Source organism: Coregonus clupeaformis, unplaced genomic scaffold (genome assembly GCF_020615455.1).
Source record: "Coregonus clupeaformis isolate EN_2021a unplaced genomic scaffold, ASM2061545v1 scaf0126, whole genome shotgun sequence".
In the NCBI taxonomy this organism is placed as follows: Eukaryota; Metazoa; Chordata; class Actinopteri; order Salmoniformes; family Salmonidae; genus Coregonus; species Coregonus clupeaformis.
The window spans coordinates 339,932-411,807 of record NW_025533581.1 but is presented as its reverse complement, the minus strand read 5'-3'; the positions used below and the strand labels follow the sequence as shown (position 1 = coordinate 411,807).

At 44.4% G+C, this 71,876-nt stretch overlaps 2 protein-coding genes and 2 non-coding genes across 7 annotated transcripts; all 4 read left to right on the top strand.

The window, feature by feature from the left end:
- Positions 1 to 26,245: 26,245 nt before the first annotated feature.
- On the top strand, positions 26,246 to 48,564 carry LOC121550218 (nucleosome assembly protein 1-like 1-A). 4 transcript variants are annotated; one of them, XM_041862402.2, is made up of 15 exons: positions 26,246 to 26,350; positions 31,581 to 31,620; positions 33,923 to 34,011; positions 35,971 to 36,073; positions 39,876 to 40,017; positions 40,817 to 40,909; positions 41,206 to 41,334; positions 41,854 to 41,925; positions 42,048 to 42,187; positions 42,766 to 42,931; positions 43,225 to 43,347; positions 43,460 to 43,492; positions 44,155 to 44,205; positions 45,367 to 45,402; positions 46,709 to 48,564. In XM_041862402.2, exons 2-14 carry the CDS (start codon positions 31,604 to 31,606, stop codon positions 45,370 to 45,372), a joined length of 1,164 nt encoding a protein of 387 aa, XP_041718336.1. In that variant the 5' UTR covers positions 26,246 to 26,350; positions 31,581 to 31,603; the 3' UTR covers positions 45,373 to 45,402; positions 46,709 to 48,564. The 4 variants fall into 4 exon arrangements, with proteins under 4 accessions (XP_041718336.1, XP_041718330.1, XP_041718312.1 ...); XM_041862396.2 differs by lacking the exon at positions 45,367 to 45,402 and having other exon boundaries at positions 40,817 to 40,897; XM_041862378.2 differs by lacking the exon at positions 45,367 to 45,402.
- Positions 36,374 to 36,507, top strand: LOC121556482. Its single transcript, XR_005998177.1, has one exon. It is a non-coding gene; the product is annotated as a small nucleolar RNA SNORA57 (small nucleolar RNA).
- On the top strand, positions 42,264 to 42,393 carry LOC121556506. The gene has a single exon (XR_005998185.1). It is a non-coding gene; the product is annotated as a small nucleolar RNA SNORA14 (small nucleolar RNA).
- Positions 48,565 to 53,224: 4,660 nt separating the features above from the next.
- phlda1 (pleckstrin homology-like domain, family A, member 1) lies at positions 53,225 to 55,935 on the top strand. The gene is made up of 2 exons (XM_041862366.2): positions 53,225 to 53,904; positions 54,641 to 55,935. The coding sequence occupies exon 1, from the start codon at positions 53,420 to 53,422 to the stop codon at positions 53,876 to 53,878; it is 459 nt and encodes a 152-aa protein (XP_041718300.1). The 5' UTR covers positions 53,225 to 53,419; the 3' UTR covers positions 53,879 to 53,904; positions 54,641 to 55,935.
- The last annotated feature ends 15,941 nt before the right edge of the window (positions 55,936 to 71,876 follow it).

The window sequence follows — 71,876 nt, the reverse complement described above, 5'->3', positions numbered from 1 at the left end:
CTTTTCCGTTATTTTTTTGTTTATTTTTTTCAAACAAGTTATTTTTTTCATTTCACTTCACCAATTTGGACTATTTTGTCCATTACATAAAATCCAAATAAAAATCAATTTCAATTACAGGTTGTAATGCAACAAAATAGGAAAAACACCAAGGGGGATGAATACTTTTGCAAGGCACTGTGTATGCTGATGATTATGTAATCCTATCCTCCTCTCCTCCTCCTGTCCTCCTCCCTCCTCCTCATCTCTACTCCCTCCCCCTCTCCTCTCCTTCCTCTCTCCTCCTCATCCCTCCTACTCATCACTACTCTCTCCTCTCCTCCACATCTCTACTCTCCCCCTCTCCTCACTCCCCCTCTCCTCCCTCCTCCTATCCTCCTCCTCCACCCCCCTCCTCATCTCTCCTACTCATCACTACTCTCTCCTCTCCTCCACATCTCTACTCTCCCCCTCTCCTCACTCCCCCTCTCCTCCCTCCTCCTCTCCTCCTCCTCCACCCCCCTCCTCATCTCTACTCCCTCCACCTCTCCTCTCCTCCTCCCTCCTCCTCCTCTCCCCCTCTCCTCTCCTCCTCCTCCCTTCTCCTTTCCTCCTCCCTCATCCTCCTCTCCCCCTCTCCTCTCCTCCTCCTCCCTTCTCCTTTCCTCCTCCCTCATCCTCCTCTCCCCCTCTCCTCTCCTCCTCCTCCCTTCTCCTTTCCTCCTCCCTCATCCTCCTCTCCCCCTCTCCCCCTCTCCTCTCCTCCTCCTCCCTTCTCCTTTCCTCCTCCCTCATCCTCCTCTCCCCCTCTCCTCCTCCTCTCCTCCTCCTATTTCCTCCTGATCTCTACTCTCCACAAACATCCTCCTTGCCAGCTAGCATCCTGGCACTCGACTGGCAGAACTGGAGCTGTGGCAGATGTTGCTCTCATATCTTGTTGCCTTTCAAGTCATGGTGCATCGTAAACAACCGTTCTATATATTTTTTATTTTTTATTTAGTATAAGCACAGGACGGACGGGCAGAGGACAAGGACACAAGGCTATAGTATGTGCTGGGACAGCACTTTGGGATACAGTACGCACACACATCCTTTATGAATCTGACCCCTGATACCATTGACTCATTCGACAGGGGTGTGCCCTCCCCCTCCCTCACTCGACCTTTCCTCCCTCTTCCCCCCAAAAGCAGGAATGCCCTTAACCAACATAAAAGAGAGAGGGGTAATCCGCAGCGTTTGCATTGGTGTTTGGGGCGGGGAGCTGGCTCAGCAGTGTATTTATCCCACTGTGGGATCGCCAGCGCATAAAAGAATTGCTGCAGCGAGGCTCTCATTCAGAGCAGGATTAGCAGAGCATTACTCCATGTTACTAGTCCTGCCCTGGCCCTCCACAGACATGCACAGAGCAGTCAATGCAACGACTGCCGGACAGTTCTATCTATCTAGACCATACAGCCAGATAGTCAGCCCACTCACACTGCACTCCTCCCTCCCTCCTTTCTCTCTCTCTCTCTCTCTCTCTCTCTCTCTCTCTCTCTCTCTCTCTCTCTCTCTCTCTCTCCTTATTTCCCTCTCTCTCTCTCTGTCTCTCTCTCGGTCTGTCTGTCTGTTTGTCTGTGTCTATCTGTCTCTCTCCCCTCTATCTTTCTACCTTCTCTCTCTCTCTCTCTCTCTCTGCCTGACAGGGGCATCTCTATTCCCTCCCTCCACAGTGTGGTTTGATGAGTGGAATCCTACATTGGATGACCGTATGTTTTGTAAATCTCATTGAGCCGGATGCTATTTTTAGCCGGAGGAACTGCTATGGGGGGGTGTTGTGCAAAGTGCATCCCAAATTGCACCCTATTCCCTATAGACTGCACTACTTTTCACCAGATCCCTATGGGCCCTGGTCATAAGTATAAAGGGAAGAGTGTGCCATTTGGGACGTAGAATATGTATTGGATTCAGGTCTATTATTATCTGGCAAGCAAACTATTTATTTCAAAGCCTGATGAGCTCATTCTATACCAGTATTGTCTCATTCTATACCAGTATTGTCTCATTCTATACCAGTATTGTCTCATTCTATACCAGTATTGTCTCATTCTATACCAGTATTGTCTCATTCTATACCAGTATTGTCTCATTCTATACCCATATTGTCTCATTCTATACCAGTATTGTCTCATTCTATACCAGTATTGTCTCATTCTATACCAGTATTGTCAAATATACCTTTCTGTTATATCAATAAGCTCCACTCTCTGTCTCATGTTAGCTTTTTTAGCTTTCTATCCTCATACAAAACAAATCATATGTATTTCTAAAACTAGATAACACATTTCTTCCTCAATGGGAAACCTTAAAAGTATTGTTCCTTTCTATTCTAAAAAAGAATGTACTCCCCTTAGGTTACCTGATGTTAGCCATCTTAGGTTACCTGATGTTAACCATCTTAGGTTAGGTTACCTGATGTTAACCATCTTAGGTTACCTGATGTTAACCATCTTAGGTTACCTGATGTTAACCATCTTAGGTTACCTGATGTTAACCATCTTAGGTTACCTGATGTTATTTACATTTTACATTTTAGTCATTTAGCAGACGCTCTTATCCAGAGCGACTTACAGGAGCAATTAGGGTTAAGTGCCTTGCTCAAGAGCACATCAACAGATTTTTCACCTCCATCTTAGGTTACCTGATGTTAGCCATCTTAGGTTACCTGATGTGGTCCTCTGTAGCTCAGCTGGTAGAGCACGGCGCTTGTAACGCCAAGGTAGTGGGTTCGATCCCCGGGACCACCCATACACAAAAATTTATGCATGCATGACTGTAAGTCGCTTTGGATAAAAGCGTCTGCTAAATGGCATATTATTATTATTATTATTATTATTATCTTAGGTTACCTGATGTTATCCATCTTAGGTTACCTGATGTTATCCATCTTAGGTTACCTGATGTTATCCATCTTAGGTTACCTGATGTTATCCATCTCAGGTTACCTGATGTATATTTTCCCCCACATGAAAACAGAGCACAGGAGAGGCAGCTAGGTTAAATTAAAACAGTGTGTTCAGATCAGCCTTTTAAATGACATCTCTGTGGCTCAGATGGGTTGAGTCCCAAATGGCACTCTTTTCCATATATACTGTAGTGTTCTACTTTTGACAAGGGCCCATAGGGAGAAAAGGGTGTCGTTTAGGACTCCGTGGACTGTACTGCTGCCCTATTGTTTTGGACAGGGTACAGGGAGTCAACCGCCTCATCTGCTCATTTCACTTTTGACTCACTGCTCTCTGGCCCCACCAAGATGGACCTGTCACACAGACTGTGTGTGTGTGTGTGTGTGTGTGTGTGTGTGTGTGTGTGTGTGTGTGTGTGTGTGTGTGTCTGTCTCTCTCGCATCCAGTGGTCTCACTGTTCTCTCGTGTCATCTTTCATTTGTGTACAGCTCTGTGTTGCTCTGCCGGTGGAAAACATTCAGTAAATGTATATTTACATTTAAATGTTTAGTAGTGCTTAAATGAATGAAAGTGAGTGTGCACTTCCTCATGCAACAGAGGTGGTTTGGTGAACCACACTCCAGTGACGCCTTGCCTGAGAACTGAAGACTTGCAATAGTTCCCCAAGCTCATGCTTAGGTTTTAGTTCAATCTTGTGGAGTGCAGGAGACCCTAATTTGAACCCAGTTACACAAGTGTCTTTTAGTTCTAGTACGTGTCGTTTCTAAATGTTTTTATCCTAATAGGGGTTTGGGAATTTTGAAAATGCTTTAACCAGTGACATTTACTAATGATTACTGTTGATTGAACTGCGCACAATTACATGTTGTCACTGATTTAAACCTGCTTTTCTGCCATTGTAGAAACTGAGAAAAGAATTGCTGAGATTATTGAGCCATAGCTTTGTGTTGCTGGAATTGGGGGAAGTGAATCGATACATTCTAAAAACTCACTATATTGCAGCTCCAGCTTGTGAAGGAATGAAAATCCACTCTGCACTCACACACACACTATGCACACACACACACTGGGTAGTGTGCAAACACTGTGCACACACATGCACACAACCACACACACACACACACACACACACACACCACCATGTCTGATGTGAGGCCCAGCCTCACCTGAGATGTACGTTTTCAGAATAATGAAAACTATTACAGCTTCCTTACTGCTCTGACATGGAGGAGGAGGATGGATGGATGCAACCCATCCACCTCTGTCTGTATACATTAGGGTTCGGTTCTCCGAGTCCAGTCCTTGAGAGCCACTGGGTGTGCAGGCTTTCAATCCAGCCCTGCAGTAACACACCTGATTCAAGATGATGAATCAACCATAGAAATAGAGCTCCTTGGGTGGGTGATGGGTGGACCGTGATCTGAGGTGCTATGTCCCTTCTAGGAATTTTATTTCTATGGAGTAAAATCGACATATATATATTAGGGCTGTCAAATGATTAAAATTTTTAATCAAATTAATCAGAATTTTCAGTGGATTAATCATGATTAATCACTATTTGCAATTACACCTGAATCCTAACCATTTTTTTTCTGAAATGCATACGATGTCCCACTCACGTGCAACAGACAGGAACTGTTCTTTACAAGCCTCCGCAAAATGACGCTCCTCAGTTTTTAATATAGTCAGCGCAAAAGACTTCAGTTCCCACGTGTCACTGATTAAATGTGCAGTTACTCCGAGGTAATTGTTGTTACTCACTGATGTCCAATGGTCTCCTGTCAGGGCGATATGATTTACTTGAGCCAAGACCTCTTTCCTTTTTTCTTTTTCGTTTTCATAGAGCTCGTGGATTTTCTTCATAACTGTGGCTCTTGACGGTGGCTTATAGAATGAGTCTTGAGACGCCACTTGCAAAACATCAAGGAAACCTGAGTCTTCTACAATGCTAATGGGTCTACAATCCTTTGCAATCCATTTTGCTATTGTGTTGGTCAAATTATCTGAGGTTGATTTTGTTAATTGCCTGCAAACATTCAGCGTGGTCTGGCGCAAACCACTTGCTGAATCTGACGGCCCAGCAAACGCATGTTTGGCGTTGACATGGTACTTCAAGCTTGAACAGCTCCGGTGAAATTGAAACTCCTTCTTACAAATCTTGCAAATAACCTTGTACTTGTTAACTGTACCATCATCATTCTTTTTATATTTGTATCCGTCAATAGGCTCACCTTGCTCCATCTCGCCTCTAGCTCCCAACCACTTTCCTGACCTGAATAATTTGTCACACTGCGCATGCGTGAAATGCGTTAAAAAAATTGACGTAATTAACAGCAAACAACTAATTAACGTCGTTAACGCGCTATTTTTGACAGCCCTAATATATATATATATATATATTGGGAGGCGTGGCCCCGTTTCCCGACAGTTATCCATCATGCAGTTAGCCTTGTTGCCAGATCTTGCTTGTGCTTTAGCCAACCTCCTCTGTTGAGTTTGTAGAGAGGTTGGCTAAATCAGTAACAGATCTGGCCACCAGGATACATTGCAGTGACTGGGTAATAGGGTTCATTATCCAACCATTGATTCACATAGCTTTTCCTCTCCCTGCTCCCTTCCTCCCTCATCGATTGACTCTGTCCCAGGTCCCCAAAGGTGAAAACATGCTAGGAGGAGGCCAATCTATTGCCCCCGTAGTGATGCAGCGGCAGGTAGCCTAGCGGTTAAGAGCGTTGGGCCAGTAACCGAAAGGTCGCTGGTTTGAGTACCCAGCCGGCAAGGTGGAAAAATCTGCCATTGAGCTCCCAACAACAACTGCTCCCTGGGCGCTGATGATGTGGATGTCGATTAAGGCAACCCCCCGCACCTCTCTGATTCAGAGGGGTTGGGTTAAATGCGGAAGACACATTTCAGTTGAAATCATTGTGCAACTGACTAGGTATCCCTTCCCAATATTAACCCCCCAGCTCTACTCCAGCAGTGATAATCCCCAGCTCTACCCCGTAATGATGCAGTGATTACCCAGTAGTGATGCAGTGATAACCCCCCAGCTCTACCCCCTCAGTGATAACCCACAGCTCTACCCCGCAGTGATAACCCCATAGTGATGCAGTGATAACCCCCAGCTCTGCCCGTAGTGATTCGGTGATAATCCCGTAGTGATGCAGTGATAACCCCTAGCTCTACCCCGTAATGATGCAGTGAATACCCAGTAGTAATGCAGTGATAACCCCCAGCTCTACCCTGTAGTGATGCAGGGATAATCCCATAGTGCTGCAGTGATAACCCCGTAGTGTTGCAGCGATAATCCCGTAGTGTTGCAGCGATAACCCCGTAGTGATGCAGTGATAACCCCCAGCTCTACCCCCGTAGTGATGCAGAATTACAATCATTCTAAGGTTATTCTATGAGAGGATCACTGCTTCGTCACTAGCTGTGGGTTCTCCTCTCCTCCTCTCATCTTTTCTTCCTCTCCTTCTGTTTCCCTCTCATGGACTCCTTGACGTCCCACAGTCTGCAGCCAATCATCTACCTATTGTGTTTGTAGAGGAGCAGCCTCCCATTGGCTGCAGACTGCTTTGAACAGATCCCTTTGCATTTACTGTGGATGGGAGGATGTATACCATGCAGGGGTAACGGTAACATGTGTTTGGATGTTTATTCAGACCCAGAGCATGTTGGTGCTGTTGTTGTCATTGTCTAGTCAGACAGGGCCTCTAAGCTGTTATTATCAGTTCTTGTTTTTGTTTTAAGAGATACTTGTGGTGCAGCCTTGGTGCAAGCCTGAGATGTATTTTTCAGGCCCCTTTCAGAGGGCACATTTCTTAGACTGGCACCCAAGCTACCTTTAGTGCATCCTAATTTGCTAAACAAATTGAATAAAAGATGCGTTCCCCAATCCCCACAACACGCAGAGCCGGAGTTAGGTCAATCATATTCTTTCTGCATGACCTCCTGCTCACAAACGTAATCACTAATTGACAATGATGTCATCATCCGCCCATTCACGTCTTTCCAGTAATGCATATCTGTGTAGAACAAGATGTCTGTGCATCGGAGAGGAGGCCATATTGTTTCTGACAGAGTTGAGGAAGTAAGAGGAGATTAATGGGGGAGAGTGAGTCAATCGAACGATGAGAGAGGAGAGCAGGGACTGTGTGGGAAGCAGTGTTTGTTATCAGTGCACTGGAATGGGAGAGCTCTCCACTCCCATAGCTTTGGAGGTCTCTCCATGCTTGCCTCAATCACTCTGCCTACTAGTGCCTCTTGATGCTACAGCCAGGGAGTTGAGTTAGTCTTGAGAAGGTAAACTAGCACCTGATACACAGTTTTATTCCCAGAGTAAAACACACACGTTTCACTCCTCTACTCCAAAGGTAGGCAGGTTACCGCCAGGTTGGGCATTGTAAATCAAATTTTGCACAAGCACACGTTATTGAACTACTCATGGGCTTGATGATTAGTTGAGTTGTTGAATCAGGTGTGCTGAGTTAGAACTACAATGTGCGACCATGGGGTTTCCAGAGAACTGGAGTTGAGAGGCACTGGTCTTTGGTTCCCAAATGGTGGGTCCAAACCCATTGGCGAGTCTTAGTCAGTTTGAACTGGATGTTTTCTGGTTGAGAACCAGGTTACAACCAACTGGTCTCTGATACAACCAAGTAAAGATGTATTTTTCAAGCATGGTCTCATAGACTAGACGTAACATAGTAAACGTAAATCCGGGACACTCATTTTAGTATGATATGTTACGTTTGGTATGGTTACATAAGACAGATGGTTACTTAAGGCAAAAACGAAAGTAGGGAGGTTGGTCTGGGTGGATGGGTGGGCGTATAACGCGAACGTCTAGCAACCCAAAGCTTGCGAGTAGGCTTGAGCGGTATACTGTATATATACCGTATACTGTGGTGTTTGGAAATAGCCACAGGATATTTTTTCAATACCATCAATACTTTTCAAACCATTCTTTTGACGTTTTTCAATAAATTGTAAAATTTGTAGCTACTTTTTAAGTAAAGCAGATCGTGTTCTTCATTTCACCTGTCATATTATTTTACATTATGAAGCTTACCGTAGTTCTCCTGAACAGTTGAGCCAGTCATGCGTTTGTAAATAGCACAATGGGAGAAAGCGGGAGCAGGTGAGTCCAGCTGTGTCTTGACAGGGGTCGTGTTTTATATTGAAAGTCAACAGTGTTTTTTTGCTTCAATAGAGTGATCAGAGGCGTACAACTATAGTTTTCCTTCACAGAAAATACATTAGTGCAACACATTCGGCAGAAAATAGCTTCATTGTCATCAGATGACAACAGAAGTGCAACACTATTTGGCTGGAAGCCATACAAGTAAATGAGCTTACAATGAAAAAGCAAGGTATTTTTTTGCAATGTTTATTATAGAAAGAATGTAACCAGCTACATTTCTTAATGTATTGCTTAAAGTTAATCTTGCATTTTACTGGAGAAATCTAGGCTGGCTACACCAAGAAAAGTACCGGAGAAAAGTAGCTCCACATCAGTGCTGTCAGCTGATAGAATGCCAGTTTGTGAAATCTCATCCAAGTGAAGAAGTGCAACTGAAACACAACATTAGTTTGATGCTGAGCAGAAATTCCAATTAAAAGCCTTTTAGATCTACGTTTATAAAACGCAGCAAGATATTTTGCATGCGTTTTATGTTTTTTTCCTGCGTGAAAATAACGAAGAATTCTGCGTAAGGGCAACCCCTAAGTCTAACTTGCTAGTTATCTAAGTGGCTGAATTAATATGGTCACAGGGCATCATATTGTGTTAGCTTTCTGTCTTGTTTGAGAAGTCAAAGCCCTTTGGATGAGTTAGTTATCTGTACAGCTGCCACTGCAGCTTGATTTCCTTGTGTTCTTTCTCCTCTCTATTCTAGGCCCATCTACTCCTCCCCTATCTTCTCTGAGCAGAGCAGGCAGGCCATTTGCCCTAGTAACTCCCAGACTCCACACAGACACAGTGTGTACACAGTACTGTTCTTCCATCAGACAAGCATGTGACAAAACTTTGTTCATTTGCACGATGTTTCTCATTCACATTTGCTTGTAAATGTCCAAACTCACCAAAAAGGACATTCGGTAGCTCCTACCTATATACTGTATAACTTTATGAGCTGGATTGCCTGTCTTTGCAATTCGTTTATTTTCATTTGAGCTCGTTAGCATATTTAGCTAGCAGCCTCCATGGAAATGAGCTACTAATTTTGTTAGCATTCTGGTAATAGATGCCCAATGGCCTTTTTTGCGTTCTTTGGCTCCCCCTTGTGTACTAAGCCGGTAATACCATATATCCCAGTGTGAGAGAAGGTCAGTATGAGGATATGAAAATCTGGATACCGCCCAATCCTAGTTGCGAGTTCGAATCTCATCACGGACAACTTTAGCATTTTAGCTAATTAGAAACTTTTCAACTACTTACTACTTTTTAGCTACTTTGCCACTACTTACCATGTTAGCTAACCCTTCCCCTAACCTTAACCCTTTTGGCTAACCCTTCCCCTAACCTTAACCCTAACCTTAACCCTTTAACCTAAACTCTAACCCCTAGCCTAGCGAACTTTAGCCAGCTAGCTAACGTTAGCCACCTAGCCACTTAGCTAGAATTCGTAACATAAAGTATCATAAAGTACATTTTACAAATTCATAACATATAGTACGTTTTGCAAATTCATAACATATTGTACGTTTTGCAAATTCATAACATATAATACGAATTATAATTTGTAACATATCATACAAAATGGGTGATGGACATCCACAAATTAAACATTCCATACGAAACGTAACATATCATACTAAATGAAGTGTCTCAAATTTACATATAGAATAATACGGAATGCTCTGAGACCAGGTTGCTTTTTCATGACAAGGTCAAGATGTCATGGGAAAGAGGTCATATTTTGGTTGTTACCTCATCAGATTACAACCAGTTAAAGACAGATATTTCGGGTTATGTATCAAACAGGGTGGAACTGTTACACTAAGAAGACGTGAAGGCAATTCCACAGAAACAGAATGATGCTGAGACTCAGATTTTTCACTCAGAAATTGTTAAAAGTAATCCTTGTGCATAGAGTTTTATGGTTTGTTTAACTTTACAATCATTGGTTTTTGTTTGGCATACATTTTAAAGTGAAAAATCTGAGCATCATTCTGTTGCCATGGAATTGCCCATTAACAAAACGTCCTTTTACGACCAGTATACAACCTAACTATTACGTCACCAAATATATCATAATGACATCATTGCAACCAGTTTTCCCGGCTGTGTATAGGTTGGTCATGGCACAAAGAAAGTTGAGGAACCACTGACGTAGGGGCATGCACAGTGAGACAATGGTTTATCTGCAGTGATGGCAGGCTGCGTCTGCTCCACCACAATGGCTTGGGCAGACAACAACCAGCCCGGACCAGCCGATGTGGCACTTTTCTTTTAACCCCTAGATTAAAGACTAGCATGTCTGCCTCTTTTATTTGAACCCCTAGATTGGCTACAAGAAGCATTTGTCTGCGCCGGGGTGCAAATACTTTTGTCCATGCCATTTTTCTTTTTCTTTTATTTTATATTAGAAGAAATCGGGACAAATTAATGATTTAACAAAAGTGTGCCAATATATTTGGCCACAACTGTATTTGCCCCGGTACACAACGATAGTAAACTACCTAAGTAGTTGTTAGTGTGTAATGAATTCATGAATGATTTCCGTCAATAGGACATGGCACACAAACAGTGTCACATGCCAGCCAGAGTAGTAATAACACATACACAGGCTGGGTCCTGGTCAAAAGTAGTGCACTATGTAGGGAATAGGGTGCCATTTGGGAAGCAGCTACAGAGAAAACAAAATCCAATGCAATTTGAAGCGGACCATGCTGAAACCTTCAAACATACAGTGAGGGAAAAAAATATTTGATCCCCTGCTTATTTTGTACGTTTGCCCACTGACAAAGACATGATCAGTCTATAAATTTAATGATAGGTTTATTTGAACAGTGAGAGACAGAATAACAACAAAAAAATCCAGAAAAACACATGTAAAAAATGTTATAAATTGATTTGCATTTTAATGAGGGAAATAAGTATTTGACCCCTCTGCAAAACATGACTTAGTACTTGGTGGCAAAACCCTTGTTGGCAATCACAGAGGTCAGATGTTTCTTGTAGTTGGCCAACAGGTTTGCACACATCTCAGGAGGGATTTTGTCCCACTCCTCTTTGCAGATCTTCTCCAAGTCATTACGGTTTCGAGGCTGACGTTTGGCAACTCGAACCTTCAGCTCCCTCCACAGATTTTCTATGGGATTAAGGTCTGGAGACTGGCTAGGCCACTCCAGGACCTTAATGTGCTTCTTCTTGAGCCACTCCTTTGTTGCCTTGGCTGTGTGTTTTGGGTCATTGTCATGCTGGAATACCCATCCACGACCCAATTTCAATGCCCTGGCTGAGGGAAGGAGGTTCTCACCCAAGATTTGACGATACATGGCCCCGTCCATCGTCCCTTTGATGCGGTGAAGTTGTCCTGTCCGCTTAGCAGAAAAACACCCCCAAAGCATAATGTTTCCACCTCCATGTTTGACGGTGGGAATGGTGTTCTTAGGGTCATAGGCAGCATTCCTCCTCCTCCAAACACGGCGAGTTGAATTGATGCCAAAGAGCTCGATTTTGGTCTCATCTGACCACAACACTTTCACCCAGTTCTCCTCTGAATCATTCAGATGTTTATTGGCAAACTTCAGACGGCCCTGTATATGTGCTTTCTTGAGCAGGGGGACCTTGCGGGTGCTGCAGGATTTCAGTCCTTCACGGCGTAGAGTGTTACCAATTGTTTTCTTGGTGACTATGGTCCCAGCTGCCTTGAGATCATTGACAAGATCCTCCCATGTAATTCTGGGCTGATTCCTCACCGTTCTCATGATCATTGCAACTCCACAAGGTGAGATCTTGCATGGAGCCCAAGGCCGAAGGAGATTGACAGTTATTTTGTGTTTCTTCCATTTGCGAATAATCGCACCAACTGTTGACACCTTCTCACCAAGCTGCTTGGTGATGGTTTTGTAACCCATTCCAGCCTTGTGTAGGTCTACAATCTTGTCCCTGACATCCTTGGAGAGCTCTTTGGTCTTGGCCATGGTGGAGAGTTTGGAATCTGATTGATTGATTGCTTCTGTGGACAGGGGTCTTTTATACAGGTAACAAACTGAGATTAGGAGCACTCCCTTTAAGAGTGTGCTCCTAATCTCAGCTCGTTACCTGTATAAAAGACACCTGGGAGCCAGAAATCTTTCTGATTGAGAGGGGGTCAAATACTTATTTCCCTCATTAAAATGCAAATCAATTTATAACATTTTTGACAAGCGTTTTTCTGGATTTTTTTGTTGTTATTCTGTCTCTCACTGTTCAAATAAACCTACCATTAAAATTATAGACTGATCATTTCTTTGTCAGTGGGCAAACGTACAAAATAAGCAGGGCATCAAATACTTTTTTCCCTCACTGTACATCTAGGAAACTGCTCTTTCCTTTATGTTCTGCTTCCACCAATCAGCTACTGCCAATTGAAAGCAATGATATTTTCGTTGTTTGTCTTGTTAAGCTTTCCAAAAATGTGATCAAGGGTAGTCGAACCGCATAACTGTCAGTGTCACAACAGTGAGTCTGGAGGACTTCAAAATGAGCGATAGACTAGAATGAAGATAAAATTGGATGATTCCCGATTGGACGAGCCGGTGGTCAGGGTCATATTCATTTTTGTACGACGGCTGGCGAAATATGAGCCAGAGAGAGTGGATAGCCTGCATGGCCCAGGGCTAGCCAAGGATCACAGTGGCCCCACAGATTCTGTCTACACAGATGTAGGATCTTCATTTGATCACTCTTTTGTTGCTGACAATTTTCCTGCACAGCACGAAATGCAAACTTGTAGTGTATTTGAGTTTTAAAAAGGCTTCTAAAATTCAATTTTCAGACCTTACTTGCCCTAACGAAAAATTTATCAACCCCTACAAAAATCTATTATAAATCACATAATTAATCACATTTCCTGTTGCTGCAGGATAATTTTCCTGCTGTAGCAAATTGGCTCAAATTAAGGCCCTACATCTGTACCTGATGTGCAGACCAGTGACTTTTGAGGACACAGAGTACAGGACTGCTCTCACTGTACCACTCCTATCTGGCTGTATTAAATCTACCACCTCATGTATTGTTGTTGTAAAATGATTATATTGTTGTTATTGTTGATGGAAGTGTAGTTTAGAACATTGGTATACAATTCAATCTATGACTGGGAGCTAACAATAAATGCTACTACTGCTGTGTTGTGAGAGAGGAGAGTGGTGGAAATGCAGAGGTAGAGTGACAATGTCAATGACTGCAACAAAATGACAATGAGTTTGTTTTAGGGGCCATGGAAAGTTGAGTTTACTGGTCATCTCTGATAGTCCCGTGTGGCTCACTTGGTAGAGCATGGCACTTGCAATGCTAGGGCTGTGGCTTCGTTTCCCACGTGGGACCAGTATGAAAATGTATGCACTCATTGCTGTAAGTCGCTCTGGATAAGAGCATCTGCTAAATGACTCAAATGTAAATGATACTTTAACAATCACTTATCACCTCACTGTGATAGTGGTGGATGAGTTGGATGGGTAGTTACTCCCCTCACAAGAAAGCTCCATTGGCTTCCTCTACTCATCACCTTACCTCCATTAACACTGATCTCTAAGATCCATGACAGGTGAAAGCAAAAGGGTGGGAGTCTATCCATTGCTTTCACCTGATTCAGTGATCATTAAGGAAAGGCGAGGAGAGAAAACCATGACAGAGTAATGATATACAGCCTTTGTTTCCTGCGTTGGGAGGGAATGAGATAGAGGTGATTTCTGGGGGTATATGGATCCCCCTCACCCCAGCTGGCCGGGAGGCAGGGAGGTGGTGAACACACACATGAATAAGTCATCAAACAGGAAGGCAGGGAGGCAGGGGCCAGGAGGACTGCATCCCAGCAGGCAAAACTAGTTGCAGTGATGCCTTATATGATGTCAGGTTGTGTACTGGTTGTATTTCATCTATATTATAATACAAGTTTTGTGTTACATTAGAAAATATACAAATGTAAATATATTTCTGGAGAGCTTATATTTCATGGTCTAATTTAATTGGACTTTCGGCTGAACGTGGCTGATCGGATAGGGGCAAGCGGGAATGGACATACTTGGCTGCATTTACTGTGGCTGCACAACACTTTAAGGCAAAGCTGCCTCTGTGAGAGGGAAGCAGAGACGGAAGAAGAATAGTGGCCTCATCATGGTGCATCTATTTTTAAGGGCTGTCAAGACAGAGGTGGAATAATTTATATTAATGTGGATGAAGATGTCCTGTTCTCACTGTGATCAGGCTATTAGGGAGGACTGTATTTCTCTGTCTCTCTGTGTCTGTCTCCCTGTGTCTCTGTCTCGCTCTGTCTCTCTTTCTCTCTCTCTGTCGGCCTTTCTCTGTCTGTCTTTCTGTGTGTGTCTGTGTGTCTGTCTGTCTCTCTCTCAAAACCCAGATAAGTTCCTATGGGAATCTTGCTGCGCCAGCTTGCCAGCTTTCCAGCACTCCAGATGTTACTTGATTGGGGGGTGGGGGTGAGGGGGGTCCATGTTTAGGCTTAAACCTCTCTGTAACGGGGCCATGGTTTGTCCCCCTCTCTGACCCCTCTAGATCCGCATGTCACTGCTCTGCCTCCCAAAACCATTTTCGCTGGGCATTGTGCTATATTTATTTATCAAGTCTCTTATGTAAGCTGGGAAGGCCAGGCCAGGCTCCCTGATGCCAGATTCCCCTGCTCCCTGTCTACCTCTTTCTCTCTCACACTCCTCTCCTCTCCTCTCCTCTCCTCTCCTCTCCTCTCCTCTCCTCTCCTCTCCTCTCCTCTCCTCTCCTCTCCTCTCCTCTCCTCTTTCAAACCTTTAGTGCGTGCGTGTGCATACACAGGATACCCGAAGGTCACGACCCCATTCTGCCAGCACAGCACAGCATTCTCTCCCCTGGGCAGCCAGCCACCATGTACCCCCTGAGTGTCTGTGTTGAGGAGTGGGCTCCCGAGTGGCGCAGCGGTCTAAGGCACTGCATCTCAGTGCTTGAGGCGTCACTACAGACCCCCTGGTTCGATTCCAGGCTGTATCACAACCGGCCGTGATTGGGAGTCCCATAGGGCGGCGCACAATTGGCCCAGCGTCGTCTGGGTTTGGCCGGTGTAGGCCGTCATTGTAAATAAGAATTTGTTCTTAACTGACTTGCCTAGTTAAATAAAGGTAAAATAAAATACAAGTGTGTGTGTGTGTGTGTGTTGAGGAGTGTGTGTGTTTGTGTGTGTTTGTGATGAGGAGTGTGTGCATCAGCTCTCAGATGTGATGATTCCAGACCAATGGTGTTCTGTCCTGTCCTGATATAGCATTATTACCTGGTCCTCTGTCCTGAAGATGTGGTCCTGTGTGGCTCAGCTGGCACTAGCAACGCCAGAATAGTGGGTTTGATTCCTGCTGGAGCTACCCATACAAAAATGCACTTGTAAGTCGCTTTGGATAAAAGCATCTGCCCAATGGTATATATTATTAAAGGGATAATTCAGGACTTTGGCGAGTAAGCCCTTTATCTACCACAGAGTTAGATTAAATAGTGGATACTGTTATGTCTCTGCTTGCAGTTTGAAGGAAGTTGGTCACTGACGTTAGCATTCTAGCAGATACCATAGACTTCCAGTCATTGCGCTAATGCTATGGATGCAGAGACATACACATGGTATCAATGAGTTGATCTGACTCTGGAGCAGTAGATAAAGGGCTTCATTGCCAAAATCCCGAAGTATCCCTTTAAGATGTACTTTCATTTCCCTATTGATTTTATATTTGTTGAAAGGATGACTCAAATATAATAGTATTTATTATTTGGAAGGGACATAGAACACAGACACAGAAAACAACAGAACAACAAGTTCTTAAACTCTTACTGCGTGCATGGTTTCACTAGTGTGTCTGCCTGACAGAGAGCCCTTCTGACAACAAGAGGAGCCTCCAATTCACAAACGTTGCTGTACTGCTGTGATAGACAACAGAGCATGCCCCAAATCCTCTGTGTCAGGAGACGAGTGGATTATGTTCATCACTGATTCTCAGCAAAACCATTTGGAGGAGGCAAAATAGCATTCAAAAGTCAGCGCTTGTCGCATGTAGCATATTTGCATGTTGCTATGTGCGACATAAACCCCTCAAGACACCAGGGCCCGCAGGTCCAAAGTAGTGCACTATATAGGGAATAGGGTGCCATTTGGGACACACCCTTTAGCTTGATAAAGATGGTATTGTTCAATGTAACAGGGGTTTGTGGTGTTGGTGTTTCCCCCAATATGACTCCATTTCCCTACAGAGTGGCTTTTGAGCATTGTGGGAATTCCAAGGCATCTTAAAGACAAAGTGTCTGGAATAAGTTATGGAATAACTTTATATAATCTGAAAGTGGGAGGGAAATGGAGAGACAGGGTCTTGTGTGATCGTGTGCCAAATGATAATAAAAAATACATCACACTAAAATTAAGCCAATTGTCTCTTTTCTTCGCTGCTCAAAAAGAAGTTGGCCTCCTTCAGTATTCCCACAGACACACAGTATGCATACAGCAGTGGCGGCTGGTGGGAGGAGCTATAGGAGGATGGGCTCATTATAATGGCTGGAATGGAATAGAGTAAAACATGGTTTCCATATGTTTGATGTGTTTGATACAGCTCCATCATTCCATTCCAGCCATTACAATGAGCCCGTCTTCCTATAGCTCCTCCCACCAGCCTCCTCTGGCATACAGCCATTCCCGAACTGTCTCCCCTTTAGTATCTCTCACACTGTAGAGTTGGTGGTATCACCCTTAAGCCAATAATGACGGCGGTGATTAAACAAACTTGCATGCCTATTCGCCCGCCTTCCCGGGCCCCCTGCTTTGCCCACTCGTCTGGCAAAGGGATGTGTCATCATCCCCCTGGCTATTGGCCACAGGTTGGGCGAGAGCGGGAGAAATCAAAGTGTGGGAGCTCCCACTAAGTGTTTAACAGAGGCAGCGGTTGGCAGGAATCATGAATATTACATCTTCTGGCTGTCTACAGATGTAGGATCTTAATTTGATCACCCTGTTGCAAGTTAACTTTCCTGCAATGCAGGAAATGTTTAACTTGTATAGTATTTGAGGTTTAAAAAGGCTTCTGAAGTTTGTAATTTCCACTTTGAAATTTCAGACTTGATTTTCCCTTATGAAAAATGAATCAACCCCTACACAAATGTCCATTACAGACTACAAAGGGAAGCACAGCCGCGAGCTGCCCAGTGACACAAGCCTACCAGACGAGGTAAACCACTTCTATGCTCGCTTCGAGGCAAACAACACTGAAGCATGCATGAGAGCACCAGCTGTTCCGGATGACTATGTGATCACGCTCTCCGTAGCCGATGTGAGTAAGACTTTTAAGCAGGTCAACATTCACAAGGCCGCAGGGCCAGACGGATTACCAGGACGTGTACTCCGAGCATGTGCTGACCAACTGGCAAGTGTCTTCACTGACATTTTCAACATGTCCCTGACTGAGTCTGTAATACCAACATGTTTCAAGCAGACCACCAAAGTCCCCGTGCCCAAGGACTCTAAGATAACCTGCCTAAATGACTACCGACCCGTAGCACTGACGTCTGTAGCCATGAAGTGCTTTGAAAGGCTGGTCATGGCTCACATCAACAGCATTATCCCAGAAACCCTAGACCCACTCCAATTTGCATACTGCCCCAACAGATCCACAGATGATGCAATCTCTATTGCACTCCACACTGCCCTTTCCCACCTGGACAAGAGGAACACCTACGTGAGAATGCTATTCATTGACTACAGCTCAGCATTCAACACCATAGTGCCCTCTAAGCTCATCACTAAGCTAAGGATCCTGGGACTAAACACCTCCCTCTGCAACTGGATCCTGGACTTCCTGACAGGCCGCCCCCAGGTGGTAAGGGTAGGTAACAACACATCTGCCACACTGATCCTCAACATGGGGGCCCGTCAGGGGTGCGTGCTCAGTCCCCTCCTGTACTCTCTGTTCACCCATGACTGCATGGCCAGGCACGACTCCAACACCATCATTAAGTTTGCCGACGACACAACAGTGGTAGGCCTGATCACAGACAACGATGAGACAGCCTATAGGGAGGAGGTCAGAGATCTGTCCGTGTGGTGCCAGGACAACAACCTCTCCCTCAACGTGACCAAGACAAAGGAGATGATTGTGGACTACAGGAAAAAAAAGAGGACTGAGCACGCCCCCATTCTCATCGACGGGGCTGTAGTGGAACAGGTTGAGAGCTTCAAGTTCCTTGGTGTCCACATCACCAACGAACTATCATGGTCCAAACACACCAAGACAGTCGTGAAGAGGGCACGACAAAGCCTATTCCCCCTCAGGAGACTAAAAAGATTTGGCATGGGTCCTCAGATCCTCCAAAAATTATACAGCTGCACCATCGAGAGCATCCTGACTGGTTGCATCACCGCCTGGTATGGCAACTGCTTGGCCTCCGACCGCAAGGCACTACAGAGGGTAATGCGTACGGCCCAGTACATCACTGGGGCAAAGCTTCCTGCCATCCAGGACCTCTATACCAGGCGGTGTCAGAGGAAGGCCCTCAAAATTGTCAAAGACTCCAGCCACCCTAGTCATAGACTGTTCTCTCTGCTACCGCACGGCAAGCGGTACCGGAGTGCCAAGTCTAGGTCCAAAAGACTTCTCAACAGCTTCTACCCCCAAGCCATAAGACTCCTGAACAGCTAATCATGGCTACCCGGACTATTTGCACTGCCCCCCCACCCCATCCTTTTTACGCTGCTGCTACTCTGTTAAGTATTTATGCATAGTCACTTTAACTCTACCCACATGTACATATTACCTAAACTACCTCAACTAGCCGGTGCCCCCGCACATTGACTCTGCAACGGTACCCCCCTGTATATATAGCCTCCCTACTGTCACTTTATTTTACTTCTGCTCTTTTTTTTCTCAACACTTTTTTTTGTTTTATTTTTACTTTTTTTGTTTAAAATAAATGCACTGTTGGTTAAGGGCTGTAAGTAAGCATTTCACTGTAATGTCTGCACCTGTTGTATTCGGCGCATGTGACCAATAAAATTTGATTTGATTTGATTAATTATAATCCACATACTAATTCACATTTCCAGTTGCTGCAGGATTATTTTCCTGCTGTAACAAACTGGCTCAAATTCATATCCTGCATCTGTATAGGTTATCTCCTCTAACAGTGGAGAGAGGAAGCGTTCTAGTCAGGGTTTTGAAGTATCTGTGATAGGCTAGATTAGTGTGGTTGTCTGTAGTGTAGAGCATGAGGAGGCTAAAGAAAGGATTCTCTCTCCTTTAGTGTTACAAAAATAGCTTGTCAACCGAAAATAAAATATTAATTCAAGTGTTCTTGTGTGGTCCCTTGCCAGTCCTCAATGAGATTATGTGCTCTAAAGTCACAGTCCTGTTCCCTCACCAATGACAAGAGCTACATTATATTTTTTATTGGAGTCGATTAAAGGGTTGTTATTGGGTAAATATTGATTATGCCAACTCTGCAATCTGGACCAATGTTCTTAGGGTTCATGTGGTTCTCTCGCTCTCTCGCTCTCTCGCTCTCTCTTTCTCCATTGTATAATAAAGCAAGGTGATGAAGGCCTTTATCTGTTTGATATTGTCTGGAACAGCTGGCTCCCAAACAGTGAATGAGGCAATTTTTCTCAACCATGCCGGCTGACAGGCCATATCTGTCCCGATGCACTCTCTGCGGGTCAGAAGAAAGTGGATGTTTACAGTTTTCAGGAATACAGTATTTTCAACCTAACTTTCATTTCCTTGAAAAAACTAAAGTGGGAACTCCGCTCAGGGGTCTTTTTACGCCTGCTACGTTAGGTTAGTCCCGATTCACCTAACGTAGCAGGCGTAAAAATTAATCTGAGCGGAGTTCCCACATCCTGTTTCAAGGGAAAAGGAAGCTTGGTTGAATTAGCTGTATCCCTGAAAACCGAATGCATCCGTTTGTTGGCAACTCCGTTAAGGGCGGTCCCGATGCTGGAAGAGGTCTCTTGCCATTGGATGCTTTCTGTCGAGACATTCTTCTAAATTTACACCTTGTTGCCAGGAAGTCGGCATCTGTCGGGACTATTAATGCAGGTAATTAAACTTGAGCAAAAAGGTCATCCTTAGCCTCACATGGTAATCACTCGAGGGCCCATTTTAGTGCCAAATAATATAATCTCTGAGGAATGGCTGAAAAAATCCTCTGTTGGAATATTCATACTACGACAACTCTGGTTGCTTCCCAAATAGTACCCTATTCCCTATGTAGTGCACTACTTTTGGCCATGGCGCTGATCAGAAGTAGTGCACTATGTAGGGAAAATGGTGCCATTTAGGACACAGCCTGTGACTCTGAGTCAGATGCCTTCAAGCCAATTGGTCTGAACCCCCGGTCCCATTTGTACACTGTTGTCTTGTTAAATAATCAATTTACATTGCGTTGGTGTGAAAGGTAGAGACTTGGTATAGCAATTTGCCATCTGATGAGCACTCATGTATTCTTATGCCGCTCTGCCCACTGCACTTTAAGGCCCTGGTTCTCCAGTCAGAAGGCATTTCTCCTAATGGTTAATTAGTTGAGTCACTTTCAATGTGGCTCCCTGTATGCCTTCTGATCAGGAGAAAGAGGAAATCTATGGGAGGAGAGAAAAGGTTGGAGAACAGCTTGATATGGATGGGTGGGGTTTTGCATCTGTTCTTTAAAATATAATATGTAACCCAGTTTATTTTGTAGCTATGCAGCCAGTTCATATGCAATAGTCTGATACTACTCTGAGCATACTGTGAAAATGTGGCAGTGGATGGCTAAGTGCATCACTAATGCCTTCCTCAGACCAACTACTTTAGCCATGGATCCAGAAATGCCTTGGCTTTTTTGGGCCAGTGGTATTAACAGTGCTTCTTGAGTATGTTGTGTTACGTTGCAAAAGGTTGTGAGGTTGGAATTTCCACTCTGTCACAACTACAGGTGGGGGATGTTGGAAGTTTGGAATGGAACTGAACGGAAGGTTGGGATGTTAGAAGGTTGAAATGGAAGGTTGGAATGGAACTGACTGGAAGGTTGGGATGTTGGAAGGTTGGAATGGAAGGTTTGAATGGAACTGACGGAAGGTTGGATGTTGGAAGGTTGGAATGGAAGGTTGGAATGGAACTGACTGGAAGGTTGGGATGTTGGAAGGTTGGAATGGAAGGTTTGAATGGAACTGACGGAAGGTTGGATGTTGGAAGGTTGGAATGGAACTGACTGGAAGGTTGTAATGGAACTGACCGGAAGGTTTGAATGTTGGGATGTTGGAAGGTTGGAATGGAAGGTTTGAATGGAACTGACAGCTGGAAGGCTGTTGGTCTCTGATCCCAGGTACTATCTCCTGTCTTTGTGCCCTTGAGCAAGGCACTTAACCCCCCACAATTACTCTCCATCCAGGGACGCTGCACTGCGGCTGATCCTGTGCCTCTCAATGCGTGTGTGTGTACAGTATATCTAGGGGTGCTGGGAAAGGCAAAATACACATTTCCATTCTAATCAATGGACAATAAAGTATCTATTCTATTCTATACATAGTCTAACCTGTGTGACCTGTGCCTTTTACCATGTTACCATGAAGAGAACACATAAACTCTCTGTAAGCTGCTGTATATTGGTACCATTAGACTTCCAGGTGAGTGGATTGTAGGAAACATATAAGGGAAATCGTTTCCCCCCCAAAAATGAAAAGAGATCTCAACCTTTAAATGTGGTGTATCTTGTCTGATCCCCCAGACTCCAAGGCACCATCACCAATCATGCATTCACTTCTCTGTTTCCAGGTATGTGCTTTTCCACTGCATTTGTGTGTGCAACCAACAATGACCAGAATCATCCATGGGGGTACGAGTTCATTGGAGGGTCAGAGGTCATCCCATTTTTTTAATCAAATGTGGCAGATTGGAATTTTCCATCTTGTGATTGGTTGAGTTTAGGCGATACATGTGATTAGTTAAGTTTAGACTAGTAATTACAATTGGTTAAGGTTATATGGGTTGGATTAAGTTTGGGTAATAAATGTGATTGGTTCAGTTTAGAGACCAGGTTAAGGGTTGGGGTAAGATTAGAAAACAAATTAAACCACACCGGGATTCGAACCAGCAATATTGTGTATGGGAATCCCACTGTAAACTCCACCCACTGACCCTTGAACTTTCATCCACTCAGCTAAAATGTGGATGTCAAAATACTTAGAATAAAACCTCAATTTTATCATAGTTCCCATAAGTAGGACTGAAAATCATGTCACCACTGAAGCAGTTGTATTTGAAATACAGGTGTTTGAGTGTCATGGCGTTATCCTTTTGCGATACATAATTGGCTTCAAAACTTGCTTCGCTTATCTCTTCCGACTGTGAAGTCCCTTTGTTAATAATGCATAGCCGCCGTGAAACGTAATTGTTTGACTTGAATGCATTTGCGCTAACTACCGGGTGTGTATTTCCCCCTCCCTCACATCCAGGTCAGTGTCACTGTGTTGGGAACAAAGCGGGCCAAGTAATAAACTCCTAACTTGATAGGTAATGTGAATTACCTGTACCAGGCAACAGTAGTGTGAGCAGTTGCCTGAAATACTATGCTTCGAAAGAACCGTGACATTTGGAATAGCATTTACATGACCTGCTTAATTTATATGGGTATTGATGCATTACCAAACTCGTTTATTCATTCACCCAACAGATACCATATTTGTTCTCCAATTACACAAAACCAATTGGTTAATTTGATACACATGACTTCCTTTTTGTCAAACTGTTTTTTCTTGTTGCTTAAAACACCAATTAATATTGCAGGAGTAGTACTCTGAAGCTACAAAGTTAAATTTTTTGTGTAAGCAAAATGGACACCCACCCATGGGCACCCACAGACATCAGTTCAATGTCTAGTTTCATTTACATTTGGTTGAGTTGTGAACTAACGTGAAATCAACAACCAAAAATGTGCCATGTCATTGGATTTAGGTTCAAAGTTGGGTGAAAAAAATCCTATCAGTTTTCCATGTTGATTCAACGTCGTCACATTGCATTTTTTGGTTGAAATTACGTGGAAACAACATTGATTCCACCAGTTTTTGCCCAGTGGGATGTGAATGTCATGCATTGACTAGAACACAATGGATTGGATACTTGTTATGTCTTAGTCGGAACTAGGAAACTCTGAAATTTCCGACTTGCTAACTGGTTGAACGCGGCACGTGTATAACTACAACCAGTTAGCAAGTCGGACATTTCAGAGTTTCCTAGTTCCGACTAGCACGTGAATGCGGCAATATTTCATCTCCCTTTCTAGATAGGTTGTGTTTTTAAACTATTGTGTCATCTGTTTGAACTCTGTACCTGATTTACAATAGAAAAGCTAAACATTTGTCATTGTGAAAAATAATATGTTCTTAAGTGACCTGGATAAATGAAAAATAAAAATAAACAACATAAAGATGCATAAGCAACAGGGGGACTTGAGCAGTGTGTTTATCACCCCATGTGTTGATGGGAGGCTGTCTATGAGGACTATCTGCTGAGACAATGTGGAAAGAGGAGACCAGAAGCGTCACGTCAAAGAAGTGAGATCATTTGCCAACCAAACACAGACTCACATTGACATGTTGAGGTGGCGGTGTTCCTGCAGTGGTAAACATGGCAGGCTGAAACCTATTTTCACTCTGCAAAACCGTATAGGCATATAGAGCATTGCAGATAGAAGTGCAGGTCTTATTCATTAGGCACCAAACCTAAGAAAATGGATTGAAACAGGGAGGGACTACCTGGACTTGTTCAATAGGAAACTCTGATTTCCGTTTTCTGTGTCAAAACATTTTGAAACGTTTTCCGTTGCATGCCCTAATGAACACTACCCAGGAGTTGTAAAATGTACTCAACTCAATAACATGATACACAACACACTTGAATGAAGCTCTACTTTAAATAGACTTATTGAACAGTGAAGGGGGTCCTGGTATCTCTAACACTTCTCTGATTCTCTACAATTGATAAATGGGCACCAGTAATGATTTGTATCATAAAAATAAATAATTAGGTGGGTGCTTATTTTTGTCCTGTTTCACACATGTACAAGTGTGTATTATACACGTTTGAAATAGAAATGTGTTTTTTGCATATCCAAACGCCCCGCGACACCCTCGGAGAATGGGGTCACAGCCAGCCATTAGGGTGAAATGTCTTGCTCAAGGGCAAATAGATGTATCCCCTTGTCAGCTCAGGGATTCAAACTAGCAACCTTTCAGTTACTGGCCCAATACTCTAACCGCTAGGCTACCTGCCGCGGTTATTGACATCCTGTTGATATTCATATTCATATTCATTGAATGCCAATCAGGAACACCTTGTCTTTGGGCCATGGCAGTTTTGATGAGTCATGATGATACCAACTGTGCACAACATTAAAAATAAATGTCAGAGTAAAGAGTATGCTCCAAGGGATCATTCTATTAATACTAAAGAGCTATGATCCTCTTCTTCACCACAAGGAAGCAGGATCACTTGATAAAAACTACAGTCAGGTGCAACCATAGAGATCCTATAATTAATATATATAGTCAGAAATATTCATATACAATATCTGTTGTTGGAGCTAAAACACTCAAAACAATGATTGAGTAATAACTTATGAATGCACAACCATCTGTTATGCTGCAGTGCACAACAGGAGTCGTAACGTGTCATGATTCATGACATATAGGCAAGAATGTGCTTCAGTATTCACCAGTATGAATGGGAATTATTTTTGACACGCACCCATATGTGGGAAAGACTTCGGCCCATTGGAAGATTTGGATCACACTTATGACTTTTGGGCACTCATCTAAAACTTATCTGAGTGTAGAAGCTTTGTGGGGCCTAGTGAGTAAAAGTCAGTCTATAGGCCTCTTGTTGATGTATGATTCACACTGTAATCCTCACATGTTGCCTAAAGCTGAGTCTGGAGACAAAGGCAAACGATGCAACATGAGTTTACAACTCCTATGGTGTTGCTAGGGCCCATCAAATCATCCCCACTGACTATCCTTCTGCACAGGCTGTGGGCAGTATTCATGAGATATCAGGAGAGAGGAAGAGCTGCAACGCCCGGGGACTCTAACCGTGGCTCCTGTGACCTGCAGTGCAGAGGCGAGCTTGCTCTCTGGCTGTGCCATAAAAGCACAGACCTCTGGGCAGAGGCAGTAACATTACTGTGCTCACATACACCGGTTACAGGATACCCCCTCTCTCGTGGTGTCCTCGCGTACAGAGCAGCTTCTCCTATGCATAAGAGAATGACAAATCCCGCTGCTGCCACTCTACCTACATGTACATTTTACCTCAATTACCTCGACTAACCGGTGCCCCCGCACATTGACTCGGTACCTGTACCCCCTGTATTTAGCCTCGCTATTGTTATTTTTACTGCTGTTCCTTAATTATTAGTTACTTTTATTTCGTATTATTTTATATTGTATTTTTTTTGTGTGACTTGTTTTGGTATTATTTCTTAAAACTGCATTGTTGGTTAAGGGCTTGTAAGTAAGCATTTCACTGTAAGGTCTACACCTGTTGTATTCGGCGCATGTGACAAATAAAATGTTGATTTGATATTGATTTGATTTGAGTGTAGCAGTCAGCGTGAAAGCTGCAATGGGGACTCGAACCGCGGCTCCTGTGGTGCAGAAGTAAGCGTCTAACTGACCGTGTCACAAAAGCCTGTGTCTCTGGGCAGGAGAACGCACACATCGGTTAAACAGGTAGCCTATGGGCCTCAAAATGAAGCCCTTTGAGGATCAATCCTATGGCCAAAGACTCATTATGGTTCATATCAACTCATGGTACCAGCATTCAAGACAAGTCTAGGTGAATAGATGTCATGGTTTACTTTAATCCCCCAAGACAATCACCCTTCTAATTGGACCACACTGTCTGGGACCCATGGAAATTGCACGTTGCTATGGTCTGGTTGACATGGTGACATAAGATATGATGCAAACATGCATCTTGCAGAAGAAAGTGGACGTGTTTTGCGGTGTATTAACTAGACATATCTGATGACGATGGTGACAGAACACTTTCATCAAATATTCCAGAACGGCCCCTCCCATAGACTGAACGTTGCCCTGGTTTACGTGATGACGCTAGATGTATATGAGCGCAAGCGGCGGGATCTCTCTCTCTTTTACCGCCATAAGAGCGGAGTCTTTTTCTTTGGGACCGCCTCACTGCGCAGATCCACCTAGTCAAGCCGCTAGCTAAAGGTAAGATAATGACTTGAAATCCCCGTAGCAATACAACAGAGTGGCTCATATATTGTACTTTTAGATGGGTACGAATATGGGGCTGTTCTTATCGTATTGAACTCAATATTTGTGTGGATGTAGTCGGGAAGAATGGACCGATAGCTTGCCAGCTAACTAGCTAAGTCGGATGGCTAGTAGCAGCCATTGAGAGACAAGAGAGCCTCCACCATGATGTGTTAGCTAGCTACATTCACGATGATGAAAATGGCTAATCTTCTGCCCTGTTCGATACGTTGTATTGTAAATAAAAAAGCTGTAACGCTATTTGGAAGAAGAATCGTTATTTGAGTCATTCAGTTATTGTTTTTTTTATCGAATGTCGTGTTTTATTTTTGACTATTTGTTCACTATCCTTAGGTAAGAGAACGTTAGTTAGTTAAGTGAGTGGATGGAGATGTGGCGGGTACAAGTTTCTGATCACGGCGCGAGCTATACAGCGAACTAGCAGGCTACACTCTAAAATGGAACGCATGTCTCCGTCATTTCGCGTGATATTTTTGACCTGTTTGCAGTTAATTAGCTAACTTCGATAGCCACAAAGCTAGCTAACAGTTTTCTCTTATTTTGGTTACATATTGAGGGTGCCAATATGTGCCCAGCAAGTCACGTTGCCAATCAAAGATGGACTGTCACTGTTGAGGACTTGCCCAATTAAAGTACGTACGCCAAACTAGCTAGGTAACTGTAACTAGCTAACGTTACTAGTAGTTGACTTGCTGGCTAAGTAGTTAGCTAGCTGGAAAATGGGGGAACATACACAATTAGCTAGCTAACGTTACAGCAAATGTATCCGTTAATACTGCGCTAGCGAGACATTACGGTATTTGTACATTTCAGTGGTAGGCTAGGTAGTTCGCTGTGGTAGGCTAGGTAGTTCGCTAAGCACATACGTATGTTATTTAAGTTAGCTGGCCAGCTTTCTTTGTCAGTGAGCGCTATTGCTCATAGCTTGCCTTGGCTTGAGCATGCAACACGTGGTCGCTGGGTTTGAGAGGCTCTTTGAAGGGATGTAACTTGTGTACCCTTCACTTTGTTAGTGAAATGTATTATGAGTTAGCTACACTCAAACAATATCAATGTAGCTCAGTTGGTAGAGCATGGCGCTTGCAACGCCAGGGTTGTAGGTTCGATTCCCACGGGGGGTCAGTATGAAAAATGTATGCACTCACTAACTAAGTCGCTCTGGATAAGAGCGTCTGCTAAAATGACAAAGGTTTCAGCTGTTATCACATCTGCCTTCGTTTCTGCCATTGCTTATCCATGCAACATAACAATATTATTCCTAGCTAATTTCGTTAGGTATTCTACCTTTAGCTACAGATTAAGCTAGCTATAGCCTATAATTCGTTTGTGTATTTTTCAATACTATTGTATGGAATGGCCCAGAATCGAGTGAATGAACCTAGCTAACTTTTGTCAAGAAATGAGGGTGGACCAACAATATTGTCGCAACGTTTTGAATGGATATTGGTCCTGACGGCTCCTGCTAAAGGGACATTAACTTTTTTGTTTTAAAAAAAATGTAGCATTGATTTATCCCTTGATGATCGTGCTATGAATGATAGCTACTCTTGTATCAATCTTTGAATGTCTCAGATGCTTTGTCTTTTATTTGTGAAATACTTGTCATTTGGCGGCAGGAAGCTTAATGGTTAAGAGCGTTGTGCCAGTAACCGAAAGGTCTCTGGTTCTAATCCCCGAGCCGACTAGGTGAAAAATCTGTCGATGTGCCCTTGAGCAAGGCACTTAACCCTAATTGCTCCTGGAAGTCTCTCTGGATAAGAGCGTCTGCTAAATGACTAAAATGTAAATTTGTGTTTGAGGCAGACATCAGCTACTCATGAACACATGGCCTTTTTATGACCCCCATCAATTTGAGTTCTAATGGCCCCTTTGTGAAACTGGCATGAAAAGAGAATAGGAAATCAATTGATGTGAGTTGCAAGGTATTCCTGGAACTGTTGCTATAACATAACTCCAGACAGTGTTGGAAGCTACTCTTAAAATAGTTTACCAAGCTATCAATTACTTCACACTGGAGGTGTACTGCAAAATATTAAGTTACTAGTTAAACTAGACTGAACAAAAATAAACGCAACATATAAATTGTTGGTCCCATGTTTCATGAGCTGATATAAAATATCCCTGAAATGTTCCATACACAAAAAGCTTATTTCTCTCAAATGTGCACGAACTTGTTTACATCCCTGTTAGTATTTCTCCTTTGCCTAGATAATCCATCCACCTGACAGGTGTGGCATATCATGCTGTTTAATCAAGAGGCTGATTAAACAGCATGATTGTTACACAGGTGCACCTTGTGCTGGGGACAAAATTCCACTCTAAAATGTGCCATTTTGTCACAACACAATGCCGCAGATGTCTCAAGTTGAGGGAGCGTACAATTGGCATGCTGACTGCAGGAATGTCCACCAGAGCTGTTGCCAGAGAATTGAATGTTAATTTCTCTACCATAAGCCGTACATCCACCCAGCCTCAACCGCAGACTACGTGTAACCACGCCAGCCTTGGACCTCCACATCTGGCTTCTTCACCTTCGGGATTGTCTGAGACCAGCCACCCTGACAGCTGATGAATCAGAGTAATTCTGTCTGTAATAAATCCCTTTTGTAGGGGAGTAACTCATTCTGATTAGCTGGGCCTGGCTCCCTAGTGGGTGGGCCTATGCTATGGCTGCACCCCTGCCCAGTTATGTGAAATCCATAGATTAGGGCCTAATGAATTCATTTCAATTGACTGATTTCCTTATGAACTGTAACTTAGGAAAATCGTTAAGTGTTGCATTTTATAGTTTTTGTTCAGTATACACGTAGTTCACTATTCCCCCAACACTGACTCCTGAATTATGATTGTAGTACCCTTTGACAGTGGAGCGTTCTTTACACAGAGACATATCAACATACCTAAAGCATTAGTGCCATGCCTAGTTGACTGTTTCAGATGCAGTTAGGCAGGCCTAAATGGCAGTTTGGATCGTCCTAAATTCATTTTATCAGAGGAAATCCACTATCAATCGATGTCAAAGCCTAAAATGCAGTCACAGCGTCTCTGTATTTGAGTGGTGCTGTTGCTTTTCCCGAGCTTCATATGGTTAAGAGCTCTGGCATTAATAATTTGCTATGGTGGAGGAGAACGCATTGGTGGGGAATGTTGTCTTTTTGATATGTTCCAGGGCCAGACATCGTAAAGTTGGCCTCGGTGTTTTACAGGTTGATCCAAATGGTATTGGTCCACGCTTTCAAAAATATGATTACTGTAGTGCTGTGTGGGTTTTTTGAATTTCAATGACCGACGATTTGGCCTGGAATGATCCTCTTTGTGGCCCCTCTGTCTGGTAATCTCCCTTTCAGCTGCTTAACAGTTGATTTTTGGACCGCTTTTTAGTTGTCCTATTTAAACTGCGTAGGTGAGCGATGGGCAGCCTGTGCGATGCTAAACCAATTGGCACAAGCCAGCAGGAAGGTGTGGTGAGGGAGAGAAGAGGAGCTGCTGAAAGATGGAGACTGAGAAAGTGAGGTGGAGGTGGTCAGCAGTTAGTTGTGCATTTCACATATTGCAGGCCGGCCCACATCAGCAGTGTTGAACAAAATGTTGCTGACTGGTTAATTATGGCACAGTTTCCCTGACCATTATGTATGGTGTAGCTTCTTCAGTGATGCAATTTTATTATTATAATAATATATTGAACCAGGCCACTAAACCTTTTATACTGCTTTACCATACAGTACCCATGGTTTGAGATGAATATGGCGCTATAAAATGTGATTACCCCTTCACTCTTTAAGTACAGTGACGGTTGTGTTGTAAACATTGAAGGGGTCATTTTTTAGTTCTGCCAAGCGTCTTTCAATTTAGAGCCATGCCTTCACATTGTATTTGATTGAGCTGCACTGAGATCTCTACACTGGAGATGTCAGAGCTTGCCCAATAGAATATTGGGGTTTGAATTTTTCACTCATTCCAGGGAGCCAGAATTGATGTCAACCTGGCAGCTATTAAGATGGTATTGTTTTGTAATTAGTCCAGTCCACCACATTTTGGATATCGGCCGCTTTGTATTTAACTCACCACTTTTAGGCCCATTTGAAGACCCGTGTCAACCTAATACCACAGCAGTAAAGGGAACCCTTCAGCAAATCCATAACCTAATGCCATATGTCTTTGGATCTGAGTTTTGGTCACTGTTGTGGTAGAGTTTCTCACTGATGTGAGCTAAAGCTGATCTGGCTCTCCTGTGTTTCTCCATGTGTGCCAACCCTGTGGTAAACGTTCTCCCCCCAGGGGATGGTTCTGGAGCCTCATTCGATGCCTGATGTGACTAATGACTTTGTTCATTGTCAACCTTCATGTGAAGGCCTCTCTTACAGCATGTATGGTTAAAGTGCAAGTCTGAGGGGGTCCAGCTGTGTACTTTTTCCATTGTGTTGAGGGGTACTGGTTTATGGGGGAGGAACAGCTCTGAACAGTGCCTTGCTTGGGTGCAGTGCTGTTATCAGATGGCAGCCCCAGTGTTGCCAGCAACCAAAGCCCCAGCCCAGGGCACATTGTAGAGCACATATTCTCTGCCCATACCAAATGAGCTGGGCAAGGGGTTGAGATATGTAGGATGATTTAACTAAGGCTTATATTACTTAATGCCTCAGTACAGCTAACAGGGCTGTCAGTGAGCTGTGCGCTTGGGAGTTCTTTCATGCACATTTCACTAACCAACATGACAGGGAGCCAAAAGCAGTCCTTTTTTGTTTTCCTCTGGGAGTGGGAGGAGGAGAAGCTGGGGTGGGATTACAGTTGGTGGCCATTTTGCTGTAAGCAAGCGGAGTACTTGGAATAAGATGTTCAGCCCTCCTGTGGGTGCTTTAGTCCACAAAGCTCCCAACAACAGTTTGCTACACACTGGGATGGAGATGTCCTCAACTCTATTGAACTTAAGGATATGATATTATGTAGCCTGTTGTAACGCTACCATCAAACAAGGCGATGTAATGGTAGTCTTGCATATAAGTCATTTGGGCCTATTTCAATAAAATATTCTAGCCCCATAAGCCCTTTGTTTAAGTGAACATATCAATTGCCTGCTGTGAATTAACAATTGTCAAAACTAGCATGTATCATACATTACCCCCCCCCCATTGTCTATCTAACACTCTCCCTCTTTCCTTCTCTGCAGCAGCATCACTCGACTTGGCTAAGATGGCAGACATGGACAAGTAAGTGCATCCTCTCCATTTGATTGGCTGTGCAGCTTGCATTCTGTGCAACAAGGAAATTGCTTAAGTGTCCGTTGCAAAAACAATCCTACCTCTGCATCGTTACCTAGAGCCCTATAAATTCTGCTATTTTTGTTTTATTGAGTCAGGTTTTCGCTCTCAATGACACCTTTTAAATAGAAAAACAAAAATGTGAAGTTCTAAGTCCACAACAATGCTTAAACCACATCAGGAGACCATTTTTGAGGTCTGGGGTAAAAATTGTGAAAGTTACATTTCTGGGTGTAGTTACCCTTTATTTCCGGTGTGCACTTAGCATAAGGCTGTTTAGCTGTGTTTTTGTAGCGCATGTGATGGTAGTTTGCAAAACAAGTACCCAGTGGATTTATGCAAATAATCATGCTATTATTCTGCCAGGTAAGCATAGGCTACTTTGTAGTTAGCATTTAATTGAGAGTTTTTGGGGAAGCCTTTCCGTCTACCAGAATACTTTTCATTGTCATCGTTGCTAACTGCTAGAAAGTGGTAGGCGCGCACTGCACATGCTGACGGGAAATTCTCGTTGCCTCTTAAAGTTCAGATGCATTCTGTTCACGTCTTATGATAAACTTTGGCTAATTAATTTTCAGAACATTTAGTTGATTCCCTACTAAGTTAAATACATGTTTGAATATTGTTGAATCCCTTTTTAATGTCTGGATTCAGTGTTTCCGTCCGCATTCTCTGCATCTTGGATTTTATAGGGCCCTAATTACCCTCCCCTTTGTCATTGGTTTACCTGGAGGTGTGTTGAGGTCCCATGCGCTCTGTCATTTTGGCTGTACCCTCTATTCTGTGTAGCCTGGCCAGGAAGCCATTATTATAATGTGCTGTTTTAATACCTTGTTGCATATAGCGAGATGCATGTGTTTAAGTATTATTTTTTTCTTCATTCAGGCCAATGTTTGTTGGTCAAACCTCCAGGGTATTCCAGAACGAGTCCTCCATCAGCAAGCTAACCTGTCAGGTTCAGGATCGTTGTGGATCTCTTGGTTCGCAAGGAAACCAGTCATGCAGCCTAGCACAGTCAGATTTGTTCACCCATGGCATCATTGTACCAAAACACAATTTGGCGAATGGCACACGAGTGTTGGGTGAAATCATGACATTAGTCCGATGCACATACTCTTGTGTTTAGCAATGCCATCATCCGTTATCAATTTGGCTTCTAGTATCTGTCAAATATTAGACACCGATGGGTGTATCAAGCGTCTCAGAGTAGTGTTTTGCATTTTAGAGCACAACGAATATAATAACAATGGCCGGGGGACCTGATCCTAGATCCGCACTCTAACGCTGCGATGCTTGGTCCGTACGGCCGCAGAGCTGAGTCAGTCATCTTTCCCTCCTGGTGTCTGTAGCTGAGGAGGATGGCCAGCTGTCGATCTCACTGCGGAGACGTTTCCTCGCTGGGCCGTGGCTCAAGGTGGCTGTTTACTCAGCCGGGGCTGCTTGGGATGCCACGCCTGGGCTTGGGTTACGTTGGCTCCCTCCGGCCATTCGCAGACACCTCCCTGAGTTTGAGTAATGGGCCTTGACGCTGGTCCTTCAGTCGTGTCGCTGTCACACACCACAGGGAAGAGGCAGCCAATCACACGGACAGTCAACTGTTTATCCATTCATCTACCTTATTATATAGGTCCCGACTGACTGCAGGCGTCTCTGGGTGAAGTTTCCCCTATATACAGATCTAGCATCAGCTTCCCCTCACCCAATCCTAACCTTAACCGCTAGTGGGGGAAATATTCAAAACTGACCCAAGATCAGTGTCTAGGGGCAACATTACCCAATTTTGCCCCCAGACTAACTGCGGGGCGGATGCTAGCATGTTAGCCTGATGCCACATGGGTGTCATTATGTTGATCAGGGGCTTATTCAGATAGAAATGTAATTATTTTTTTGCACTGGTTCGGAACCTGGTTCAGTATGAACAGGGATTAAATCCAGTGTTAGATGAAACTTCAGTGAGGCAGGGGAGCAGTATACCCTTTGTGCTGTGTCCCTGTTCACTCTCTGGGAACATGCCTCCTAGTCTTTCAGATGTACTGTGTGGAGGCCTCCATGTATTAGTATTGTCTGGCACACCCCTACTTTTGTATCAAAGTAATTATTAGAGTTGAGACGATTCCCTATTCTACACAGTAGATATAATCACATACCATCTAAACAGTGCACTTCTAAGCTTTTGTGAAGCTCCAGGTGTCTGTTCTGGCTGATACTCCTCTCTGTGTTTTGGCTGATTCCCTCGTCTCTCTGTGTGCAGTAAGGACCAGGCTGAGCTGGACCCGGCAGATATGGAGGACGTGGAGGAGGTGGAAGAGGAGGAGACTGGAGAGGACGTCAACAGTAAAGGTAAGGCTCAGCACCGCCTGACGAGGAAGTGCTTGGGATTGTTGTTAAACGTTAGATGTCTGTGCCCACCGTAGATTTGACTTCAACTGAACAACCAGCAGTGAAATCTGAATCCGTTTTACCAGCAGTGTCTGGCTGGTGAGCAAGGGCTCGTGACATGAGACTCTGCTTGCTGGTCAGTCATTAATGTTAGATTGACAGTTGAATTAAAATCCTCTGTGTCCACATTGACTAAGTTTTGAAATCTGAAATGGAAGATGTTTTTACCTGTCCTTGAATGATTAGGAATCATGAATTGTTAATAATGAGGTTTATCATCATGAATAACTGGCAGACATTTACGTCATTTAGCAGACGCTCTTATCCAGAGCGACTTACAAATTGGTGCATTTGTAGACTGAATTAGATGTCTCTCCCCCAGGTATTTATAGCCTAGCAACGCTTATCGTCTCCCACCACGGCGATCTGTCACAATGATTACACACTTGACAGCAGAGACTGTCATACGGCCAGAGCCTAACAAACATCCTAATTTTCGCCCGATTTCTGAAATGACACTCGTCATCAGTAGAAATGTCCCTTGTCTAGAACCGATTCAGAACATTTTGCGTTCCCCTCCTCCCTGTCCCTGCTCCGCCGCAGCACGAGGAGTCTGCAGGTTTGTCCCAAACGGCACCCTATTCCCTATATAGTGCGCTACTTTTGACCATAGACTTATAAACCCTGCTCAAAAGTAATAATAAAAATAATAATAATTGGTCATTTAGCAGACGCTCTTATCCAGAGCGACTTACAGGAGCAATTAGGGTTAAGTGCCTTGCTCAAGGGCACATCGACAGATTTTTCACCTAGTCGGCTCGGGGATTAGAACCAGCGACCTTTCGGTTACTGGCCCAACGCTCTTACCCACTAAGCTACCTGCCGCCCTAATGCACTATATAGGGAAAAGGTGCCATTTTGGGACACACCGCAAGCACGGCAGTGTCCACAAATCCAAGGTTTAAGGAGTTTTAAGCGTGGCATAGGAAAATCAAGGCAGGCAGAGTATACCTGCTGGCTAGCTCACTGTGTAAATTATGCAGCAGCCCTCTGCCTCGCCCCATGGGCAAAGCGTTTGTTCTCCCCCTTGGAAATGTCTCTCTGTAACAGCTATTATGAATAGATTTTCTCCTGTTTGGTGGAAGGGAAAACTTCACCTATAATGGTCCATCTATGGGCTCTAGTCCAAACTGAGTCTTCAAGCAGGCTTGGACAATTTACCAACTGACTTGATCACTAAGTACATTTTTATCACCAGCTTACTCTGATAGAAATCGAATTATTTTGGAACCTGGTTCAGTATGAACAGGGTTTAAATCCAGTGTTGGTAGAAACTTCAGTGAGGCAGGGGAGCGGTATACCCTTTGCTGTCTCCCTGTTCACTGTCTGGGAATATTGCCTCCTAGTCAGATGTATTGAACCACAGGGCTCTGCGTCAATAGTGTGAAGTGACTTCCTTTCCTTGTGTCCTCTCATTCAACTGTATTGATCTGAAGAGGTTTGACAGGTGGCAGCGTTATGGCAGAAGCATGCTTTCACCTGTTCAATACTGTCAGATCAATATGGCAGAAGCATGCTTTGACCTGTTCAATACTGTCAGATCAGTATGGCAGAAGCATGCTTTGACCTGTTCAATACTGTCAGATCAGTGAAGATGAAAGGAACTAGACAAGCGAAGTGAGCAACCTGTGACCAACAACACAGCCCTTCACCAGGAGTTTTTTTCTAGATCCATTATTTTTACTTTGTCTGGCCTTTAAGTGGGCTGAAAATATTTGGGTTGGCCCACCCAATAATTTCCTATGCAGAAAACCCCCTGCCTTCACTCTTTTTTTCTTTCCTTGTATCCTGTCTGTATGGTGACTGATGCTATGAATGGCTGTCTGACGGTAGTGTCTGACCTTGTCCGTCTCCCCTCAGCTCGTCAGCTCACCGTGCAGATGATGCAGAACCCACAGATTCTAGCCGCGTTGCAGGAGAGGCTGGATGGCCTGGTTGGCTCGCCGTCAGGATACATGGAGAGGTGAGACCCCCAATCAGGAGTGATTCCGAGGCTACGGCGATACAGATTCTGTGTCAAATTCTAGATCGAGCCAATCGTTTTTCAATGGAAGTCATCCGTTGATGGATGATGGACAACAGACAATGGCTGAATGCATCTACGATGCTCCTGCGACTGTCGCCATAGCCTGACCCTGTCCCACTTTGCAGCCCTGGGCGACTAGCCTAGTTATGCAGCACTGCTTTAGATCTTAAGATACCAACAGAAGTTGTTCTCACTGAGGTAGTGGCCCTTTTATTTTTGTGTTTATTTTTTTATAAACCTCCATTCTTGGCATGCGCACTGTCTCCCTGTACGCGTGTGTATGTTATGGAGGGATAACAAGGCCAGTGCTATGTCTTCGGTGCCAGAATGTTCCCCGTCTTCTGGTTCTATCCTCAATCGCCGGTACATCCCTCTGACAGCATGTCTGTGTAAAATTAGTATTGGTAGTCTAGGCTGATAATAGACAGAATCTAACCTACACCCAAAACTGGGAAAAGGTTTCTGCACACTCGTTGCTCTGATAAAGGTTGACTGACCAAAAGCTCAGCTACTATTTATAGTATAGGTTGACAAAATAATTATTTTAAAGTTCTCTCATTGGACTTGACTGCAGGACCTAGTACCCTCCCATCCTTTAGGTAATCAGTTATCTGTGTGTGATTGAGTATGTGAAGGCAATGCTTTCCATTCAGGGATTTCCTCAAGGAAGGTTGCCTAGTTACAGTTTTCAAGCAAGGCCACTGCTACAGTTATAGGAAGCTGCTGCATTCTGCTTTAAAGCAATGCCCCATAACTGTAGTCCTTCAGGTCTGCTCTGTGTGCTGTTGTGTCCTTTAATATGCAAATTATTTGGCCGTTGAGAGTTGGAGTAGACTTCTTGTCCAATGACTTCACTAAAGAGCTATGGCACACAGACATGATGCCTAGGCACTAGGCATTCTGGGCCCAAGTTGTGCACCTCTTGATTTGGTGTTGCAGTGAAATGTATTTAAAAGCGGTCTCAGCATCAGTCAAACACCAGCGTCCTGACATGTGAACAGAGGCCGTATGTATCAGTCTCGGAGTAGAGCTGCTGATCTAGGATCTGTCGACGTATTCTTATTCATTGTTTGTGAACAGGCAAAACTAATCCTAAATTAGCACTCCTATTCTGAGATGCTTGATACATACCCCTGATCTGACCCAATGCAGATGGCATTATGGCTCCCTCCTTCCACCATTCCACTCGCTTCATCTGACGAATGAGGGGACACCCCAAGATGAAACACAACTGTAGGGTGTCCAATCAAAAACACACATTTTGACCAATGGGTAGAATGTTGTGTAGATAATCCTCAAAGAAAACCAATGGTCCAAACCTCGTCTATCATAATCCGGTCAAGTTATTGGCATTTTTAGGATGGCCAGAATTAGGGTGACTTAAGGCCAGAGAGAAAAGGTGGTGGAAAATTGCCTTGTCAGCTGTGCATGAATTAAGGCTACTGGCGACTTGATAGGCTGACTTTGCCACGGAACTCATCGATCTTCTCAAATCCGCAGGACATAAAACCGAGGTAAGATGGATACAGATTTTGAGACATGACGCAGTATTTTAGTATAATCATATTTATTTGAAATTCGTGTTCTTTTTAGAATAGTTTAAAACAAAAAAATTATATACATATATACATCACTGAAGTGTCAACAAAGCATTGAGTGTACAAAACATTAAGAATACCTGCTCTTTCCATGCCATAGACTGACCAGGTGAAAGCTATGATCCCTTATTGATGGCACTTGTGAAATCCACTTCAATCAGTGTAGATGAAGTGTACACTAAGCTTTGAGACATATGTGTGCCATTCAGAGGGTGTATGGGCAAGACAAAATATTTAAGTGCCTTTTTGAATGGGTTATGATAGTAGGTGCCAGCACACCGGTTTGTCAAGAACTGCAACGCTGCTGGGTTTCACGCTCAATAGTTTGTATCAAGAATCGTCCACCACCTAAAGGACATCCAACCAACTTACATTTACATTTAAGTCATTTAGCAGACGCTCTTGTCCAGAGCGACTTACAGGAGCAATTAGGGTTAAGTGCCTTGCTTAAGGGCACATCAACAGATTTTTCACCTAGTCGGCTCGGGGATTAGAACCAGCGACCTTTCGGTTACTGGCACAACGCTCTTACCCACTAAGCTACTTGACACAACTGTGGGAAGCAAGGGTCAACATGGGCCAGCATCCCTGTGGAATGCTTTCGACACCTTGTAGATTCCATGCCCCGAATGATTGAGACTGTTCTGAGGGCAGGTGGGGGGGGTGAGAAAATCAGGTGTTCCTAATATTTGGTGTACTCAATCAAACTACTTTCAAAGCTTTTTTATATTTAATTCAGCTCGTGTCATGCTAATTTAGCTTTATTCAACCCGCGAAAACAACTTTGAAGACAACGACCACAAAATGTGAAATCTGCAAATTGTTACGAGAAACCTGTACCACTGTCAACAGATGAGCTTATCGGATGTATTAGGTTACAACTTTTTGGATATAGTGTTAATAATGTTAGAGGAAGACCCCATATAATGATTCAGAACATGAATAATCATTTGTCTTGGTAAAATGTATTTTATAACATCAGGAAGGGAAATTAAATCACCACCAAAGCGTGTTTTCACCCACACACCCTAAAATCTGTCTAAACATGCCATCGTTTCTGCCTCTGCCATTTTTAAATGAGGGAAATCTCCGTTAAACTGTTCTTGACATGGGTTTCTTGGCCCAACGCCGTAACCTAAGCGTTGCAGCGTGGGCGTCGAATTCGGCCATCTTGAGTAATGGAAGTGCCGGCATTCAGCCGCTGTGGTATTGCTCGGCTCAACCTCAACAGATTAATTGTGCCCTGTTCACCATTGGAGTGCATGGCTGTGCTGCTTATACACTTTTGGTCCTCAATCATTTCCGCACCCTATGTCCTAGTGGTTGTCTAGGAGCCCGGCCTCTCCGTCCTAGTGGTTGTCTAGGAGCCCGGCCTCTCCGTCCTAGTGGTTGTCTAGGAGCCCGGCTAGGCTGGCGGTGGTTCAAAGATCACAAACATCTGTGGTGGAGTTACGATGACCTGGTCTCAAGTGTCTCTGTATAAGGGTGCTGATCTGGGATCAGGTCAACCCTGTACATTTTATTAAATGTGATCCTGAATCAGCACTCCTGCTCTGAGATGCTTGGTACATACGGCTCCAGATATCGGAGCTTGTTTTAAGTTGAAGACTCTCCGATAAATTTGACGTCTTGGCGAAGCGGTCTTAATATGGTTCTGGCCCCTTTTTTAATAATATTTTTCTGCCAGTGGAGGCCAGTTGTTCATCTCCGAGCTTCCCCTCAGTGGGGCGCTACGCCTGAGGGGCTTGGCTGTGGTTGCATAACGCCAGGGCCGAGGTGACCGGGCCATTACATAAAATGGGAATGTTTTTAATTTAGTGTATAGTTTGTCTTTCTCTATGCCGTGTCAGTGGCAGTAGTCCTCCACTTCCGGGTCCTATGGTTGCTTATGTATGCCTAGTGGGAGATACTAGGTCCTGCAGTCAAGTCCAATTTCCCCGGCACTGTGTCCCTCTGCATATAAAGCGTCCATATACATAGGTCTGCATACATTAGTGTTTGTCATTCGTTGGACGTTTATTCCCGTTGTCATAGCGGAGGCTCTAGTATCTTGTCAGTATATACCACCATCTTTTGGGGACAGTCAAGATGTACTCTTTCACCGTGTGGAATTTTGACCCCTTTTCTCTCCCCGTCTCCAGCTTACCAAAGGTGGTGAAGAGACGGGTCAACGCCCTGAAGAACCTACAAGTGAAATGCGCCCACATTGAGGCCAAGTTCTACGAAGAGGTCCACGAACTGGAGAGAAAGTACGCCGCTCTCTACCAACCCCTCTTCGACAAGGTAGGAACACCCCTATTGTGTTTGTTGTAACAACATCAATACGTTCTCCCGTTCGTTGTACCTTAGAACCACGCCGCATTTGTTAGACTGGGCACTTTGTGCATGGGCTGTGTTTGTTAGTGCACACCGTAGTAAAATGAGCCATTCTTTTTGGACAGATCCAGGTAGGTCCCTCCTTGTTTAGTTTCGTGTGAGTCCAAATAGTTATTTGGCGTGACCCGACTCTCTGAGGGCGACTGAGGGAGAGTTGGGATATAAAAAAAATAATTAAAAAAATCCAATTTACACACCAATATTAATACGTGTGTGTGAAATAGGACATATATAAGCACCCACCAAATTGTTGTTATTAATGAATACACCCCAGTATTCTCAGTCTAAGTGTTGATCAGTCACTCCTCTGCCCATGTGTAGTTCCTGCTGCAGCTGCTCCTTATCCAACACTGACAGACTCTAGCTTTTGCCCTCTCTCCCCATTCCGCTCTTTGAAGCTGACTCGAGATTTAGCAGAATCCTCTGACAAAAGAGCTGCAGCCCGTTCCAGGGATGCAGATAGAGCTGAGAAAATGGGGGGGGGGGGAAGCAAAGCTGGGGTGCACGCACACACAGACATACGGAGCGGCCAAACTGCTGTCTTAAGTAAATAATGCACTGGCTTGGCACCCCCAGCCCGTATTCCATTTATCTTGGTTTAAACAGATGACTTTTCTGGGCTTTTTGTTAGATGTTTTGCTTTGTCCTCCCTCTGGCTGTTGGCATTACAGGGACTCACTGTTTACCCCCTCTCTCTCCCTCCCAGCGCAGCGACATAGTTAAAGCAGCCTATGAGCCCACAGAGGAGGAGTGTGAGTGGAAGGCTGATGAGGAGGAAGAGTTGACAGTAAGTAAGCAGGTACAGGTGACTACATGCCTGCATGTCTTATTTATCTAACCTGTGGACCTCTACTGTCTGGTCCTACACCATGCCAGGGCCAGGAGGGTGTACCGTGATTGACTTCTTGGTTTCTGACTGTTTTGGTTACATAGCTATTTTGTGTGGTGGATGTGCTAGATTTACATGTGCAATATAGGATGGAATATTGCCTATTTTGAGTTTTAACCAGGGGTGAATTTCTGTTTTATAGGCATCAGTGAAATTGTACATAAAATCCCCTTTTTACTGATCGTCCTCCTGCCCGTTTCTTCCAGGAGGAGATGAAGGAGAAGGCCAAGGTGCAGGAGGAGAAGAAGGATGAGGAGAAGGAGGACCCCAAAGGCATCCCCGAGTTCTGGCTAACGGTTTTCAAGAACGTGGACCTGCTCAGCGACATGCTGCAGGTAGGTGGGGAGCGGCAGAGCAGGAACACAAACAAGAGAGCAGTAGTGGAAAGTAGGTCAGTAGACATTTACTGCTGCTACTCCTGAAAGATGAGGCTTCATCACCACCTACAGGTTTGACGAAGCAGTTTCACCCCTAAAAATGGATTCCATATACATAAAGCACACTGTTGGAGTTCTGGGCAGCACACCTGATTCAGCTAATCATCAAGCCCTCAATGAGTTGAATCAGGTGAGTTTGTCCCGGGCTACAGCAGAAATGTGGAGTACTGGAGTTGGTAAACACTGATTTTTAAATGGCACTCTTATCCAGAGCGACTTAGTCAGTGTATTCGAGGTAGGTAAGACGACCGCATTACAAGTAAGACTTTCCTCAATAAAGCAGCTGTCTGCTAAATCGGTGCTAGTAAGCAAAGACAAGTGTGCGTGTTGGTGCAAGAAAGACCAGTCCAACAGTAAGGTGTTTCTGTCTAGATACCATACCAATGTTCAGGCTGGTGTTCATGTGTTGTTTTACAGGAACATGATGAACCCATCCTCAAGCACTTACAAGATATCAAAGTCAAATTCTCAGACCCAGGCCAGCCCATGGTACGTCTGCACCGTATTTCTCTACTAGACATTCTATGAATGTATTGAAAGCCAATTACCAGTAATCTTGAATATTCCCGCTAATGTTCCCAATGTTCAACTCTCGCTCTCTCTCCCTCCAGAGCTTCTCTTTAGAATTCTACTTTGAGCCTAATGAGTTCTTCACAAACACTTTGTTGACAAAAACCTACAAGATGAGGTCTGAGCCTGACGAGAGCGACCCCTTCTCCTTCGACGGGCCGGATATCATGTGCTGCACGGGGTAAGACATGCTCCATTAAACTGGTCCTTGTGTTGTCCCATAGAGATCCTATTCAATTAGTATTCTTAATCCTATGGTGCATCCTTAGTAAACCCCCTAGTTGCTAATCGTAGCCTCTGGGACAAGGAAGGATGCTAGATCAAACTAGAGATCCAAAGCTGAGAGTCTTGTCAGTGCCTCTTGGTTATTTCAGCTCTAGGACAGTCATTGCAGGGACTAACATTGCTGTTTGTTTCCTGGGGGGGTATAAAAAAAAAGATCTCCTTTAAAATAAGTATGAATGAACATAATCAGGTTTATGCACCCCTATCTATGTTTGGCTGCTTATTTGGCCAGTACAACAGACTACCTTGTATTTTAACACTTGGAGACATGGGTGAATAATGCATCGGTCTGACGGAAAAGAAGTGGTCCTTTTTAACAATGCACCATGTTGGAGTGGATTATATTTAAAAACATTGGGACCTAATCTTAACCTTGAGGGCTCAAAGCATCATCTACACTAGTCATTGGTTGGTGTGTTTTAGTCCTGTTCTGGTCTCCTTGTAACCCTGGTGTCCACCGATCTTGCCCCGCAGTTGTCCGATCGACTGGACGAAGGGCAAGAACATCACATTGAAGACTATCAAGAAGAAGCAGAAACACAAGGGACGTGGCACAGTCAGGACGGTCACCAAGACAGTCCCTAACGACTCCTTCTTCAACTTCTTCACCCCGCCTGATGTCCCTGAAAGTGGAGAGCTGGTAAGTAATGGTTTCCATTGTCTAGTGTAGTGCTTGAAGTGGACTGAAATTAGTGCCGGTATTTATTTTGGGTGCCGCAACTCAATATTTCTCTTAATGTAATATTTTCTTGCCAATATTCTATAAGAGGTGCCGGAACTCAAGCAGTAGAACATTTGGGGTTTTACTCAGTACCGGTGTGTTCCAGTCCAATTCAACCACTGGTGCAGTGTAGTCTTTCTATTGAAGTTGGTGTGGCTGAATGGTAAGTCTCATAGCTCTGACTGGCGTACCGGTGACTGTTGACCCTCCAGGACGAGGACTCTGAGGCTGTCCTCGCCGCAGACTTTGAGATTGGCCACTTCATCCGCGAGCGTATCGTCCCCAGGGCTGTGCTGTACTTCACGGGGGAGGCCATCGAGGACGACGATGACGATGTGAGTACACACCACAGCCTGTGTGTAATGGCCTCATCCCTGTCCTAGACCTCTGAACCGAGCCAGTTGCCTTCACATGTATCCCCCTAACAATGGTGTCTTCTTGTTGCAGTACGATGAGGAGGGAGAGGAGGCTGATGACGAGGTAAGGCCTTAGCTAGCTAGGGCTCTTCACCTGGTCCTCACTAACCCAGTCCTGTTAATGACCTTAGCCATGTCCTCTCACTAACCCAGTCCTGTTAATGACCTTAGCCATGTCCTCTCACTAACCCAGTCCTGTTAATGACCTTAGCCATGTCCTCTCACTAACCCAGTCCTGTTAATGACCTTAGCCATGTCCTCTCACTAACCCAGTCCTGTTAATGACCTTAGCCATGTCCTCTCACTAACCCAGTCCTGTTAATGACCTTAGCCATGTCCTCTCACTAACCCAGTCCTGTTAATGACCTTAGCCATGTCCTCTCACTAACCCAGTCCTGTTAATGACCTTAGCCATGTCCTCTCACTAACCCAGTCCTGTTAATGACCTTAGCCATGTCCTCTCACTAACCCAGTCCTGTTAATGACCTTAGCCATGTCCTCTCACTAACCCAGTCCTGTTAATGACCTTAGCCATGTCCTCTCACTAACCCAGTCCTGTTAATGACCTTAGCCATGTCCTCTCACTAACCCAGTCCTGTTAATGACCTTAGCCATGTCCTCTCACTAACCCAGTCCTGTTAATGACCTTAGCCATGTCCTCTCACTAACCCAGTCCTGTTAATGACGTCTCTTTCCAGTGTTTAACAGTTTCCTCTTGTGTTCTAGGAGGGTGAGGAGGAGGGTGAAGAGGAGAATGATCCTGACTATGATCCCAAGGTGGGTGGGAGAGCTTACTGTTGATGTTAACATGACCTAATATGAGACCAATGATCAGAAATATCAGATTTCAACATATAGAATAAATACCGGTACTGTACCCCAAATGCATCATGAACACCAGCCGCCATTTTGGATGTATTTTTCTGTTTATATACTAGTGCATCCAACGTCACATCAGACCACACAGCCGTCGGAACACATTTCCCTGTCACCTACTTTCTACTGTAAGGGCTGGTTTTCCAGACACACATTAAGCCTGGTCCTGGACTATTAATCATTCTACATTTGTGGTCCTCTGTAGCTCAATTGGTAGAGCATGGCGCTTCTAACGCCAGGGTAGTGGGTTCAATCCCCGGGGCCACCCATACGTAAAAATGTATGCACACATAACTGTGTCGCTTTGTATAAAAACATCTGCTAAATGGCATATTATTACATTTGCGTTTTGGTACACCAGAAGTACATTCATTTCCAATGGAAAGCTGTGTTTGCCTTGTAGCAGTGCGTTCTGTGTGGTGCATAAGTTGGATTTGTCAAACTGTATGCGTAGATGGCTTGACAGAACTGGTAGCAGAAGGTGAATGTTGAACTTTTGTTGCACACACATCCAGATGATGCTGCGTACCATGATGCAGCGATGACGCTGTTGGTGTGATCGAGCCGTTAGTCCAGGACTAGGCTCATTCTGTGTCGAGGAAACTGCTAGAATGAGAGTTATAGTAAAGAGAATAGTATTTCTAAACTGTCTCAAAATATCACTTCAAAAGGACCTAATCAAAGTGAAACTAATTCCACATGCCTTTTTGTGAGTGTCTGGTCAGGGGGAATGTTTTCCACTTTTTATTTTCAATGGAATGCCTTGAAAGCATGCTTCTACTTGCTCTCTACATTCTTGCTAAACTGAGACTGCATGTAAATTGGCAATCGGATACTAAATCTATTTAGGTTTTGACTTTTAGTTTCATAGCTCTGCATCACAAAGCTTTGATTTGTTTGGGTGACTGATGAGAATGGAAACAGTACTCCTCCTTCTCTTTGCTGTATAAAGCCTCTTGAATTCTGTATTCTACCTATTTTTTGCCTTTTAATTCATTAATGTTCATCTCCAATCACTTGGCACCTTTTGTCAGCTATACTCTTTAAATTTTTCCTCACTAGGTTTAAGTGATGTCTGTAGAAAATAACCCTCTCCTGGTAGGTACAGCTTGTGAATTGTCAGCTTAACGCACCCCACCTCCCTCCCGCAACTTCATTTTGACCCCCCTCAATCTCCTTGCATCCACCTCCATCTGCACTTACAACTAACATAGCTGCTTGTTTTTTTTTCCTTTAACCGTAGTGGGCGCCGCCTTTTTGAGTTTTCTCTTCTGTATGTTGAAGCTAGTTAAACTTTCCTCCAATTTGACCATATTCGTCTTTGTACCAAAACTATTTTCCAGCACCAATATTTAAGTTGGTTTGGAGAAGAATAGATCAACGTTTGTCACATGTTTTGTGGATTTCAATGTTTTTGAGTGTCTTAAGCCATCGCTCCGTTCATTATTCACTCCTGTACTCCAGAGACTGTAGTCTTGATCTGGAAGGGTGCTTGTTAATTGTCCGTCTCCCATTGGACATGCTTGAAGTGTTAAAGACTGCGTGGGGTGAATCCAAACTTCCACTTAAGTTGAATTTTCACTTTGGTCTCCCACTGACATGCACGACTAAGTGAAAGTCTGAGTTGAAGTTCGGCTTCACCCCTCTGTCCTGGAGAGCTGTTGACCCATGTAGGTGTATGTAGTTCTGGTTGTAGTGTCTGATTATTTTAGTTACACCCCACATTTCTTCCCCAGCCATCTAGTTTACCTTGTGTGCACGGGCATTTACGTCTCCTCCTCAGACGAACTACACCCAAAGGGGAGAACGTAACAGGAACTCTCCCTGCATTGCTGCCAGTAGATCTCATTTTGTTTTCCTACCCTGTGAAAGAATGGAGAGGCTCTATGAGATCAGTGGTGCCCCCCCCCTTACATCTTCCATAGGATGACCGTATGCACTACATCACTGTTACAAACACTACTGGTTATTGTGTTTACAGTAGGGAGGTTCTATGCAGCAGTAGTGACGGCTCTCAAAGTAGTTATTAAACTTCAAATGTATAATATGCCAATTTGAATGTTCACCACCAAATTCCTGTCTCCATTGATGGCGTCTTAGGCCTTGAATTTGAGTCGGTAGTACACACCCCGGACTCTGGTCTGATACCAAAGCAGAGAGCCGTTTATTTCCAGTGGCATACTTTAAGGACATACTACTAGTATTGTGTGGAGTGTTATCAGGTCACTGTTCAGAAATCTCTAGCTTCAGTGCCAGGATGACATTGCCCTATGCCCTGTCAATGTTCGTCTCAATTGGACATATAAAAATGTCTGAATGGTGAAGCCTTAACCTGTGTGAGAGAGGGGGATTAGTGCGTTTGAATCTGTTTAGCTCTAACTTCCTCTCTTTTGGTCTCTTGCAGAAGGACGCAAATCCCCCAGCCGAGTGCAAGCAGCAATGACGGCTGCGGCTTTGAGGATCAACTGCACTGTAACAGCTTCTCAAATAAAACACTTACTTACGCCTTATAATGTTTTGTATTTTTCTTGGTAGAAATAAAAAATAAAGGGTTTCAAGATTTTTGTTACAGAAAACTCCTAATATAATGTGAGCAGTGGCTCGATATGCATAGTATTTTACTAGACTGTTTTCTCCCCCTCCTGTACAAATAGTTAGAATGCCACAAACTCTGTCAAAAAGCATGATCTTGTTTCTCTCACTGCTAAACTAGTTTGGGTTCTTGTGAAGTTTTTGTTGTATTGCTCTTGGACAACAGCTGTGGTTAGACTGCATTGAGGCAAGCGATGAGAAAGCCAACCTGTTCCTTTTCCCTCGCGCTACCAAAGTTACCGGTCAGTTCAGGTTGAAGTCGTGAGTTGGAAGTCTTTGTCATTGTATTAGCGGGGCCTCGAGCACTGTCGGAGCAAAACCTTTTAGTCACGGCTAAGGAAAGCAACTCGTGTGACGAATCGCTGCCTGTTGCACATTTGGCCACTCAAGCATGCCATTTGGAGCAGGGCAAGCGGTTCTAGGCCAGTTGGAAGCTGTTATTAGCCGCTTGAGTGGGCTGAAATCAAGTTGTCAATCTAAAACATTCCAGTTTGCAGACTGACAGGCATTGGAAGTTTGAATGCTCTCTTGGGATCAATATTACCTCGACTCATGGTCTGATTTGTTAAAGAAACAGAACCATGTGTCAGCGCTGCTAAATTTAATGAGAAGTCTGCAAGTTATTTTTTTCTATTAAATACTTAATGCTCTTTCTGAATATTAATTTGCATTAAGCAACTTTTTTCTCTCTCCAACACATCACTTTGTCTTGCCCAGTCAGACTCCTAACATTGCAGATGATTTGACGAGGGACAGCTCCAAGGGTTTGCCAGCAGGGGGCACCACGTGCCCAATCATCTGCTTCAGGCTCTTGTTAGCGCACAGTTGTGACTTGTCTTTTTCTATAGCACTTTGTACTACTTAGTCATGTATCAGTTGTGTCCTCTGAAATGGTTAGTTGTCGGTCCAGTACCCCTTGCTCAAATCAGAAAGTGAGCAGCACTTTGGTGGCGGCCGTTGTCATACTGCGCCCCAACGATTGGCGCCCTATGGGCTTTTCCCTGCTCCATGAAAGATGTCCCTGTAATACGTGAATCTCCAAGTGCATTACCCTTAATTTGGGAATCCCACTTGACTTGTATACTCATAGCAATAGGTTCGGAACGAGTTCTCTTCTGAGGAAGAAAACTACAAAATTCAGGCTTCCATTGGCATGTGGTCGTGGCTTTTGAGACTTTTGTAACATACTCTCGAGGTTAGGATAACTCTAGAATCTAGACTGCCTGTCTGGCCCCTGAGCGTATGGCTAATTTATCACTGTGAAGGGAAGGTGGCGATGAGTTCTGGTAGAAGTCCTGTCTGTCGGCCGCTCTCTGTAGCCAACCCCACCCAGCAGGTCACACTGAAGCATGTAAGAGCAATACTTAGTCAGGGAACGGAAAGAATAAGTCTCTTAAGCCAACCCACTGCATCCTTTTCCTTTAGTGGAAACAGCCATGTTGTAGGTGTATGTCGGGTGGTGGCACCCTCGCTGCTGTCGCTAGTGGAGCACTAGGGAATACTACTGCATTCAGTGGGAGATTTAAATAAAGTCTGGACTATTCTAGGGGCACGACTGGATTCTGTCTGGATTCTCTTGAGCAGCTGTTGTCAAAGCTAAATGCCATGCTACAAAATACTAAATGTACTCAACTGTATGTATATTCATGAATAAATTGGTTAAATGTGTTTTGCTTTTGTCCCTTGTTGACTCTGTGTAGTTCCTCTTCAACATGAGCTGCTTGACACTTTAAACACTGAGCTCCGTAACATTTGAGTAGCTCATTGAGGCAGTATTTGATAGCATTGCCTTTAAATTGTTTAACTTGGGTCAAACGTTTTGGGTAGCCTTCCACAAACTTCCCACAATAAGTTGGGTGAATTTTGGCCTATTCCTCCTGACAGAGCTGGTGTAACTGAGTCAGGTTTGTAGGCCTCCTTGCTCGCACACGCCTTTTCAGTTCTGACCACACATTTTCTATAGGATTGAGGTCAGGGCTTTGTGATGGCCATTCCAATACCTTGACTTTTGTCCTTAAGCCATTTTGCCACAACTTTGGAAGTATGCTTGGGGTCATTGTCCATTTGGAAGACCCATTTGCGATCAAGCTTTAACTTCCTGACTGTCTTGAGATTCAATATATCCACATAATTTTCCTTCCTCATGATGCCATCTATTTTGTGAAGTGCACCAGTTCCTCCTGCAGCAAAGCACCCCCACAGCATGTTGCTGCCACCCCCGTGCTTCACAGTTGGGATGGTGTTCTTCGGCTTGCAAGCATTTCCCTTTTTCCTCCAAACATAACGATTGTCATTACGGCCAAACGGTTCTATTTTTGTTTCATCAGACCAGAGGACATTTCTCCAAAAAGTATGATCTTTGTCCCCATGTACAGTTGCAAACCGTAGTCTGGCTTTTTTATGGCGGTTTTGGAGCAGTGGCTTCTTCCTTGCTGAGCGGCCTTTCAGGTTATGTCGATACAGGACTCGTTTTACTGTGGATATAGGTACTTTTGTACCTGTGTCCTCCAGCATCTTCACAAGGTCCTTTGCTGTTGTTCTGGGATTGATTTGCTCTTTTTGCACGAAAGTATGTTCATTTCTAGGAAACAGAACCCATCTCCTTCCAGGGCGGTATGACGGCTGTGTGGTCCCATGGTGTTTATACTTGCGTACTATTGTTTGTACAGATGAACGTGGTACCTTCAGGCGTTTGGAAATTGCTCCCAATGATGAACCAGACTTGTTGAGGTCTACAACTTTTTTTCTGAGGTCTTGGCTGATTTCTTTTGATTTTCCAATGATGTCAAGCAATGAGGCACTGAGTTTGAAGGTAGGCCTTGAAATACATCCACAGGTGCACCACCAATTGACTCAAATGATGTCAATTAGCCTATCAGAAGCTTCTGAAGCCATGACATCATTTTCTGGAATTTTCCAAGCTTTTTAAAGGCACAGTCAACTTAGTGTATGTAAACTTCTGACCCACTGGAATTGTGATACAGTGAATTATAAGTGAAATAATCTGTCTGTAAACAATTGTTGGAAAAATTACTTGTGTCATGCATAAAGTAGATGTCTTAACTTGCCAAAACTATAGTTTGTTAGCAATACATTTGTGGAGTGGTTGAAAAACAGGTTTTAAAGACTCCAACCTAAGTGTATGTAAATTTCCGACTTCAACTGTATATATGTAAATAGAGTATACTGAATATACCGAACACCTTCCTAATATTGAGTTGCAACCCCTTTTGCCCTCAGAACAGCCTCAATTCGTCAGGGCATGGACTCTACATGGTATCGAAAGCGTTCCACAGGGATGCTGGCCCATGTTGACTCCAATGCTTCCCACAGTTGTGTCAAGTTGTCTGGATGTCCTTTGGGTGGTGGACAATTCTTGATACAAACGGGCAACTGTTGAGCGTGAAAAACCCAGCAGCATTGCAGTTCTTGACATACTCAAACCGGTGTGCCTGGCACCTACTAACATACCCTGTTGAAAGGCACTTAAATATTTTGTCTTGCACATTCACCCTCAATGGCATGCACACAATCCATGTCTCAAGGCTTAATCCTTTATCCTGTGTCCTCCCCTTAATATACACTATTTTAAGTGGATTTAACAAATGACATCAATAAAGGATCATAGGTTTCACCTGGTCAGTCTATGTCATGGAAAGAGCAGGTGTTCTTAATGTTTTATATACTCTGTGTGTGTGTGTGTATATATATATATATATGCAACAATTTGAAAGATTTTACTGCGTTACAGTTCATATAAGGAAATCAGTCAATTGAAATAAATTCATTAGGCCCTAATTTATGGATCTCACATGACCGGGCAGGGGTGCAGCCATGGGTGGGCCTGGGAGGGCATAGGACCACCCACTTGGGAGCCAGGCCCAGACAATCAGAATGAGTTTTCCCCACAAGGGCTTTATTACAGACAGAAATACTCCTCAGCACCCCCCTCCCTCAGACGATCCCGCAGGTGAAGAAGCCAGATGTGGAGGTCCCGGGCTGGCGTGGTTACACAACGTCTGCAGTTGTGAGGCCGGTTGGACATACTGCAAAATTCTCTAAAATGACGTTGGAGGCGGCTTATGGTAGAGAAATAGACAATCATACAGCTAAAGCAACGCTGGAATGGCTTCAGAACAAGAATGTGAAAGTCCTTGAGTGGCCCAGCCGAAGCCCAGACTTGAATCCCATTGAAAATCTGTGGAAAGACTTGAAGATTGCTGTTCACTGCCACTCCCCATCTAATTGAAGAGCTTGAGAAAATCCCCAAATCCAGATGTGCAAAGCTGATACAGACATACCCAAGACGACTCAAATCTGTAATTGCCGCCAAAGGTGCTTCTACAGTCGTGGTCAAAAGTTTTGAGAATGACACAAATACAAATTTTTACAAAGTCTGCTGCCTCAGTTTTGATGATGGCAATTTGCATATATTCCAGAATGTCATGAAGAGTGATCAGATTAATTGCAATTAATTGCCCTCCTTTGCCATAACAGCTGGTCCTTTGCCATGAAAATGAACTTAATCCCCCCCCCAAAAAATTCCACTGCATTTCTGCCCTGCCACAAAAGGACCAGCTGCCATCATGTCAGTGATTCTCTCGTTAACACAGGTGAGAGTGTTGACGAGAACAAGGCTGGAGATCACTCTGTCATGCTGATTGAGTTAGAATAACAGACTGGAATCTTTAAAAGGAGGGTGGTGCTTGAAATCATTGTTCTTCCTCTGTTAACCATGGTTACCTGCAAGGAAACACGTGCCGTCATCATTGCTTTGCACAAAAAGGGCTTCACAGGCAAGGATATTGCTGCTAGTAAAATTGCATTTATCAGATCATCAAGAACTTCAAGGAGAGAGGTTCAATTGTTGTGAAGAAGGCGTCAGGGCGCCCAAGAAAGTCCAGCAAGCGCCAGGACCGTCTCCTAAAGTTGATTCAGCTGCGGGATCGGGGCACCACCAGTGCAGAGCTTGCTCAGGAATGGCAGCAGGCAGGTGTGGATCTACACGCACAGTGAGGCGAAGACTTTTGGAGGATGGCCTGGTGTCAAGAAGGGCAGCAAAGAAGCCACTTCTCTCCAGGAAAAACATCATGGACAGACTGATATTCTGCAAAAGGTACAGGGATTGGACTGCTGAGCACTGGGGTAAAGTCATTCGAATTGTTTGGGGCATCCGGAAAACACCTTATCCGGAGAAGACAAGGTGAACGCTACCATCAGTCCTGTGTCATGCCAACAGTAAAGCATCCTGAGACCATTCATGTGTGGGGTTGCTTCTCAGCCAAGGGAGTGGGCTCACTCACAATTTTGCCTAAGAACACAGCCATGAATAAAGAATGGTACCAAGACATCCTCCGAGAGCAACTTCTCCCAACCATCCAAGAACAGTTTGGTGATGACCAATGCCTTTTCCAGCATGATGGAGCACCTTGCCATAAGGTAAAAGTGATAACTAAGTGGCTCGGGGAACAAAACATCGAAATCTTGGGTCCATGGCCAGGAAACTCCCCAGACCTTAATCCCATTGAGAACTTGTGGTCGATCCTCAAGAGGCGGGTGGACAAACAAAAACCCACAGATTCTGACAAACTCCAAGCATTGATTATGCAAGAATGGGCTGCCATCAGTCAGGATGTGGCCCAGAAGTTAATTGACTGCATGCCATGGCGGATTTCAGAGGTCTTGAAAAAGAAGGGACAACACTGCAAATATTGACTCTCTGCATAAACTTAATGTAATTGTCAATAAAAGCCTTTGACACTTATGGAATGCTTGTAATTATACTTCAGTATACCATAGTAACATCTGACAAAAATATCTCAACACTGAAGCAGCGAACTTTGTGAAGACCAATACTTGTGTCATTCTCAAAACTTTTGACCACGACTGTACATTACAAAGTATTGACTCAGGGGTGTGAATACTTATGTAAATGCAATATTTCTGTATTTCATTATCAATACATTTATCAATAAATTTGCAAAAATGTCTAAAAACATGTTTTCACTTTGTCAATATGGGGTATTGTGTGGAGATGGGTGAGGAAAAAATAAACCATTTCATCCATTTTGAATTCGGGCTGTAACACAAAATGTGGAATAAATCAAGGGGTGTGAAAACATTCTGAAGGCATTGTATACTTAACTCAAGAAATTCACTCACCTTTAGTTTTTAATAAAATTGTATAGGCCCATTTGATTTCCAAAAAACGACCAATATAACATTCAGAACATTGACCCTCGCTGCACTGTGCTGACATACGAGTCCTCTTTCCGCTGGATGTCACTAGGGGGGCGGTCCACAAGCTCGAGAAAACCCCAATCAAACTGTGCGTATCAGTCACTCCAGCGACCGCTGCCGACGGACTAGTACCAAATACACTGCACATACATCCACGAGTTCCACAGCACATAGTAACCCACTCACTGCAGTGACCACTTAAGCATCCGATGCCTTTACCTCTACCGGCAAGGAGAAGAAGAAGTGTTTGCGTTTGCTGAGGAAATTGGGGCGTTTTCTCAAGATGCTGGAGAACCGCAGCAAGGTGCTGAAAGAGGGGCTTCTGGAGAAGCGAAGCGACGGTTTGCTGCAGCTGTGGAAGAAGAAGCACTGCGTCCTCACGGAGGACGGGGTTCTGCTTCACCCGCCGAAGCAGCACGACCACCCGCACCATCACAACCACCACGGCGGCGGAGACACCAGCAAAGTCAAGGAGCTGCACTTCTCCAACATGAAAACTGTGGACTGCGTCGAGAGGAAAGGGAAATACATCTACTTCACCGTGGTCATGTCGGAGGGCAAGGAGATCGATTTCAGGTGTCCACAGGACGAGGGCTGGAACGCCGAGATAACTTTGCAGATGGTGCAATACAAAAATAGGCAGGCCATCCTGGCCGTGAAGTCGACCAGACAGAAACAGCAGCTCCTCGTTGTTCAGCTCCCGGGACAGAAAATTATTCGGAGCTCGCCAAACGTTGCGTGACCTGCGCCTTGGACATTCGACATGCGGTAAGACATCCGAGAGGGGTCTTAGCAGGCTTGATTACTAATTACTACTTAGCCCCTTAGAAGTGGAAATCCTCTGCGGGGAAATTGCTTGGATATACATTCCCTGGCAACGTTTGATATTTGACACAAGGCTCAGGATACGAGGCTCACCTACCCCATAAACATGGGTTTACGCGCGGCGATGTCGGCAGGGGAAGCTTTGATGCAGTTAAATAAGCATGCATTGCTTTCATTGTTCCAGATGCTTGTAGCCTTCTCAAATTACAGTCTCTTACAAACAAAATACACTACATTGGCCATTGCAACAAGGAGAGCTTGAAAATAGCAGAGGTCTTGACTTTTTGCGTAATTATGTGTAATGTTTTATTATTCACTATTATTAGGCTATTATTCATTATTATTAGTAGGCATATTATGGTCCAGTTACCATGGCCACTTAATTGTGCGTAAAAATAAGTCATATTTAATGAAATCGTTTAATATTATATTAATTGTAGAGTGAGGCTATTTCAAACACTGCCAGTGCTGTCACTGTCTTCTAAACATTATTTGGAGCCATTAGGCTGCGTTTACACAGGCAGACCAATTCTCATCTGTTTCCACTAATTGTGCAAAAGATCAGAATAGGGCTGCATGTGTAAACGCAGCCCAAGAAGGCCAAGCTATACGGAGATTCCTCTTCTCCTCGTGTCACGCACTGCCACCTCTGAGCCGGTCTAATTTATTGTATCCGCAGGTTAATTGGACATTCAGAGGAGGGATCGATGGACTCCGGCTGCATCTGCCCCGCCTCACAAAAGGAGCATCACACCCTGCAGGAAACACCTCTTCGTTTAGCTGTTGTTCGGTCCCAAGAACAGCATCAGTCTTTTCCAAGTACTATTTTCCATTAGAGACTATTTATTTGACAAAGATGGACAATGATGGACAAAGCTTAGGCCTCCACTACAGCACGAGTGAAAACAGCTGTATTCTAACGGGCGATTCTCTGCCGTCCCTTCTTATTTATTAGATTGTATATATGTTTTATCTTAACAGTGTCATTGACGAATGTACAGCGTGGTTGTTGCTGGAGTTGAAACTGGAAGGTATGCTTGGAGATTCCTTAGTACAGTATAATGTTTTGATATGGTTGGAAATAAGCCTCAGTATCGTTGTGATCCTAGTGGGATGGTTGATTGTGTTACACCTTTAAGGATATACTGTTGTCCTTTCCTTTCAGTTCTGTTATTTCGTTAGGCGCGAGTAGCACGTCTTATTGTACAAACATGCCATGATACGCGTCCTCATTCTTTAATTGAACCAAAGATTTATACACTGTAGTTTAATTTTCCTCCCAAGTGTAGTTCATTGTAAAAATGACAGGACGGCAGAGTATGCTCCAATGATGAAGGAAAAGTTGACAAATGTTTTATTTGCTTGATTTCTCCATAAATCTCACTTTTTGTGATATCCTCGTGCCAGATATGCCAGCCATGTTACATTTGCATTACCACTATGGAATACGGTACGATTTTGGGAAGCAACGTGTCAACGCTGCATATTCTTTTGGGAGTCTTAAATCTGTACAGATTAGAAACTGCAGTCCTGTTCAGTGGCAACTGATAGAAAGAAATGTATCCTAGTGAGCAAAACTGGTTGAAAATACATAAATTCTATGACAAAAATGGTTGAAAGGACTTATTTTCAACCAGTTTTGCCAAGGGAAAGTCATTAGGCTAAAATTAATCACCTAAAATTAATCACTGTCTTTTGTGAGGAAACTATTCTGAGACTGACTGTTGAGTTGCCCCCTCACAACACCCCCAGGTGTGTCAGTGTTGTCATCACATTAACCAAGTTATAGACATGTCCTTTTTTACAGAGTCACTGTTATTCAGTTGGGTTCTTATTTTGATGTGAGAGCTATTTTCATACCTCTGAAATATACATTCCATTTCAAATGAACAGCACCTTGTGTGATTTCCTGCTATGTAGCGCATAGAAACAGCTTGCAGGATTTTTTTTAACCATTTAAATCACCAGCAGATGTGTGTGTTGTGTGTGTTCAATAGCTGTGTGCAGTGTTGCCTGTCTCAACCCTTCCATGCTAACAGCCTGTGAACTTTGTCACCCCTATTTCCTGGGCTAAATGTAGAAGCTGTTGCTGTTCTGAGAATAATATTTCACCATCAGCCTTCGGGCTGAGACAAACTGCCATCCGTGGCGCGACAACACACTCCCTGCCTCTCTCGATTACGCTAACTCATTTATACTACAAGGGGTGCAAAATGTGGATGACAGCACCATTTCTACACATCCGCAGGGGGGGCCCTGCCAAAAAGGGAGACGACTCTATAACCGCACCACTAAGCATTTGTGCATGCCCTCTGGACTGCTCAAAGCCATGTCAAGCCATGAGGGAGGTGCTATGCTGGGACACTGTGTAAACCACCCACCATCCACCCTGGGGGCCGCCAGTTGTGACAGGCATGCTCCGATGGTGTGCTGACATCACCTGAGCGCTGTGGCCGCTGACTGGGCCAGGTGCTGGAGTTCACAGATAATAAAGTCATGTTGACAGACAAGAGTGTGTCGATGGATCGCTCTGGGTCTCTCACTTCGCTTCCACAGTGCCCCCCGCCACCCCCCTCCTCCCTACTAGGGCAGCTTGGGTAAAATTAAAAAGTCTGGGTAGCAACAAACAGTTGACTGACTCCAAGCTCTTCTTGCCTACTTGGCTCACCTACCTCCTGCCCGGCTCAGAGGTGAAGTTGAACCTAGGTACAGATCTAGGATCAGCTTTGCCTCCCCAATCCTAACCGTAAACATTGGTGGGGAAAATGCCAAACTGACCCAAGATCAGCATCAAGGGGCAACTTCACCTTACACCGCTCCTCTGCCCACCCAGCCCCAGCCTTTCCCCACTCCCACCCAACCACCCACAGCCCCCTCCACCCAGCCCCTCCCACCTCCCACCCAGCCTTTCCCCACTCCCACCCAACCACCCTCAGCCCCTCCCACCCAGCCCTTCCCCCCTCCCACCCAGCCCTTCCCCACTCCCCCAGCCCCTCCCACCCAGCCCCAGCCCCTCCCACCCATCCCCAGCCCTTCCCCCCTACCACCCAGCCCCTCCCACCCAGCCCCTCCCCCCAGCCATTCTGCCCTCTGCCTTCTCCCACTCTTTTCCTCACTTTAATTGATTTGCTAGGTCTAGAATGTCATTCACATGACTCCCAACGAAGATTGCCGCCCAGATAAGTGATATGAGCTGCAGTCATGTTCTCAGTACACTCAGTACTTAGTTCTTAGTAAGGATAATGTAGAGTATTGCCAATGGTGTTTTTTTTTGCACTGATTAAACACATATTGTCTCATTTTATATTTACTTATTGGAATCAAAGTAGTTGAATGGCAGTGTAACACAGAATATGGTAGGAGAAAATCTTGCCTTCTTAAGATTCCCCCCAAAAACAATGTGGATCTAACAAATACAATTTCCCATTTCTGTCCTGTGAATTTCCATGTGCTCGTTGTGGCAATACAACTGCTCATCAGTCCAGTGAATGGAACCCAGATTGTTCATTCCTTTGTGTTCTCCCTGCTCTTTGAAATGCTCTGCGTATGTGTAAGAAAGGTAGTGAGCTACTGTAGATTAGCAACACTCTCTTCTCTCTCTCTCTCTCTCTCTCTCTCTCTCTATCTCTTTATCTCTCTCTCTCTCTGTGTGGCTAGAGAGGCTGAGGGATAGATTACCTTCAGGGGTTTTGTTCGTTATCTTTTCTCTTTGTGTGGATGGTGATACAGGTGTAGAAACAGGAAAGGGCTTTGCTAAGTGAATTTCAACCAAACAGGAACTCTCACAGTTATGTAATGGAGAGAAGCTAATTATTAATACATATTAGCAGGAAGTTTAGGATTACAAGTTCTGGTTGTTACACTATTATTTATCATTAACATACCATTATACCAAATGTACAGTAATCATTACATGACATTTACACTCTAGTAATTTAGCCGACGCTCTTATCCAGAGCCACTTACAGTAGTGAGAGAGGTAGTGAGTAGTGAGTCTTCAAGCTGTGTATTATTGTGCAAATGTGTAATGTGCATTATTATACAGATGGGTAATGTGCATTATTGTACAGATGGGTAATGTGCATTATTGTACAGATGGGTAATGTGCATTATTATACAGATGGGTAATGTGCATTATTATACAGATGGGTAATGTGCATTATTATACAGATGGGGAATGTGCATTATTATACAGATGGGTAATGTGCATTATTATACAGGTGGGTAATGTGCATTATTGTACAGATGGGTAATGTGCATTATTGTACAGATGGGTAATGTGCATTATTGTACAGATGGGTAATGTGCATTATTGTACAGATGGGTAATGTGCATTAGTGTACAGATGCGTAATGTGCATTATTGTACAGATGGGTAATGTGCATTATTGTACAGATGGGTAATGTGCATTATTATACATGTGTCTTGAATTTATTTTCAGATTCCAGGTGCCTTAGTGCTGTAGAGCTGTAATGATACAATGTAACTATTGGACAATAAGGTGAGACTATAGGAGGATATAGGTGAGACATTTAGAAGGTGAGGCTATCAGGATATATACGTGAGTTTCGCTCAAATGCCTGTAATGACTACAACTACTGCATTCAATATGGAAGACTGACCTGAATGTTAACTGAGTATTCTGACACAGTTGATTCTGTGTCCTGCAGGTGATGGAAAGTTTCAGCCAATTAATTAGAATTAGCTATTGATCAGTGGGCTGCAATGATCATGCTCCCATGAAGGTTTCTTCCTTGAGGGAGTTGTTCCTAGCCACTGTGCTTCTGCTTGTAAGTTGGGGTCTAAGCAAGGCTACTGAAAAGTACTTTGTGACAACTGCTGATGTACAAAGAGTCTTATATATACATTTGATTGATTGATTGGTCCTTCATCTCATATATCATGGGTTAACTAACAGAGTGAGTAAAAGCTTGTTTAAAAAAAGCCAATGTTTCTTCTCTTCCACCTCATAAAAGGCAGGGTTGTGTTCATTAGGCACCAAATAGAAAAAAAACAGACTGAAACAGGGAGGGACTACTTGGACTTATCCAATAAGAAACACTCATTTTCATTTTCTGTTGCAAAATGTTTGAAAATATTATTCCGTCATGTGCCCAAATGAACATGACCCAGGATTCCTGAGGAATGGGGGGGTGAACAGAGTTCTTTCGACCCTGTGCCCCCTGAATTTCGACCCTGTGCCCCCCACAACACCCGCCACCTGTTCCTAGACCACCCAGCAGCAGCAACACTGGAGGTCAATCAGCTCAGCTGTTGCCTCTTCTCACTGATTAGGGCAGGAAGCCTGAGATAGGAGCAGGACATAGACTTAGATAGACATCGCATTGTTGTATCTGTCCCTTTATGGCGTCTAGAACAGGCTTTTGGGCACTAGAGTCCTCTATCTATCTCTATGGGACAGGAATGTCACCTTGCCTGTACACCGCTACCCTGACAACTCCATGAAACTCCACAGGATAAGAGACAAAGAGCTAAGAGGATACAGTAGATGTACTTCGTGTCAGCTTATAATCCTTCTCCAATGAAGATGGCTCAGGTTATGTTGCTGGTTATGGGAGATGAGATCCTCATGTGGTTGATGTGGGGCAGCACATCTCTCTGAATTCCATCCTGTGTGCTCTTTAGAGTGTAAGGTGCATGGTGATAAACATAGTGATGTACAGAATACGGTATTTCCCCTGTTCTGCACTCAACAGTGTCAGTATCAACAGTGGTACAAACCATAGCCAAACAAAACCTCTCATTTTATGTGCAAACGTATATACACTACATGGCCTGCTCGTCGAACATCTCGTTCCAAAGTCATGGCCATTAATATGGAGTTGGTCCCCCCTTTGCTGCTATAACAGCCTCCACTGTTCTGGGAAGGCTTTCCGCTAGATGTTGGAACATTGCTGCGGGGACTTACTTCCATTCAGCCACAAGAGCCTTAGTGAGGTCGGGCACTGATGTTGGGCGATTAGGCCGGGCTCGCAGTCGGCGTTCCAATTCATCCTAAAGGTGTTCGATGGGGTTGAGGTCAGGGCTCTGTGTAGGCCAGTCAAGTTCTTCCACACCGATCTGGACAAACCATTTCTGTATGACCTCGCTTTGTTCACGGGGGCATTGTCATGCTGAAACAGGAAAGGGCCTTCCCCAAACTGTTGCCACAAAGTTGGAAGCACAGAATCGTCTTGAATGTCATTGTTTGCTGTAGCGTTAAGATTTCCCTTCACTGGAACTAAGGGGCCTAGCCCGAACCATGAAAAACAGCCCCAGACCATTATCCCTCTTCCCAAAGAACAGTTATTGTGCTGACGTTGCTTCCAGAGGCAGTTTGGAACTCGGTAGGGAGTGTTTCAACCGAGGACAGATTATTTTTACGCGCTACACGCTTCAGCACTCGGTGGTCTCTTTTTGTGAGCTTGTGTGACCTACCACTTTGCGGCTGAGCCATTGTTGCTCCTAGATGTTTCCAATTCACAATAACAACACTTACAGTTGACTGGGGCAGCTCTAGCAGGGCAGAAATTTGACGAACTGACTTGTTGGAAAGGTGGCATCCTATGACGGTGCCACGTTGAAAGTCACTGTCATGAGAATTTCTATCTCTAATTCAACCTAAGCTTGAATCATTACCAGGGGTTGTAAGGCTCTGGTTTTAATCATAAATGATTCAAGGTCCACAACCAGCAAGAATGATCTGTATTTTTATTCATGGAGAGCTCTGGCGCCAAAACCCATACACTCCTGTTTTATACCCCTTGACACACAAAGGCACTTTGCTCCGCCCACCTTTAGGAGGCTTTCTTAAACAGTTCCCGCAGTCTCCTTCACCCTGGAATGTTTAGTCCCGCCCCCCTCTGTTAGTGGGTTGCCACTACATTATAACTCAACACCGTTCACACATTTATACTGTATTTGGGGTGAAATCCTTTAGTCATTATTCTTCAAATACAAATTAATCTAACAGTCGCTGAGCTCTTCAGTAAGGCCATTCTAGTGTCAATGTTTGTCTATGGAGATTGCATGGCTGTGTGCTCGATTTTATACACCTGTCAGCAACGGGTGTAGCTGAAATAGCCGAATCCACTAATTTGAAGTGGTGTCCACATACTTTTGTATACATAGTGTATGTGTGGCAGTTGCATATTCGTTTCCACACGATCGCTTAGGTGGGGAAAACCTGACAATGTTTTTTTATTCCTCCTCAAATTTCCATTGTTGTCAGCAAGTAGGAAAGTGGTGATTCAGCAAAGCAGGGACAAATAAGGGTTTATCAGGAGAAGTACACACACACACACACACACAGACACACAGACACACACACACACACACACGGAGGCAGGTGGCGGATTCTGTCTGCTTCTGATTACGAAGGTAGGGTAGCTCAGTTGGCCTGCCAAAGTAAACTTAGCCTCCTCCTCCTCACTTCCCTCCCAAGGTCAGTGATAGGGCAGCTGCACCTGGGAGTGTGCCTCCAACAAACCTATTTCTGATCCTTCTGCGTCCCAAATGCCACCCTATTCCCTATAAAGTGTGCTACTTTTGACCAGGGCCCATTTGGCTCTAGTCAAAAGTAGTGCGCTGTGTAGGGAATAGGGTGCCATTTGGGACGCAGCCACTGTCTTTGAACCAAACACTTCCTCTTTTGCCGTTGTTACACTGGGAATTATCTTGTCCTGTCATCCATATATCCGTTAAAACAAGCAAATGAGAAACAGAAGGGCAAATTGTGATGGAAAAGATGTGGTGATGTGTTGAGTGCTTTGGCAACTTAACGTTTTAGCGGGGATTTGCATTCAAGGAAAAAGGGACTCAAAGGGCTCACAACACAGTCGGATAGAGATTGTGTTTCTTCTGGAATTAAAGTGCTGACTGTTCCCCATTAAAGGAAAACTCCACCCAAAAAACGATATTTTGGTATTTGTTTCATTAGTCCATTGTTGACATAGTGCCAAAATGTTTTGCTTGTCAGCAATCAAGCTTTCAAGATGTGTAACTTTCAAAATACAGAAATCATCCCCGTATGAGGCATTTTGCATTATATGATGCAAAACGGAGCATCATATGATGCTAAATGCATCAAATGATGCTAAATGTGCACCACTTTAGACATAGGGAATAGGGTGCCATTTGGGATGCAAGCCAAATCAAATTATCCTTGACATTTAAGCCTTCAGAGGGCTGGTTCAACTTTAATAAACCGCTTGAAAACCCACGGTGGCGGCAGAGTAATCCAGTGCACCTGTGAATTCAGGTGGTAAAATCACGTCAATCAAGCACACTCTCTGACTGAGAGTAATGACTGTGTCCTCTCAGGGGCGCGTATATGGAAATTTGTACACTTTGCGGAAAAAACTTTTCTGTGGTGGAAGCAGGAACTGTGCATGAATGAGATTGTTTATTCACGATTGACTTTCAAAAAACCTCTTGTGTTTTGTACCTCAATGCTTCATTGTTACGTCTTTTGGTATGATGGAAACACATCATCAACATAGACAGACAGAGGGTTCACTAGGGTTGATTCTGGTAACTTTCCCAAAATTCCCAGGTTTTCCAGAAATCCCGGTTGGAATATTCCGTAATCAGGAGGAAATCCAGAATCCTCCAATGGGTTTTTCTGGGAAACCTGGGAAATGTTGGAATGTTACAGGAATGTTGCATTATTCCTGTCTTACTAACATAGGATAGTAGTAAATAGTGCTTTTCAATACATTCCACTTTCTTTCTTTTTTTATTACAGATTCAGCACATGATTCAACTAGGCAACTAATCATGAAGCCCTTGTTAAGTTGAATCAGATGGGCCAGAGATGGAAAAGAGCAGAGATGTGTATCGGCTGTGTGCCCAAAGAGATCCTATAATTCCTAGAGTGTTCTATATCTAATTCAATGTGCATGTCCCTGAGGAACAGGTTGTTAAATACTGGGCTAGTAGGCCTATTTCTGCCTCCAATAGACTACCTCCTGATGTCAGTCTGTTCTGTCTCCTATAGGCTACCTCCTGATGTCAGTCTGAATTCTGTCTCCTATAGGCTACCTCCTAAACAGTCTGTTCTGTCTCCTATAGGCTACCTCCTGATGTCAGTCTGTTCTGTCTCCTATAGGCTACCTCCTGATGTCAATCTGTTCTGTCTCCTATAGGCTACCTCCTGATGTCAGTCTGAGTTCTGTCTCCAATAGGCTACCTCCTGATGTCAGTCTGTTCTGTCTCCTATAGGCTACCTCCTGATGTCAGTCTGTTCTGTCTCCTATAGGCTACCTCCTGATGTCAGTCTGTTCTGTCTCCTATAGGCTACCTCCTGATGTCAGTCTGAGTTCTGTCTCCTATAGGCTACCTCCTAATGTCAGTTTGTTCTGTCTCCTATAGGCTACCTCCTGATGTCAGTCTGTTCTGTCTCCTATAGGCTACCTCCTGATGTCAGTCTGAGTTCTGTCTCCTATAGGCTACCTCCTGATGTCAGTCTGTTCTGTCTCCAATAGGCTACCTCCTGATGTCAGTCTGTTCTGTCTCCTATAGGCTACCTCCTGATGTCAGTCTGTTCTGTCTCCTATAGGCTACCTCCTGATGTCAGTCTGTTCTGTCTCCTATAGGCTACCTCCTGATGTCAGTCTGAGTTCTGTCTCCTATAGGCTACCTCCTGATGTCAGTCTGTTCTGTCTCCTATAGGCTACATCCTGATGTCAGTCTGAGTTCTGTCTTCTATAGGCTACCTCCTGATGTCAGTCAGTTCTGTCTCCTATAGGCTACCTCCTGATGTCAGTCTGTTCTGTCTCCTATAGGCTACCTCCTGATGTCAGTCTGTTCTGTCTACTATAGGCTACCTCCTGATGTCAGTCTGTTCTGTCTCCTATAGGCTACCTCCTGATGTCAGTCTGAGTTCTGTCTCCTATAGGCTACCTCCTGATGTCAGTTTGTTCTGTCTCCTATAGGCTACCTCCTGATGTCAGTCTGAGATCTTTCTCCTATAGGCTACCTCCTGATGTCAGTCTGTTCTGTCTCCTATAGGCTACCTCCTGATGTCAGTCTGTTCTGTCTCCTATAGGCTACCTCCTGATGTCAGTCTGAGTTCTGTCTCCTATAGGCTTCCTCCTGATGTCAGTCTGTTCTGTCTCCTATAGCTACCTCCTGATATCAGACTGAGTTCTGTCTCCTATAGGCTACCTCCTGATGTCAGTCTGTTCTGTCTCCTATAGGCTACCTCCTGATGTCAGTGTGTTCTCTCTCCTATAGGCTACCTCCTGACATCAGTCTTTTCTGTCTGCTATAGGCTACCTCCTGATGTTAGTCTGTTCTGTCTCCTATAGGCTACCTCCTGATGTCAGTCTGAGTTCTGTCTCATATAGGCTACCTCCTGATGTCAGTCTGTTCTGTCTGCTATAGGCTACCTCCTGATGTCAGTCTGAGTTCTGTCTCATATAGGCTACCTCCTGATGTCAGTCTGTTCTGTCTCCTATAGGCTACCTCCTGATGTCAGTCTGAGTTCTGTCTCCTATAGGCTACCTCCTGATGTCAGTCTGAGTTCTGTCTCCTATAGGCTACCTCCTGATGTCAGTCTGTTCTGTCTCCTATAGGCTACCTCCTGATGTCAGTCTGAGTTCTGTCTCCTATAGGCTACCTCCTGATGTCAGTTTGTTCTGTCTCCTATAGGCTACCTCCTGATGTCAGTCTGAGTTCTGTCTCCTATAGGCTACCTCCTGATGTCAGTCTGTTCTGTCTCCTATAGGCTACCTCCTGATGTCAGTCTGTTCTGTCTCCTATAGGCTACCTCCTGATGTCAGTCTGTTCTGTCTTCTATAGGCTACCTCCTGATGTCAGTCTGTTCTGTCTCCTATAGGCTACCTCCTGATGTCAGTCTGTTCTGTCTCCTATAGGCTACCTCCTGATGTCAGTCTGTTCTGTCTCCTATAGGCTACCTCCTGATGTCAGTATGTTCTGTCTCCTATAGGCTACCTCCTGATGTCAGTCTGAGTTCTGTCTCCTATAGGCTACCTCCTGATGTCAGTCTGTTCTGTCTCCCATAGGCTACCTCCTGATGTCAGTCTGTTCTGTCTCCTATAGGCTACCTCCTGATGTCAGTCTGTTCTGTCTCCTATAGGCTACCTCCTGATGTCAGTCTGAGTTCTGTCTCCTATAGGCTACCTCCTGATCTCAGTTCTGCCTCTTGGCAAGCTTGTAATGAGGCTCTGGACTAGGGGAGATAGCTATGAGATAGCTACTGTAACTGGACTGGGGGAGATAGCTATGAGATAGCTACTGTAACTGGACTGGGGGAGATAGCTATGAGATAGCTACTGTAACTGGACTGTGGGAGATAGCTATGAGATAGCTGCTGTAACTGGACTGGGGGAGATAGCTACTATAACTGGACTGGTGGGAGATAGCTATGAGATAGCTGCTGTAACTGGACTTGGGGAGATAGCTATGAGATAGCTGCTGTAACTGGACTTGGGGAGATAGCTATGAGAGAGCTGCTGTAACTCATAGTGTTGCTATTGGAAGTGCTGACAGCAGTCATGCCAGGCTTGACTGGTTCTCCACATCAACAGATGATCTCAGATTATTGACTCTCCCATCTCTCACACTGGGCCTAAACATCTCGGGAAATACCCCTCCACATCTCTCAGCCTCTGGTTCTGAGAGAAAGATTTCCCTTCAGGAAATAAGAAGGAAAAGCAGGAATCCAACCAGGATTTCTGGAAAACCTGGAAATGTTGGGGAAGTTACCAGAATTTTGCAACCCTAGCTGTCAGTATGCTTATCTTTTTTTGTTTTATTAGACAGATCAGAAATGAGGATGGGAGGTCGGGGAGGGGAGACAGTTGTAAACTGGCACATAGGGGATTCGAACCCCGCCTTGGGGAATGTGTAGGGCACGTGTAGCCACAAGAGGCTGCTGAGGGGAGGAGGGCTCATAATAATGGCTGGAAAGAAGCGAATGGAATGACATCAAACCCATGTAAACCATGTTCGATGTATTTGATGCCATTCCACTAATTCCGCTCCAGCCATTACCACGAGCCCATCCTCCCCAATAAGGTGCCACCAACCTCCTGTGGTGTAGCCTGGCTGTGTTGACCACAAATCCAACCTCCGGTACAGTCAGTGCATGTATTGTGATTAGTAACCACGGTTCATAACATTCGTCAACAATATCTGAACTTTGACCTTGAACAATACCAGATACTGAATTTGCTGGGAAGTAATCCTACCCCATTGCTGCTAAATCTGTCCTGCTTTTCCTGCATAATCGCTTTTGCCTTTGGCATACCCCAGAGAGAATCGTCCCAAATCATTGTTAGAACGTTTGAGCCACAGGACAGGAATTTGAATGAACAGTCAATAAACATTAGGCTGCTGTGACTCAGCGCAGGAGCGGATGCAACTGTAATTCTGTGGTTGGTCATTGAATACAGATACGATATGGGTGTATAGTAGGTTTGGTGAGCGGAATGAGTAATACGCCCCTCCCAATGACATTGTGACCTGTATTCAGGGTAAACACTTAATGGACAGAGGAGAGGACAGCCTAAGGCAAGGCTTTCTGGTCCCTCTTGTTTTGTTGTTGTCTGCCTCATTCTTGAAAAATACCAGGAAGTGTTATAACTGTTTTATTTATGGGTGGATATTGGTTAGCTATGGAACATAAAACCAAGCAAACGCCATGTGATTGTCACTAAAGCATGGCATCAGGAGGAAGTACAGTACTAATGTTATTTGGCATGCTAAATCGGTAACAGTAAGAAACATTGACACAAGCTCAAAGCACGTCTCAGAGAAGCCAGAAATCAACAGGAGTCATGTGGCTTTTTTGTCGGCCATCTGATAAGCTCTCATTTGGGAACAATGAAGGCTTGTCATAAACGGAGGCTCAGCACAGAAGGTTAGCGGTGCTAGCCATGTTTGACATTGCTCTGTATGTGATAGGGTGGGAGATAATGTTGATAGTAGCTAGCCTAGTGTGGATGCTAGTAGCTAGCCTAGCGTGTATGCTAGTAGTTAGCCTTGTGTGGATGCTAGTAGCTAGCCTAGCGTGGGTGCTAGTAGTTAGCCTAGTGTGGATGCTAGTAGCTAGCCTAGCGTGGATGCTAGTAGCTAGCCAAGCGTGGATGCTAGTAGTTAGCCTAGTGTGGATGCAGGTTGACGTTTATTGTCACGAGTCTTCCCTTTAGATAGGACAGCTGCAATGTCAAAATTGGCTATATTGTAAAAATTCATCAAAAATAAAATGAGCTTTTTGGTCTTAATTTAAGGTTAGGCTAGGCATTAGGGTTAGCAGCGTGATTAAGGTTAGGGTTAGGTTTAAAATCTGATTTTATGACTTTGTGGCTGTGCCAGCTACTGGAGCAGCAGCTGGGTTAAGTCTCAAATGTAGGAAATAGGCTGCCATTTGGGACGCAGTAGGTTTGTTGAAAACACACTGCGTGTTGAGAACAGCTACAGTTCCTGTCAGTGTATCTTGCCTGCTGGCAGTTTTCTGCCTATTATTTAATTCCTCTGTCTGACAGGGAGAACTAGCAGTTTTTCATTGCATAAAACATTTCAGAAGAGTTTAAACAGTGTTCACAGTGTTTGTTGTATCACTTTCATTGCATGAAACATTTCAGAGTTTAAACAGTGTTCACAGCATTTGTTGTATCACTTTCTTTTCATAAAACATGTCAAAAGTGTTTGTTTTGCTCTCTAGTTGTCCTTGTCAGTCTGCCTCTCAAACACACATTGCTGCAGTTGCCTTTCCATGTGGCAGAATTTCAAAGTCTCAACATGGTTACAGGTGTCCCTAACCCCCCTACTTTATTTTGGCTGATTAAGAGGAAGTGGTGGGGGAGGTGGGAGTGAAACCTCATCAAAGAGACAAGGGAAGTGGATTTGTCCCCTCGTAACAGTAGTGGAAATCTGAATCCAGGGAGATTATAGGACTGCTCATTGTTAATGAGGGGCCACGGCTCCGGCTCAGGCCTCCGCCACAAAACCTTATCATGAGGACCAGCTGTACAAACTGGTACCCTATTCTCTATGTAATGCACTACTTTTGGTAGTGCACTACATAGGGATAATATGGTGCCATTTGGCATGGAGGCCAAGCCTCCCTCACAGGGCAGAGTGCCACATGAGCCTCCCTCATAGAGAGACATCCAGTCTGCTATTAGCAGGGCTCTAAACAGTGGCCAGGAGGTAGTGAACAGGGTGCTCTCCCTTCCTCACTTCTTCCTCCCTCCCTTCCCCTCTCCTCTCCTCTCTTCTTTGTCGATCCCTTCCTTCCTATCTTCTCTTTTCCCCTGTCCTCCCCTTTTCTCTCTTCCTCTACTCCCTTGTTTCGCTCATCTCCTCTCCCCTCCCCCCTCCCCTCTCCTCTCCTCTCCCCTCTCATCTCCTCTCCCCTCCCCTCTCATCTCCACTCACCTCTCATCTCCTCTCCCCTCTCATCTCCTCTCCTCTCTCCTCCCCTCTCCTCTCCTCTCCCCTCTCATCTCCTCTCCTCTCCCCTCTCATCTCCTCTCTCCCCTCTCATCTCCTCTCACCTCTCATCTCCTCTCCTCATCTCCTCTCCTCTCCCTCCCCTCCCCTCCCCTCTCATCTCCTCACCCGTCTCATCTCCCCTCTCATCTCCTCTCCCCTCTCATCTCCTCACCTCTCTCCTCTGCTCTGTTCTCTTCTTCTCTCAACCCCTCCCATCCCCTCCTGTCTTCTTCCTCTTGCAGCATTGGGGTGAAGGACAATGATCTCATTCACACCGCCTTGGGAAAATGTTTGTGGCACTTCAGAGTGCTGATGGCTGCCCATGTAATACCCAGAGTGAGCCGGCCGGCTGGGACACAGACACAGGAAGGAGGAGGGAGGGAGGGAGGAGGGAGGGAGGGAGGGAGGGAGGGAGGGAGAGAGAGAGAGAGAGAGAGAGAGAGAGGAGAGAGAGAGAGAGAGAGAGAGAGAGAGAGAGAGAGAGAGAGAGAGAGAGAGAGAGAGAGAGAGAGAGAGAGAGAGAGAGAGAGAGGGAGAGAGGGAGAGAGAGAGAGAGAGAGGGGGTGGGAGGGAGGGAGGGAAAGAGAGAGAGAGAGAGAGAGAGAGAGAGAGAGAGAGAGAGAGAGAGAGAGAGAGAGAGAGAGAGAGAGAGAAGAGGGAACGAGATAGAGGGAGAGATGGCGCTTTGGGATGAGTGGGGGTGAGAGAGAGAGAGAGAGAGCGAGAGGAGAGAGCGAGAGGGGAGAGAGAGAGAGAGAGAGAGGAGAGAGAGAGAGAGAGAGGGAGAGAGAGAGAGAGAGAGAGAGAGGGGGGTGGGAGGGAGGGAGAGAGAGAGAGAGAGAGAGAGAGAGAGAGAGAGAGAGAGAGAGAGAGAGAGAGAGAGAGAGAGAGAGAGAGAGAGAGAGAAGAGGGAACGAGATAGAGGGAGAGATGGCGCTTTGGGATTGGGGGTTAGAGAGAGAGGAGAGAGAGCGAGAGGGGAGAGAGAGAGAGAGAGGGGAGAGACAGCGAGAGGGGAGAGAGAGAGAGAGAGAGCGAGAGGGGAGAGAGAGAGAGAGAGCGAGAGGGGAGAGAGAGAGAGAGAGAGAGAGAGAGAGAGAGAGAGAGAGAGAGAGAGAGAGAGAGAGAGAGAGAGAGAGAGAGAGAGATGGCGCTTTGGGATGAGTGGGGGTGAGAGAGAGAGAGAGAGAGAGAGGAGAGAGCGAGAGGGGAGAGAGAGAGAGAGAGAGAGAGAGAGAGAGAGAGAGAGAGAGAGAGAGAGAGAGAGAGAGAGAGAGAGAGAGAGAGAGAGAGAGAGAAATAGGGCCTTGCAATTCATTATTAATGATTAGGTCGCTAGTGCCTCCCGACTTCTGAAGATGCCCTAAAAACAGTCATATAGTAACATCGTAAACTCATGGGCTTGTTTTTATAGCTGTCTTTGGCGGCCTTTCCCAATTCTTTGAGATGAAGAATGAGACAAAACCCTGACATAGCTGACAATGCCATTTCATAGCTGTACTACATGTTAAATAAAATATTACTGAATCTGAGAGGGGGGAAAGAATCCATTGGTTATAGCCTGTCAGAAAGCGCAACAAAATTTCACAGTAAAGTGAAACCACCCCAGGACCTTCCTCCACCTGGCGTTTTTGGCAGATTTCGCATCGCGGCGTGCACAGTCCCAAACTAACTTTAGTTGACCGTGTTTGTCTTCTTCGCACTGCTCTTTTCATTCTATCCGTTCACTTGTACTTTTCCACGACCGGGCGTTTCTATGGAAATGAAGAGAAAGAAGAGGGGGCTGGATTTGACAGAGCGCCGTCAGGCAGCAGCACACAGGGTGGCTGGAGTTTCTCCTGGAGGGAGGGAGGGAGGGAGGGAGGGAGGGAGGGAGGGAGAGATACAAGGAAATGAATGAGGTATAATAAGCCCATGTTTTATCTACATAAAAGTCCATATCTTCCACACTGTTGGAAAAGCCTGTCTTTAAACCTTTTTATTTATTTACCTCTTTATTTATCAACGTGTTTACCATTTACTCACTATCCAAAAGATCCTTAGAAAGACTCTGGATTTTTTGGGGTGGAGTGGTTTGTTACTAAGGTCTTGAACGCAACGCAGACAGGACAAAAGCATTTGTCAAACGGAAATGGAAATTCTTATTGGACAATGCTCCTCCATTTTAAACGATTCCTCCCATTTAGTTCCTAATGAACGTGACCTTTGCTCTGCCGGGGGAGGTAGGGTCAATCAGATGAGCGGCACATGGCCTCTCTCTCTCTCTCTCTCTCTCTCTCTCTCTCTCTCTCTCTCTCTCTCTCTCTCTCTCTCTCTCTCTCTCTCTCTCTCTCGCTCTCTCTCTCTCGCTCTCTCTCTCTCTCCCCCCCTCTCTCTCTCTCTCTCTCTCTCCCCCCTCTCTCTCTCTTTCTCTAACTCTCTCTCTCTCTCCCCTCTTGTTCTCTCTCCTCTCTCTCCCCCTCTCTCTCTCTCTCTCTCTCTCTCTCTCTCTCTCTCTCTCTCTCCCTCTCTCTCTCTCTCTCTCTCTCTCTCTCTCTCTCTCTCTCTCTCTCTCTCTCTCTCTCTTTCTCAATTCAATTCAATTCAATTCAATTTTCAATTCAAGCTGCTTTATTGGCATGAAAAACATTGCGTCAATATTGCCAAAGCAACAATGTATACAATATACATTGTAATAAAATAATAAATAATAACAAATAATAATAAAAAATGGTAGTAAATAATAATAAATAAATAACAACAATAAAATGGTAACAGTCAATAGTATAAATATAATAAATATAATAAATATACAAATTTAAATATGGAAAATGAAACTATAACTGACTTATAACTAAATAACGGTCATCTTCACCATTATATCAGTACTACAACTACCATCATCATTACTACCACTACTACCACCACCATAATTAAACTGCCATCATTACCATTACCACCCATACCACTACTATTTGGAATGATAAACAACAACAATAATGGTAATAACAATAATAGCAATAACAATAATAATAAGTACGTTACTATTTATTATGCAGATGTTATTATTCAGTGTCCCTCAGACTATTGCAGGCAAATACATATTTGGCTGCAAGAGGAGCCATTGCTCCTTCGCCCATGAGTATTTTTAGTTTTTCCTCTGGGTTTAATAAGTTAAAATTTGGAATAAATCTAGTCATTTCTGTGAATAATGAATCTCTTTGTGAGGAATATTTATCACAGTAAAGGAGAAAGTGCATTTCTGTTTCTACCTCCCCTGTCGTGCAGTGACCACATATACGCTCCTCTTTGGGTAGCCATGTCTTTTTATGTCTGCCGGTTTCTATTGCCAATTGATGGTCACTCAGCCTGTACTTGGTAAGGATCTGTCTCTGCTTCGTATCTCTGACAGAGTAGAGATAATCAGCCAATTCATATTCTCTGTTTAGGGTCAGATAGCAATTTAGTCGGCT

Coding starts and splice junctions, on each gene's coding strand:
- LOC121550218 (XM_041862378.2), top strand. Junction 36,074..39,875: donor CCGTCAGGATACATGGAGAG/GTGAGACCCCCA, acceptor CCCCGTCTCCAG/CTTACCAAAGGTGGTGAAGA. Junction 41,335..41,853: donor TGCTCAGCGACATGCTGCAG/GTAGGTGGGGAG, acceptor GTTGTTTTACAG/GAACATGATGAACCCATCCT.
- phlda1 (XM_041862366.2), top strand. CDS start 53,420: ATGCTGGAGAACCGCAGCAAGGTGCTGAAAGAGGGGCTTCTGGAGAAG.